This window comes from Lotus japonicus, chromosome 1, assembly GCF_012489685.1.
Source record: "Lotus japonicus ecotype B-129 chromosome 1, LjGifu_v1.2".
NCBI classification, from domain to species: Eukaryota; Viridiplantae; Streptophyta; class Magnoliopsida; order Fabales; family Fabaceae; genus Lotus; species Lotus japonicus.
Window position 1 is genome coordinate 2,182,430 of NC_080041.1, and position 59,505 is coordinate 2,241,934.

General features: G+C 36.8%; 10 protein-coding genes across 11 annotated transcripts in view; 7 read left to right on the forward strand and 3 right to left on the reverse strand.

Annotated features, from left to right (window-relative positions):
* The window catches only part of LOC130733006 (serine acetyltransferase 1, chloroplastic-like), a 2,317-nt gene extending 2,092 nt beyond the window's left edge, over positions 1 to 225 (forward strand). Inside the window, exon 2 of the mRNA XM_057585041.1 lies at positions 1 to 225. This exon is cut by the window's left edge and continues 861 nt beyond it. The gene's annotated coding sequence lies outside the window, so the exon portion shown is untranslated.
* Positions 226 to 6,484: 6,259 nt separating this feature from the next.
* Positions 6,485 to 6,928, reverse strand: LOC130732782 (uncharacterized). The gene is made up of 2 exons (XM_057584771.1): positions 6,767 to 6,928; positions 6,485 to 6,685 (listed from the first exon to the last, which is right to left on the reverse strand). The coding sequence occupies exons 1-2, from the start codon at positions 6,926 to 6,928 to the stop codon at positions 6,485 to 6,487; spliced, it is 363 nt and encodes a 120-aa protein (XP_057440754.1).
* An 818-nt stretch (positions 6,929 to 7,746) lies between these two features.
* LOC130733007 (pentatricopeptide repeat-containing protein At3g06920) lies at positions 7,747 to 11,910 on the forward strand. Of its 2 annotated transcripts, none has more exons than XR_009017275.1 (3): positions 7,747 to 7,884; positions 8,005 to 11,074; positions 11,504 to 11,910. XR_009017275.1 is itself a non-coding variant. In XM_057585042.1 (3 exons), the coding sequence occupies exons 1-2, from the start codon at positions 7,851 to 7,853 to the stop codon at positions 10,704 to 10,706; spliced, it is 2,736 nt and encodes a 911-aa protein (XP_057441025.1). In that variant the 5' UTR covers positions 7,747 to 7,850; the 3' UTR covers positions 10,707 to 10,712; positions 11,504 to 11,910. The 2 variants fall into 2 exon arrangements, 1 of the variants encoding a protein (XP_057441025.1); XM_057585042.1 differs by having other exon boundaries at positions 8,005 to 10,712.
* Positions 11,911 to 13,832: 1,922 nt separating this feature from the next.
* LOC130733008 (uncharacterized) lies at positions 13,833 to 16,341 on the reverse strand. Its single transcript, XM_057585043.1, has 3 exons — positions 16,201 to 16,341; positions 14,983 to 15,157; positions 13,833 to 14,450 (listed from the first exon to the last, which is right to left on the reverse strand). The coding sequence occupies exons 1-3, from the start codon at positions 16,269 to 16,271 to the stop codon at positions 14,313 to 14,315; spliced, it is 384 nt and encodes a 127-aa protein (XP_057441026.1). The 5' UTR covers positions 16,272 to 16,341; the 3' UTR covers positions 13,833 to 14,312.
* Positions 16,342 to 18,565: 2,224 nt separating this feature from the next.
* LOC130731505 (uncharacterized) lies at positions 18,566 to 21,340 on the forward strand. The gene is made up of 2 exons (XM_057583814.1): positions 18,566 to 19,677; positions 20,700 to 21,340. Exons 1-2 carry the CDS (start codon positions 18,711 to 18,713, stop codon positions 20,981 to 20,983), a joined length of 1,251 nt encoding a protein of 416 aa, XP_057439797.1. The 5' UTR covers positions 18,566 to 18,710; the 3' UTR covers positions 20,984 to 21,340.
* Positions 21,341 to 22,753: 1,413 nt separating this feature from the next.
* LOC130733009 (uncharacterized) lies at positions 22,754 to 25,703 on the forward strand. Its single transcript, XM_057585044.1, has 2 exons — positions 22,754 to 23,958; positions 25,079 to 25,703. The coding sequence occupies exons 1-2, from the start codon at positions 22,890 to 22,892 to the stop codon at positions 25,387 to 25,389; spliced, it is 1,380 nt and encodes a 459-aa protein (XP_057441027.1). The 5' UTR covers positions 22,754 to 22,889; the 3' UTR covers positions 25,390 to 25,703.
* Positions 25,704 to 29,070: 3,367 nt separating this feature from the next.
* Positions 29,071 to 33,500, reverse strand: LOC130731506 (desmethyl-deoxy-podophyllotoxin synthase-like). The gene is made up of 2 exons (XM_057583815.1): positions 32,592 to 33,500; positions 29,071 to 29,993 (listed from the first exon to the last, which is right to left on the reverse strand). The coding sequence occupies exons 1-2, from the start codon at positions 33,498 to 33,500 to the stop codon at positions 29,349 to 29,351; spliced, it is 1,554 nt and encodes a 517-aa protein (XP_057439798.1). The 3' UTR covers positions 29,071 to 29,348.
* Positions 33,501 to 38,845: 5,345 nt separating this feature from the next.
* LOC130732783 (protein MAIN-LIKE 2-like) lies at positions 38,846 to 40,330 on the forward strand. The gene is made up of 3 exons (XM_057584772.1): positions 38,846 to 39,049; positions 39,296 to 39,934; positions 40,133 to 40,330. The coding sequence occupies exons 1-3, from the start codon at positions 38,846 to 38,848 to the stop codon at positions 40,328 to 40,330; spliced, it is 1,041 nt and encodes a 346-aa protein (XP_057440755.1).
* Positions 40,331 to 49,478: 9,148 nt separating this feature from the next.
* On the forward strand, positions 49,479 to 52,994 carry LOC130733010 (cytochrome P450 71D10-like). Its single transcript, XM_057585045.1, has 2 exons — positions 49,479 to 50,403; positions 52,189 to 52,994. The coding sequence occupies exons 1-2, from the start codon at positions 49,501 to 49,503 to the stop codon at positions 52,807 to 52,809; spliced, it is 1,524 nt and encodes a 507-aa protein (XP_057441028.1). The 5' UTR covers positions 49,479 to 49,500; the 3' UTR covers positions 52,810 to 52,994.
* A 2,148-nt stretch (positions 52,995 to 55,142) lies between these two features.
* LOC130733011 (cytochrome P450 71D10-like) lies at positions 55,143 to 56,463 on the forward strand. The gene is made up of 2 exons (XM_057585046.1): positions 55,143 to 55,599; positions 56,141 to 56,463. The coding sequence occupies exons 1-2, from the start codon at positions 55,163 to 55,165 to the stop codon at positions 56,448 to 56,450; spliced, it is 747 nt and encodes a 248-aa protein (XP_057441029.1). The 5' UTR covers positions 55,143 to 55,162; the 3' UTR covers positions 56,451 to 56,463.
* The last annotated feature ends 3,042 nt before the right edge of the window (positions 56,464 to 59,505 follow it).

Below are 59,505 nucleotides of genomic sequence, written 5' to 3' on the forward strand. Positions count from 1 at the left end.
ATACCACATGAATAACTACATGAATTTGGCATCTGTTGCTTTCATTTCCTGTTTTATAGATTGAGTGATTTGGACAGGGGGGTTCTTGTTTGTTGTGTAAGAGAGAATCTTAGTTCTTCTAACAATCACAAAAAGTGGAATTATAAGAAGACTACTCTCAGAAATATGCGTGTGTTTGGATTTTCGTTGAATTCAACACGGCAAAATCTTGTCTCTCTGTTGGTACTTTGAGATACATAAAATCACTATCTTTGTCTCAATGCAAAAGTAAACATACACTATGGTATTAGATATCTGTATTTTATGTTTGTGATGTGTCAAGGTGCTAGCAGCACCCATTGTTACATACCACATGAATAATACTACATGAATTTCACATGTGTTGCTTTCATTTCCTGCTTTAAGAAAAGGTAGAGTTGAGAGGCTCCTAATCAGTAATTGAGATGTTCACTTGCTTCAATTTCAAGTATCAAACAGAAAAGTTTACTTGGTGTAAAAAAAGTAGAAAACCAATTGATTTTGATGCATAAATTTAAGGAATCACATAGGGCTAATGATATGTTCTTGTAAATATCATCAAGGAACAGCAATGAATGGAGGAAAACTGGAAATGGAAGTCTTCTGTCCATTCTTTTGAATCTGAAAGATCATGGTGCCTCAGAACATTATGGTAGTTTTGACACAATGGATATAGTCTTCTAACTAGCCATATGAATGAGAAACAAGGATGAACAAGCTGTTCAGTTTTGACATTGAGGTCTGTTGGGAGCCCCATAATCGCTTTTGGAGATTAGTTATAAAATGTAAATTTTGGGATTACTGTGCTTTGAATTATGTGCTCCCGCAAATCTAAACAGCCTATAAGATGATCAAATTAAGACAATAATAGATAGCCATATATGCAGATGCTTCAGTCCTTTGTGGTCTTGTGGAAATTCTACCTAAACTTGAATCACTGGCTATTATATTGTTGGTAAACACCAATATTGTTGGTAAACACCAACACTACTAACTTTTCTGTAAGTATTCAATGTTGACAATGTATTAATTGATAATTAACTCATAAAAATTTGAAAGTATGTAAGCTTAACAATACTAATTTTTTATGCTACTTACATGCCATTTTGTGTCCTCATAATATTGAGAGTTTGATTTTGGTACCAAATCTACCCATTCAAATTAAATGGGAACAACAAATTTGAGTTGACACAACTCACTTCAGGTTCTGGATTTAATTCTCACTTCCCCATAGGTCGAGGGTTTAAATCTCCCTGGATCAGGTTTCCCCAGCATGTCATTGACACTCTGTCCGTCTAGAGGTGCTTTCTCGATAAAAATTTGTTTCATTTAATTCATCCTCTAATTCCACTTTCTTATTTGCATATAAATATTTTATTATTAGTTACCACTCTATTACTTTCTTTTTCTTTCCATCGGAAAACCACTCTATTACTTTCTTAATCCATTAAAACTATTCTAATTGCATACATATATTTTATTTTTAGTTACCATTTTATTTCTTTCTTAATCCATTAAAATATTGAAGTTAACTTTCACTAAGATTATATTGACAAAACATATTAACAAAAATTTCAGCTTACTTTCAACCAATACTAAACTGTCCCTAACAATGTAAAGAAATATGGCTTAATTGCACTTTTGCTCCCTCATGTTTCACCGTTGTGCGAAGTTCCTCCCTCATGTTTAAAAGGAGCATATTCACTCCCTCATGTTACAAAATGTGCAGATTCGCTCCTTCTGTTAGTTTACCGTCTGAAAGCTAACGGCAGATGCTGACATGGCTTCCTTTTCGCACCCCCCCTTGCATACCACCCCTATTTTTTAAAAGATAAACACGAAAAATAAATATAAATGAAAATATGTAGACCTAAACCCCCAAATCAGACTTCATGACCCAAAATTAGAAACCATCTTGTGCGATTTCCCCCCTCCAATTTTCCCTTCAATCTCTGCAGTCCATTGATCTCTTCGCCCAAACTGCTCAATCGCACGGTTCTTCGTCGAGATTCCCTTCAATGGCTGGTGGTCCCAGGCGTGGAGGTAAAGGGCGACAACGATGAGGCAACCATTCTCAAAGCAAGGGAAAGGAACCTGTCGGTGAACAAAGCACATGTGAGGGGAAGGGAAAGGAGCCTGTCGGTGAACAAATCACATGCGAGGGAAAAGGAAAGGAGCCCGTCGAAAGGTGGCAGTTGTTTGGAGCTGACGATATTCCAAACCATTTCCGATTTAGGTACTAACCTTTCTGCCTTTTTTTCCTCTTAATTTTTGTTCAATGTTTACTTTTGTTTAGGTAGTGTACATTCATTGTAAATTGAATGGAATTTAATGGGGGTTGTTGAAATGTTAACTGTGTTGGTTGCAGGCCTACTGTTGTGAGTAAATTGACATTGATTATTTGGCATAAAGGTCATTTTGTGTTTAAGCCTACATGTGCGTATGTTGAAGGGGAGTCTGAAATATTGCCAGGTTGGGATCCAGATCAAATAAATTCAATAGAAGTAGACAAGATAGTGACAGCACATTTAGGGTATGCTTCATATAAGTGTTTGTGGTATAGGGCTCCTACTTTAGGGTTGTTTGATGGTCGCAGACCACTTAGGGATGATGGAGATGTTCATCAATTTCTGAGTGATGTCAAGGGTTTCTCTGAAGTTGAGTTTTATGTTGAGCACTTGGAAGAAGCTGGAGTACAAACTGGTGAATTGCAGAAAGGGACACAGATATTGGTGGAGGACATTGACTCTGAAACAGAGTCTGCCTTTGTGAGTGTAGCAAGGGAGGCAGAGGCTGAGATTGAGAGTCTTGCAAGGGGGGTGAGTGAGGTTGTGAGTGAAGAGAGGGTGTTTCCTGAAGGTGTGAGTGAAGAGAGGGTGTTGCCTGAAGGTGTGAGTGAGGAGAGTGTGGTGCATGAGGGTGTGAGTGAGGAGGGTGTGGTGCATGAGGGTGTGAGTGAGGAGGGTGTGGTGCATGAGGTTGTGTGTGAACAGAGGGTGCTACCTGAGGGTGTGAGTGAACAGAGGACTGTGTCTGAAGTTGTGAGTGAACAGGGGGTACAACAATAGATTGTTAGCCTGATTGGGGAGCACATATCAGATGATGACAGCTTGGATGATGATTATGAAGCACTGAGTGGGGATGAAGAATCTGATGATGTGAGCCTTGATGACTCAGACTTTGATGAGATATGGGAGGGGACTACTGTTTTGCCAACTGGAGATGTTGAAGCTGTAACTGGTTTGCTTGGTTCACAAAACCCCAATTCTACCAACTATGACAGTTTTGAAGATGAGTATTGGGACTCTTCAGACCTAGATACTCCACCCGGAAGTGATTCGGATACTGAGGAGAGACCCAAGTTTCCTAAGTTCAAGCAAAAGGAAGATGATTCTGAAGTCAGGTTTGAGGTAGGTCAGATTTTTACTTCTGCTGCTCTTCTTAAGAATGCAGTGAAGGACTATGCCTTGCAGAATAAGAAGAATGTTTATTTGGAAAAAAATGATCCAAAAAGGGTTGTAGTTAAATGTGCTAAGGAATGTGGATTCTATCTTAGGACATCTAAGTACAAGCAGAACACATACTTTCAGATTGTCACATTATATGATGATCATACATGTGTAAGGACCAGTAATAATAGGCAAGCTAAGACCAAGTGGATAGCAAAGAAGTTTGTGTCTATGCTAAGACACACACCTTCCTTGAAGGTAGGTGCTTTGGTAGAGGAGGCAAAGATAAGGTGGGGGGTTGTGTTGTCTAGATTTCAAGCTTACAGAGCTAAAGTAACTGCATTAGAGATGATACAAGGAGCAGTGCTTGAGCAGTATAGACATCTTAGGAGTTTTGGTGAAGAACTCCTAAGAAGCAATCCAGGTAGTACAGTCAAGATCAAGAGTGTTGCGGGAGCTGGTAATCCAGTGTTTGAGAGAATTTACATTTGTTTTGCTGCCTGTAAGAGAGCCTTTGCAACCTGTTGTAGACCCTTAATAGGCTTGGATGGGTGCTTTTTAAAGGGATTATATGGTGGGCAGTTATTGGCAGCTGTTGGGAAGGATGGGAATAATCAAATGATTCCCATAGCATTTGCAGTTGTAGAGGCAGAGACAAAGGATTCATGGGCTTGGTTTGTGCAACTGCTAATTGATGACTTGAATAGTTTGAGTCTAAATGCCTGGGCTTTTATTTCTGATCAACAAAAGGTACCACACTCTAATTGTCATCTTTTTGGTCTTTTATATGGTCTTATCAACTAACTGGCATCTCCATCACATTCATGTTATTAACAGGGATTGGTACCCACTTTACAGGAGCTGGATTCAAATGTGGAGCATAGACTTTGTGTAAAGCATTTATATGGGAATTGGAGGAAAAAGTACCCCGGTCAAGAAATGAAAGGAGCACTTTGGGCAGCGACTAGAGCAAGTACTGGTCCGGAGTTTGAAAGGGCTATGGATCATATGAAGACATTAAATGAGGAAGCATGGAAGGATATGATGGAGGTACCAGGCAAGATGTGGAGTAGATCAGCTTTTAGTACTAATACAGTGTGCGATCTGCAGGTGAATAAGATGTGTGAGGCCTTCAATAGGGCAATATTAGAATGGAGAGATAAGCCAATTATAACTCTAATTGAAGGCCTCAAATATTATATCACTAACAGGATAGTGAAGCAGAGAGAACTGATGTTAAAGTACAGGGGTACAATTTGCCCTATGATCCAACAAAAGCTAGAGGTGAACAAGCAGAAGGCTGATAAGTGGATACCTATGTGGAATGGAGATGGTGGTTACACTTTGTTTGAGGTTAGTAGGAGTCAAACAGACAAGCATGCTGTGAATTTAGCTAGAAAGACTTGTTCTTGCAGGAGATGGGACCTAAGTGGAATTCCATGCTACCATGCAATAACTTGTATGTGGCACAACCATGTGGCACCTGAAGAATATGTTCACCCTTGTTATAGGTATTATTTCAACACTATTACACTGTCATTTGTTTCATTTGATTTTAAAAAAATATTTATTACCTTTCACATTTGAATGATGTTTACACTCACATTTGTAGCAAACAAAACTTCTTGGCTACTTATGATCACATTATCCTGCCATCTAATGGGCCCAAGCTGTGGCCTATTAGTCGATATCCTCCACTTGATCCACCTTTCATGAGAAGGGCACCTGGGAGGCCCAAAAAGCAGAGGAGAAGAACAAATGATGAGCCCAGAGACCCCAATAGGCTGAGGAGGTACCAGACCACAATTCAGTGTAGGAGGTGTGGTGAACCAGGGCATAACAGAAGGACTTGTACTGGTAAACAAGCTGCTGACAGGGCTATACCAGTGGGAGGGAACAAGGTGAAATAATGATTAGCAATTTTGTTTAATACAACTGATTATTTTCTATCATATGCAGTACTGATTAGGTTGTTTCCCTTTCAGGATAATTCCCAGATGCTTCATCCTGAACAAAGGGCAAGTGGGAGTGGATCTGCTCAAGCAGGAAATGATGCTGCTGTTGAAACTGGTGCACAACAACCAGGGGTGACTACTACAAAGAGAACTACAAGAGCAAGTGGGAGTGGAGCTGCTCAAGAAGGAAATGATGTTGCTGTTGATACTAATGCACATGAAGCTGGTCCAACTAGAAGGAGACCTCCAAGGGCAAGTAGAAGGAGACAACCTCAAGGTGAAGCCTCTCAAGCTGCACATCCAGTTCAAAATCAGCAACCAATTCAACCTCAACAGCCAGTTCAAGCACCATATCTACTGACACAGTGCTCACAGACAGCCAGCTCAATCACAACTCATGCTCCAGGGGTAGCAAGTGGTTCTCAGGGAACTGGAAGGCCTGGGAAGAAGCAGAAGCAGAAGCATGTTGTTTTAGGATGATGTTAAGCAAAGAAACAATGCATAATAAGATTTTTTGTTAGGCTGCCAAAGTGTTATGTTATCTTGTTCTGGGCAGAACCTTATGGCTGTTATTTTGTGTTAGTTTGTGTTACTCGAGTATGTTAATGCTTTCAAGTTGTGTGTAACTTGACTATGTCATTTGCTTTCAAGTTGTCTGTAACTTGACTATGTCATTTGCTTTCAAGTTGTGTGTAACTTGACTATGCTATTTTCTGATATGGATGATGTTTTGTTATGGATGATGTTTAGTATTCATTTATTCTGAATGCTGTGTGAATTCAGTTAAGTATTAAATTTGTTGTGTGTATTCAGTTATTCTGAATGTTGTTTATGGATGATGATTATGTATGAAATTAATGGTCAGTTGGGCTATTTGCATATGATGTTTACAAATAGGAATTCATTCAATATGTAACATAGGAATCAAAGAAAATAGGATAGAACTGAGTAATTTTCATTGCATCCATATTTAAGTTACAAAAAAACCTGCAAGGCTGTCAAACATGATGACAATAACATACCAAACCTCAAACTACATACCCCACAAATACTCCCTAAAAATCATGCTTTGATAACCATGATACCAATAACAATGATCAATAGGACAATCACAATAACACACAACCCTAAACACCTAATTAAGAACATCTCCTTCTTCTTCAAGACTTCAATCTGACTCAGCAATCCAGAAATCATCAAGTTCTGGCGTGTATTTACAAGAGGATCATGCCATTTGAAGAACCCACACCTCCTTACCCTACCCTGCAATTTTGCCCATAACAAATATTAGTTTTTTGATGTAAGAAAATTACATTTTAATTGAAGGATTGTTTCAGAAAGTACCTGGTATTGTCCACACCCATAGAACCTTCGACCCAAATTTTCCTCTGTCCATGAAGTCCTTAACGGAGACAAAACCCCACAGTCACAGTAGAGAGTTCTACGAACAGTGGCATCACTGTAAGTGCTTGTCGAAGATTGGCTCCCATCGTTAACTCTTGTCATGCTTCTTCGTTCTCCTTTGATCTCTTATGGATTTTCGAATGGCCTTCATGTTCCTCTTCTCACTTCTGGCCTTCGTGTTCCTCTTCTCTCTTATGGCCTTCGTCTTCTTCTTCTCTCTTATGGGCTTCGTTCGTCTTCCTCTTGTCTCTCCTTGCCGTCACTGGTTCCTGCTCTCTTCTGAATCTAGGGCAAATGTTAAGAGGAAGAAGAAGATGGTAACATAATTTGAGTAGGGTAAAAGAATCACGTGTTTGTCACGTGAATTTAGTGGCATCCTGGTGGACATGGGACAGAGACACGTCAATTAATGAAAGTCATGTCAGCATCTGTCGTTAGCTTTCAGACGGTAAACTAACGGAATGAGCGAATCTGCACATTTTGTAACACAAGGGAGTGAATATGCTCCTTTTAAACATGAGGGAGGAACTTCGCACAACGGTGAAACATGAGGGAGCAAAAGTGCAATTAAGCCAAGAAATATTTTGCAATGAATATGAAAATCTGTCAACTTGGTGGTCGACATCCGGTCTAACTCGAATAATAATATTTTCACAAACCAATTCCACCTCCACTTCACCAAATTATGAAGAAAAGAGAGATAAATGAGTGATATAACAGGTGATGTGACATAAAATGCAGAGAGAGAAAGGAAGAAAGCGGAGTGGAAATGATATGTAAGAGAAAGAGAGGTGTGACTATATCACAACTCAAAATAAAAATCTATGAGTTCTAAATGTAGAATTGATCTCTTTGGGGATTAATTCATTAAAATTGATTAGTGTAAAATTAAATAACACTTTAAAAAATTGGAACCATAATCAAATCAAAAGGGCCTCCTCCACCTTCTTCTACTCTGCTGGTCTACTCTGTCTCTGCCTCTGTGTATCTGCATATCCTCTCATTTTTATCTGTTAATCCTGTCATGTCTAACATGAAGATTCTCTCAAGGGTCCAAGGTTTCTCTTTTTTGTCTTTCATTCTTAAAAAATTTCATTTTGTCTCTGTTGATTCTGTTTCTTCTTATTCTCGTTTCAGGGTTACCATCTGAAATCTGATTAATTTTCTTCTTGTTGCAGTTCTGAAGTTTCGGTTTGTTCTCCAATCTGGGAAAATTGACCCTTTATCCAAGAGGTTCTTATGCTCATCATCATCTTCGTCTTCATCTTCAAATGGGTCTCATTTTTCTCCTTCTTCTGAGAAAAAAGTTAACCCATTTATCGATACCCACCATGACAATGCAACAAAATCTGAGAGTGCGAGGAAGACTGTGCTTGATATATGCCGGGTTTTGGAAACTGGTCCTTGGGGACCTTCCATCGAGGATGCTCTCAACTTGTTTGATGAAATGCCTCAACCGGAATTCGTTGTTGGAGTGATGAGGAGGTTGAAGGATGTGAATGTGGCATTGCAGTATTTTAGATGGGTGGAGGGTAAAGCTGAACAAGTGCATTGCCCAGAAGTTTACAATGCTCTTCTCATGGTTATGGCTAGGACTAGAAACTTGGATTACTTGGAACAGATTCTTGAAGAAATGAGTCTGGCTGGATTTGGACCCTCTAGTACTACTTGTATTGAGCTGGTTACGAGTTTTGTCAAGTCGCGGAAGCTAAGAGAAGCTTTTGGAGTCATTGAAACGATGAGGAAGTTCAAGTTTCGCCCTGCTTTTTCAGCTTACACCACACTGATTGGTGCCCTCTCTGCATCTAATGAAGCTGATCTCATGCTCAATCTCTTTCATCAAATGCAGGAAATGGGTTATGAAGTGAGCATACATTTGTTTACCACGCTTGTTCGCTCAATTGCCAGGCTGGGCCGCATGGATGCTGCTCTTTCCTTGCTGGATGAGATGAAGAGTAACTCATTTAGTGCAGATCTTGTCCTTTACAATGTATGCATAGACTGTTTTGGTAAAGTTGGTAAGGTGGATATGGCTTGGAAATTCTTTCATGAGATGAAAGCACAAGGGTTGGTGCCTGATGATGTGACATATACTAGCATGATAGGAGTTCTTTGCAAGGCTGAGAGGGTAGATGAAGCTGTTGAGCTGTTTGAAGAACTGGATCTCAACAGGAGTGTCCCTTGTGTTTATGCTTATAATACCATGATTATGGGTTATGGTTCAGTTGGGAAATTTGATGAAGCATACAACTTACTTGAGAGACAAAAGAGAAAGGGATGTATACCTAGTGTGATAGCATATAACTGCATTCTGACTTGCCTAAGAAGGAAGGGCAATGTAGAGGAAGCGTTGAGGATATTTGAAGAAATGAAAAAAGATGCAGCACCCAATCTTACAACCTACAATATTTTAATTGACATGCTTTGTAATGCAGGAAATCTCGAAGCTGCTTTGAAAGTTCAAAACACCATGAAAGAGGCTGGCTTATTCCCTAATATTGTGACTGTAAATATAATGATTGATCGGCTATGTAAAGCTCAAAGACTTGATGAAGCTTGCTCCATATTTTTGGAATTGGATCATGAAGTTTGTACCCCTGATGCAGTAACATTTTGCTCACTTATTAATGGCTTGGGAAGACATGGCAGGGTAAATGATGCCTATAAGCTTTATGAAAAGATGTTAGATTCCGATCAGCCTCCGAATGTAGTAGTATACACTTCACTTATTAGGACTTTTTTCAAGTGTGGTAGGAAGGAGGATGGTCACAAAATTTTCAGGGAGATGGTGGATAGGGGTTGTTCTCCTGATCTTATGCTCCTTAATACTTACATGGATTGTGTTTTCAAAGGTGGTGAAATTGAGAAAGGGAGGGCTTTATTTGAAGAAATAAAAGCTCGGGGGTTAGTTCCTGATGCTTGGAGCTACTCAATTTTAATTCATGGACTTGTGAAAGCAGGATGTTCAAAAGAAACATATAAGTTATTTTATGAGATGAAGGAACAAGGATTGCATTTGGACACGCGTGCATACAACGCTGTAATTGATGGATTCTGCAAGTCTGGTAAGGTCAACAAAGCCTACCAACTGTTGGAGGAAATGAAAACAAAGGGTCTTCAACCTACTGTTGTAACTTATGGTTCTGTCATTGATGGACTCGCTAAAATCGACAGGCTCGATGAAGCATACATGTTATTTGAAGAAGCAAAATCAATTGGTGTTGATTTGAATTTAGTTATCTACAGCAGTCTCATTGATGGGTTTGGGAAGGTGGGAAGAATTGACGAAGCATATTTGATAATGGAGGAGTTGATGCAGAAAGGTCTGACTCCAAACACATACACATGGAGTTGCTTACTTGACGCGTTGGTGAAAGCAGAGGAAATCGATGAAGCTCTTGTCTGCTTTCAAAACATGAAAAACTTGAAATGTTCTCCGAATGATGTTACTTATGCCATTATGATAAATGGCCTTTGCAAGATTAGAAAGTTTAACAAGGCCTTTGTGTTCTGGCAAGAGATGCAGAAACAAGGGTTAAAACCCAACCCTATCACATACACCACCATGATTTCAGGATTGGCAAAGGCTGGAAATGTTAGAGAGGCAAGAGATCTATTTGAGAGATTTAAGGCCAGTGGGGGCGTGCCCGATTCTGCTTGTTATAACGCAATGATGGAAGGATTAAGCAATGCCAATAAAGCAATGGATGCTTATGCGCTTTTTGAAGAAACACGACGGAGAGGTTGTCGTATACACAGCAAAACATGTGTTGTTCTTTTAGATGCATTGCATAAGGCTGAGTGCCTTGAGCAAGCAGCCATTGTTGGTGCTGTCTTAAGAGAAATGGCAAGGTCTCAACATGCTACAAGATTATCTTGAGGACAGGTTGTACATAATGTATTGATGTTGGAATAAACCCCAGGCTTCTGGCTTATCTTTCCTCATAATCAATTCTGAAACCTAGAAGTTACTCATGCAAACTTCTCTCCTAAATTGGTTTTGGCGTTAGATAGAAAATTTTTCAAACATGCACTGAGTGGTGGTCTTCTTTGTAAATCCTTGCCTTCCCCTTGTCTGATCAAGCAACTTGTAAGACAAAGTGAGAGATTTCCAATGTCTCCAGATGTTTGATAAGGTTCATGAATCATGACTAGCCACAAAGGTCATTTATATGAAGGATTTAATTTATGACAGTGACAAGAGTTTTACATAGACATCCAATCATATCTTGCCATGTTTCTATTTTGGTATGTTCTTATTTTAATTCATTCATGATGTAGCAAAATAGTAAGTCGTAATTGAATGTCTCTGTAAAATGTCAGGTTCCAGAATATTTGGCAGCTTCATGCAAATTAGTCTTGAAAGTGTTATGCTACTCTTTTTTTAACCCTTAAAAGTTCTGTGGGTTTCAGACGGATTGTTTCATGCCTAACGGTTTTCCTGGAAAAAGTACTTATAACTGCATTCATATATCGGTTTTTCATGTTTGCCATTTCTTTATTTTTGTTTTATGTACTTTATTTTTGGTAGAATTGTAATATGGTGTAATGTATTGATTACTGGATCTGCAAGCACTATATTGTATGGCAAAAACTTAAGATATTTTATAAGAATGCATGGCCTGGATACTTGGTTCATAACTTCATATGCATAAGCCACCTTTGTAACTTTTGTAGGTGCAAAAGTGTGCTGAAGATAGAAGTGTGTTGATCACAACATATGTTGGCCAGCATAGCCATCCTCTGCCTCCAACTGCACAAGCAATGGCATCAACCACATCTGCAGCAGCCTCGATACTTCTCTTAGGATCAATGCCAAGTGCAGATCATGGCCTCATTAATCCAACCATATTAGAAACTGCTTCACTCTCAGCCTCAGCACCAATTCCAACTAGCATTCTTGATCTCACTCAAACTTATGCATAAAGACTTGGTGATTTGTTGGTGTCACTATTTTGTTTGGAAATACGTGTCGTTCTTATACTTAGGTGTGTCGATATTGATTTTAATTTATTCAGTGTCATACACCTGAAGGATCTTATATTGATTGAATTTCTAAATATTTTATATTTTATTTGAGCGTAGCTACATTCTCAAACGATCTTCTTCCATCACACTCTCATTCATTGGCTAAAATTCATATGGATCACACTAATTTTGAAGTGAGATCCACATTAATTTTACCTAATGGATTAGAGAGTGTTGAATTGAAAAGAGAGTGTACGTAGCATTATTTATTTTATAATTTTTTGTTGATGAATATTAAATGTGATAAAATAATTAGTTAAATTATAGATTTTTAGAAATGTTTTATCTAATAACTTCAGTTTCTAATAGTGTATTAACATAAAGCATAAAGATATTAAGTCGAATTAGATATTAAATTAGCATAAAATTAATAATTTTTTTATAAAATAACAATTATATGAAAAAAATCTATAAATAATCATTTATGTATGTTGGTATTGCAACTTATCATATTTAATCGTGACAAAATTCTTAGGAGGGAAACATGAAAAACCCAACCCCTCCTGTTATTTGCTAATGCTTCTTAGTGTAACAAAAAAGAGAAAAAAAAAATTGCATTGGTTTCTAATAGTACATTCGTTCCTTATTTACTTTCTATTTTAAAGAAAAAAATTGTTCGTACATATCTGGGCATTTAACATTTCAAGAAAGCATTAAATGATTTTTTTTTTAAATAATACATTTGTGATAAATAAGGAAAAATAAAATACATTCTATATGATAAAATTGGAAAACAAATAAAACTTTTCTAAAAATTAACAACAATAGTTAGGCTCCTTAATATGTGCATTTCTTCTACCTGGACAATTAAATAAGAACATAGGTAGTAGTAAAGAGGAGCTAGTGGACTCAGGTAATTAATGATTGCGGAGTTGATGTGGGTGGTTACTAATGAGTTACTCCCTCCGTTCCTAAATATTGCACAAGTATTAAGAAATAGCAATTGATGTTCTTGTTTTATTAAAATTACAATCTAACTTCCTATTATACCCTTTATCTCTCTTATTAATTCTAACTTTTCAATTTTCCTACCACCAATAAATGAAGGGTACAATTAGTAAAGTATAATTAATGCTCTCTTGAACTTTGTAAAGTGGCTGATAATTATGAACAAAAATCACCTCTAGTGTCAGTTATATAGGAACGGAGAGAGTAGTATTAATGTGAGTTACTTTTTTTAAAATTAATGTGAGTTACTTGACAAAAGAAAAGTTGGAGAAAAATAGAAGAGTATAAATAAGAATATTTTTGCCAAATAATAAATCAATAATCGTGACCTTACTCTTAGTTAGTATTAATGTGAATTGCTCTTTGTGACCTTACTAGGTAGTTACCCGTGCGATGCACGGTCACTAATTTTATAAAATTAAAACATTTGTTATTTTATAATCTAAAATATTTAATAAAATATAATTAGTGTTTTATCAATCAAATATACTAAAGATTAATAATGCAATTGATAAGTATTGTAACTTTGTTTAACGAAAAAAGAGAATATAATCAAATTAAAAAAAATAATTATCTAAAGAACAAAGTGTAATATGTCAAAAAATTTATCTCCCTAAGTTTAGATATAGTTATTTAAACTATTATAATTCTTGTTTTTTTTGTTTTTATTAGATTCAAGTGTCAATGAGTAATTATACCATATTTAATTTAATTTACATCTCACTCAAGTACTAAGTGATTAATATTGAAAAGAGTCTTATAGATATGCACGTTTACTGCAAACCAATTTTATACCAATAACCAATTTTATAATAATAAATTTCACATTAAATTTTAATCAAAACCAAATTACATTTTTTTTTTTAAATGAACCAAAATACATTTGTAATGTGTTAAAATTCAATTTGGTAATCGAGTAAAAACTTTAAATTGTAGAAAAAGAATACCAAATAACAAAACATTATAATTAACAACCAAATTTATACGTTAAAAAAAATATAAAAAATTTGTACACATTATTAGATAGATATCATTCCAAACAAATAGATTTGAACAATTAATTGTATATTTGCATTAACATGGCATATAAGGCATATGACACACCCATGTGACCTTGATAAACAGAGATGCACACTTTTAATGGACCTTGCAGCAATGGCAGGTCCCCCTGGCGTGTCTTTAATTTAAGGGAGAAAGATTTTATGATAAATACATAAACACATAACCTATCATTTCTCTGCATGTCATTTCTCAAAGAACCATTAACCATATACTTTGTTATTGTTTCCACAGAGCCTCGTGGGCTATCTAGCATAACACCATAGAAAGCTACCACATTTGGATGGTGCAAGTCTGTCAGCTTGATTTCCCCATTCCAAAAGTCATCTCTCACCTTGATGCATAAACAAAAAACAACTGAAGATAGATTCCTAATTACCAAAGAAAGTAGGGGATTATAGAAATAAAAACAAATCAATAATAATGAGATACAGACCAAGTGGTCCTGCTCTTAAGGCTTTACAGCAAAACACCTATCATTAATTTGCTCAATTTCTACATCAGTACCTTTCCATTTTCCGTGATATGCAGTCCCAAAGATCTGAGAACCTAATTCTATCAGTTCTTCAAGGCCAGTATTCTTCATAACCTAACCACATTCCCACAGCAAGGTTTTAGCTTAGTTGAGCCAACAATATTTTCATAGAAGAGAAAACATACATGATAAACATGAACCAGCCCAAGTAGGAATAAATAAAAAGTTTCCTCACAATTCAGATCATTGCCTTTTGAAGGACCAAACATTGAAGTATGTGTTTTCTTTGTTTGTCTGCATCAAATTAACAAAAATGTTTGGTGATGAAATTAAGAAACTCATTATTTCAAAACGATAAGAAAAGAAAGAAACAATATGGACGGTAACAAATATGAAATTTTGTAAGCTTTAAAGAAAGGTGTTACAAAATATTTTTGCTAGCTGGAAAATCAAAGCGTTAAATGAGCTTCAAGAACTGCTCTTACCAACAAAATCACAATCAAATAATATTCTAAAAATAAGGAGTATAGAACAAATGTGAAGATCCATATTATATCATATACCAATTCAAAAACAACTCCAACGGAAAAAGAAAGCAGTAATTGTTAAAACTGAAATAAGCATAACCTTTCCATTTGCCACTAACCTTCAAAACTCTTTCATTCATTTTATTCATGAAGCCTCTTTGCTTCATATGGGGTCCTTCCAAAGCAAGAGCATTCCAATTGTTTCTCCATAATAGTACTGCAAAGCCAACGGTTGGCACTTCTCTGAGTAGGATTATAGTATAGCTCTTAGTTTTCTTCATTATCTTCTTGTATCTAGAGGTCCAAAGAGAAATTAAATCAATCATTCATGATGGATATATGTATTAATAGAAGTTACGTGATAACAAAAACCAACAATATAGAAAGCTACAAGTCAAATGTTACCTTACAAAGCAATTTGAGGGGTTGATGAAAACGTGGATCCAAGTGCCTATGTTACCTAACTCAGTTATTATTCATTATCAGTTGTAACATAACACTTCCATTGATTTTCTAGTGTCAAGTGCCTATGATTGACAAAAAAGATTGATGTTATCATTCTGGTGACAACAGACCCATCCACGAAAACACTTACAACTGTGCACTATTTGAACAAATCAGAATCACAGGTAAGACCAAGTGACAAACAAGTATTACCCAGTCAAGTCTTTTTAAGAATAAAAATATTCACAAGCTAACAGAACTATTCAATGAATATGAATCCAATCTTTTGTCTAAAATGCAAGATAAGGATAATAACATATTTGCAACTTGGCCTATTCCATAATATATAACTTTAACTAAATATAATATTTGCTGACTCTTTCATTATCTCACTTAAAAAGACCTCAAGTCCTACCAAGTAACAACTAATTAATACATACTATGAATCTTTCTGGTGCGTGAGACCCTGCCAAACCTGATTATGAAAATAAAGGAAAAGGTGACAAGATCATTTTGACAAGTTTCAAAACAGCCCCTTTATGGCAAGCCCAATATCAAGTGACAACGATTTTCAAAAGCATGCCATATGCACCTTTCACAAGTCACAAACAATTTTCATTCATGTCATTGGTTCAAACAATACCAGCTGCATCAATTTTACTAAAGAATCCAAAACCATCATTGTTTTTTGAAAAGATAATCATATTAGATATAATAGAAGAGTCTTGGGAACATAGCTCTCCCAAGTAAGCTAAAAACAAAGAGACAATACAGAAAATCAAATAATGAGTCAAAGCATACACCAAGAAACTCATAGAGACACAAAAAAGACAGCAAAAGAAATCTAACAGAAAAGCCAAAATCTGAAACCAACAATCAACAAAACACCATACATGTGATCCAATACCAAGGCACACTTCTTCAAGTGTTGAGCCACGCAACAGCACCTCAAAGACCTCCACATATACTACTTCCACAGTCCTCAAAGTGCAGAAACAAACTCTGCATAATTAGACCCGAGCACAACAGCGATCTTGAACCTCAGGCTACAGCAAAAAGAGACAATGGTAGCAGCAGCGATAACATATGGGGTGCAAGACTTGGTTCCACACTTGCAGTTTCCTATTTGCAAAGTGAGAAACTTCAAAACACACACAATATCACAGAAAATACCTATAGGAAATTTCTTTGGAATAGTTGAGTCCACTGACTTATACACAACCCCACTAGATTCCTCAATTGCAGTTTCCTATTTACAAAGTGAGAAACTTGAGAAATTATCACATGTTCAACACTAAGGTATATGCAGCCTAAGAGGAAAATGTTTCATATACATAGATAAAAGAGTCATAAAAATAAGATTAGAATAGAAAAAGGAATGAACTTTACCTAGGGTAGAAGTGGATAGAGTTTGCTGCACTGAAATTCTGATACAACAACACAACAAAGAAGATGCAAAAACTCTATCACCTCTTACTATAATTTAAAAAAGAAATAAAGACAAATTTAAGGGTATTAGTATCACCACTTACAAAAGTGGTAGCATCTTCAACAAACTATGGCCTGGCTGCAGAATGCATTCAAAAATCAATCCAAATAAACAAAATTTATCAGAAAGTGAATAATAAAAATAGAACCTCTTTGAAGTTCTTAATTTTTGAATGCATTGGATACCTTGCTGAAGACCCATCACCTTCGTAAGCAGGTTCTTTTCTAGCCCCTGTTTTTGGTCTCGCTTCATCGCCGTGAATCTCCCTCACCACTGTGGACTCCGCCACAACAACCTTCTTACTTTGACTCCAGCGTCATACAAAAGCTCTTCATTTTCCTGTGTGGTATGAGTGTGTGCCACAAAAATCTGAATTGGAGTGCCTTATATAGGGATCAATTGACCATAAAAGTGATGTAAAGTATACTCCTAACTTGAATTGGTGCAGAGAAGTAATTGAAAAGTGTTCACTTACAGTGTCTGTGTTCAAGAAAGTAGAATAAAGGCAAAAAAAAAAAAATCAGATAAAGGAGGAAAAGTTTTTAACGTGCTTGAATTACTCAGAAAAGAAAAGTAAAATCCATGTTGAAAGGTTTTGGTTAGGCATAGAAAAAAAGATTACCAGTTATAAAAGGTATTCTTTGCCTGCTTTTAAATAAATTGAAAAAAATTATTAATGAAATACCAGAAGTGCCCCTCATCTGATTCAATTATTTCAATTACCTTACCAAATTCAACCAACCCCATTTCTCAAGAAAAACGTTCGATCCAAAATTAAAAAAATTGCAGATTGGGAGAGATGGCTGACCTTAGGATTGTGAATTTGCAAGTTGGAATCTGGAAACGGAAGCCAATTGGCCTTCACCACCACCAAATCAGCCATTAATTCCCTTTTCCGAAACACCAGATTTACAGCAATGGAACAAAGATCTGGGCACGAATTTCGTTCTCACATTGCGGCTGTTGAAGGGGATGCACGGCAGAGATGGAAGAATAGAGACAGTTATGGGTTGTCTGCGATGGTGGTGCTCGCGGCGGTTTCCGGTGCTGAGATTCTGGTGGAGGAGGGGGGAGAAGGTAGAGGATGTTCAGATTCAAAGAGAGGAAAGTGGGTAGAGCATATAGAGGGTATTATTGTAACCTAACTTTTTAATTTACTTTATATCTTACCTCTTGTAGCAGAAAATTTCTGACAAAAATAAAATAAGATAAATGACAAAAAGTATGTATCCTAACCACACACGGTGAAAAGAAACAAAAAGGCACCAAAATAGGACCAAAAAGTACCCCAAATCATGACCTTATGGTGCACCAACACACATGCTATAAAACTCTCTTAGTGAACTGTAGAAATTAGCTTCTTCCTTTGTAGTGTTTATAGATGATAACACTCTAATGTTAAAGTAAGAGATAAGATTTAAGATGAATAATTTGACTAAGGTTGGAATGAGAGTGTGTACCTTAAGTTGCATGGATGGAGATACTCTCTTAGCTCCATGCTAATCAAAATCTATAATCACTTCTAAAAACAACTTAATAGTAGTATAGCTTATGGGGTCACAATAATGTGTGGTGAAAACTAATGACAGCACATTTTAAACCCAATCAAGGTTGTTCACCTCCCAATTTCATTTGCACTAAAGATAAAAGTAAAAGTAAGAGTCATCTATCAACTAATTTCTAAAATTATAAGAGAGACAAGTGTGAGATATATAATAATTAATGTAAGAACAAAAAAATAGTATAAATCAAATTGAAGAAAGGACTTGGTTTCAATTCATTTGCAGCATCAAAGAAACTTTGCATGCAAGTTAGACAGAAAAACCCCCATTTCTCCATTTCTCTCTTCATCTTCCAAAAACCCCCATACCCATTTCCCCTTTGCTCCAAAGTTCGAAACTTTCCGACATTCTCATGGACCGTGTACCCAAAACCGAACCCGGGTCATCCCCATTCATACCCGGGTCATCCCCACCCGTTTTCGCTTCTACCAGCCCCAGAAACCTCAGAGACATGAGCGTTTCGGAGCTGGTTGCGGTGTTGCGCCCTGCGTTTCGGGCGGAGGATTATGATAAGGTCGAGGAGGTTCTGGAGAGCAAGTACGAGAAGCTCCAAGGGCAGGTTGAGATGGAGAGGCTGGAAAGGATGCATCTTGAGGAACAGTTGAGGCAGAGAAATGAAGAGTTTGATAAAGGGAAGAATGAAAAGGAAAATTATGAAATGTTGTTGAAGATTATGAAGGAAGCTGGTGGATTGGCTAGTGGTGGTAGTGATTCTCATTGTATTGATGAGATGAAGAAGAAGATTGGTGAGTTAGAGGCTGAGAATTTTGAATTGAAAGAGATGAAGAAAAAGTTGGTGGATGATGTTGTAGAGTTAAGGAAAAAGAATGTTGAGTTGGTTTGTGAGAATTATGAGATGAATGAGATGAAGGAGAAATGGGTTGATGATAGTAGTGCTTTGGCTGAGCTTAGGATTAGGGTCAGAGTTTTGGAGGATGAGAAGTTTAATGTTCATGATGCCTTTGTTGCAGTTAGGAGGAAAAATAGTGAACTTGAGGAAGGGTGGAGGAAGAACTTGGTGAAATTGGAGGAGCTGAGGGCTGAGAACTGCAAATTGGAAGAAGAGAAGCGCCGGATGAAGAGGGAATTCGGGGAGCTGAATCGACGGCTTGCGGGTATGGAGGATGATATGAAGTTACTGATGAGTGTAGAAACCGGTGGTGGAAACATTGAGGGAGATTCTCCAGCTGGTTACAGGGCTAATGAGGAGGTCATTGGTGTTTATGAGTTTGGGGGTACTGTGAAAAGAAATGAAGATCCTTACTACTCTCTTGGTGGTGTCACTTCTCAGTCCTCGAACAAAGGTTGCAAGGATGCAGGTATGGAAATTCTATATGCATCTCTTATTGCTATAAAGATATGCATGTTTTGAATAATTTTTTATAAATAGTGAATTGGATAGAAGTGATAAAATGAATGCACTCTGGTCAGATTTCTAGGCCTGATATATGCTTAATTAAGGCAAGGTGTATGTAATGACTATGGTTGAGAGCAATGTTTAAGTAATTTCACTGGACTAGTGAGGCAGGCTGCTATATCTTTGGTCCAACTTGTTTGTTCAATTGGTCATTTGAAGCAGATTACATTAATAACACAATTTAAGAAGATGAACTTATCCCATTGGGACAATTGAAGCTTCCTCCTTCATTTCAACTTCATCCTGTATTCTACATTATCCATCTCATGCAAGTCATTGTCCTTCTTGTAGCTGAATCTGATTTTCCTATGGGAATGAAAGTAGTACTGCCTGGAACATTGAAACCTCAATCAATCATCCCTTCTAATTTGAAGGTGACTAAGGAAAATGTTTGGTTGGTCTCCTTCATTAGTGAATATTTTGGCACTTCCTAACTATGACAGGTTTACAGAACTCTCCTGCCCATAAAGGGATAAATGCTAGAGATATAATATTAAGACCATGCATGTGTCTTCACCTAATAGCATAAGTTTTTGGAATGATTAGTTCATAACATTGTACTGGAACCTCTATAACCAAGTGGTATAGAGTTTGATCCCCGCTGCCCATTTTCTTATGAAAAGCTGAATTTCAGAACAAGATAAGTGAGTTTGATCCCTGCTGCGCATCTAGTTTTTCCTGGATGCACAAGATTACAGGGATACCCTGCTGCTGTATATATTATCTGAAATTCCGAATTTCATGAAAGCAAATATCATTTATTACTTGAAGATCTATAGAGAATGGTTTTTTCATGCAATGCTGATACAACTAGCAACATTTGGATTTCATAATCTACAATGCTCTATTTTCCAAGCTTTTGATTGAAGTATTGTGTTGGCAATTGTAATGTTTTGTTAGTTGAACATATCTCTTTTGTTCCAGGTGGGGGAATAGAGAAATTGGAGAATGATGATAAGATAATAAACCTAGATGACAGTGACGATCACGCCGATGCAAAGAAGGCCCTTTCTGGAATTAGAATCAAGAGTGACCCTCCAAGTTCATTTGTGGAAGTCCAACAAAAAAGCACTCTTACAAAAGAAATTGAATTACTCAAAAGAAAACTTCCTTTTACTGTTTACTCTTCCTGCACTGGTTCATCGTCTGATGAAGAATTAGATGTTGATAATCTTCCATTAAGTTTTGTACGTAACAAGAGGAGTTAAACTTATGGAGACAGTCTTAGATTAAACTTTTTGCCTAGGTAAATGGGCTATATTAAATATCCCTACATGCCCTTTTGTTAGTTTATATAGAAACAGCTAACTTGGACTTTTTCCTAAATTCTGGTTCACCTGCTAAATCAAGGACTGGTTGTTCTCTAGCCAATCTTACACAGGGAAGTGTAGGCTAGTTCTTAGTTTTGGAAATGTAAAGATGCTGGATTGTGAGCTGTTAATGTGGGAATCACTGTACATTTTGAATGTAAGTGGACTTTACTTAACTGATAGATTCAGTGTTATCTACTTTGCTTATAAATGACATGAATGCATGAACAATTATGTTACATTTTGGAACTTGTATACTTCATAACTAATATAGAATTTCAGAGTTTCATTGAATTGGATTGATTGGTGTTTGAGACTGGTTTATTAAAGGTTGGAATCAGGAAATATTTGATTACTGTTTTGTAAAAAAAACTAATGTAGTTATATATTGATGCTAATTGCTAAGTCAAGGAATACTTCAAATGATGGGCTACATGAAAAAGAAAATCAAAGAAAAAATCTCTTTTTTTTTTTTTTTTTCCTTTCTCAAATATGAAATCAAAATAGCACAGCAAAAGTATGTTAGTTGCTTTCCATTTACCATTTTGTATACGACAAATATAAGTCAGCAACACCAAATTCGTGTCTTGTCCTTTTTTCTTTCTGAATTGTAAGCGTTAACATGTTAAGTTTCCAGCCAATTTTAACCTTTTTTTACCAATATTTTTTTATCAAATAAACAATTCTGAATATTAAACACCTAACATAACCACACCTTACACATACTCAATTTTCTTATTTGTCAGTTCAAAAATAAAAAAATTCTTATTTGTGTCTCTCTCATTCTAACAGATCTATTATTTCTCCCACTTCTATATCTTATTTTCTCATTTTTATTTAGATGTAGGGTGTCTTTCAATAATTTACTCAAAAATTTGTTTGTGAGCAAATTTTTTAGAAAAAAGAGAAGAGAATACCATAAATTTTTAATCTTAAAGTAATATTTCATTTTACAATTTTTTAAAACAAAACGTTTGTTACAAGTTATCAAAAATCATTCCCAGGTAAGTGGATACTGGATACCCATGAATATTAGGATAGGAATGTTATCAGTCGGAGAATGTTTAAAAAATGTGTTAGGTTAACAAATTTAATTCTTGGGAATGTTTTTTAATATTCTTGGGAATAATTATAACATACGTTTGGTTAGAATGCATATTCCGAGAAATAGGTAATGAAATTACTAAGTTACCCTTATTATAAATTATGTAAATATATTTAATGAAATTATTAAAAATAAAATAAAGTGATTATTATGTTTACATTGCCACCATTTGTCCCACCCATGTAGTATTACATTAATAATTTATTTATTATGATGAATATCATATAATTATCTTATTTTTTAGGTGTAAGACATGTACCCTCATTTGAATGCAATCATGTTCGAGCTGAAACATCAACATCATGGTAGGACTAACTCTTCCCGCGGTTATTTTTTTTCAATCTATAAAATTCGAACCCAAGACATTGCCTAAGAGAAATCAAACATGTACCACTTGAACCAACCACCCGTCCCCGTTGATTATAATTATCTTAATTTAAAAATAAAAAAGTAGTAAATAGAATGTGGAGAGACAAAACAAAATAGCAAAGGTGGTTTCTCAGCATGAAACTCGCGTCCCAAGTTTGACTACTTGTCGTTTCCTTTGCTAATACGGCGTCGTTTCACACATGCAGTGTCCATCTTCTTCATCTCACTTCACTCCCCTGTGTCAGTAAAAACCAACCCCTTTCTCCATTTCTCTCTGAACCTTCCGAAACACCCGAACCCAGATCAAAGTTCCAACCTTTACTGGTTTTCATGGATCAGGTACCGAAATCCGAACCTGGGTCATCTTCCCCACCCGCGTTCGCTTCAACCAGCTCTAGAAACCTCAAGGACATGACCATTTCCGAGCTGGTTACAGTGTTGCGTGCTGCGTACCAGACGGAGGATTTTGATGTCGTTGAGGAGGTTCTGGAGAGCAGATACGCGAAGCTCAGAGCGGATGTGGGGCCATTGCGAGAGGAGATGGAGTTGGAGAGGTCGGGAAGGATGCATGCTGAGGAAGAGCTGAGAAAGAAAGATGAAGAATGTGAAAAGTTGAAGAAGATTAAGGAAAGTTATCAGATTTTGATGAAGAGTGCGAAGGATGAGAGAATTCGTGTTGAAGCCATTAAGAAGAAGAATGCTGAGTTGGAGTGTGAATTGAAAGAGATGAAGAAAAAAATGGAGGATGATATTCAGAAGCTGATGAAAAAGAATCTTGTGTTATTTTGTGAGAATAATGAGATGAAGGAGATGGAGAAACAATGGGTGGATGATAGGGATAGTATTGCAGAGATGAGGAAAATGAATGCTGAGTTAGAGCGTGAGAATTATGAGCTGAAGAAAAAATGGATGGATGATAGTAAGGCTTTGGCTGAGATTAAGATCAAGGTCTGTGTTTTGGAGGATGAGAAGGTTAATGTTTCCAAAGATTTGGTTGCGCTTAGGAGGATATACGGTGAGTTGGAGGAAGCGAAGAAGAAGGATTTGGCAACCTTGGGGGAGCTCAAGGCTGAGAACCGCAAATTGGCGGATGAGAAGCGCGGGGCTGAGGAGCTGGCTGAGTCTCTGGAGAGGCAATTTGTGGAGCTGAATGGACGAGTTGCGAGGTTGGAGGATGATACAAGGATTCTGATGGCTGCGGATAATGGTGGTGGAAACATTGAGGGGGATTCTCCAGCTGGTCTCAGGGCTAGTTTTGGAGTCAATGATGAGGAGGATATTGGTGACTATGAGTTTGGGAATGACACTGGGGGTACTATGAGAAGAAATGAAGATACTCACCAGGCTTTTGGTGGTGTCACTGCTCCGCTCTCAAGCAAAGGCTCCAAGGGTGCACCAGGTATGAAAATTCTATATGCATCTCTTATAACTATAAGGATATGCATGTTTTGAATGTTTCTTTGTAAATAATTAAATTGCGAATTAGATAGAAGTGATCAGATGAGTGCACTCTGGTCAGAGTTCTAGGCCTGATATATGCTTAATCAAGGCAAGGTGTAGGTAGTGACTATGGTTGAGACCAATGTTTAACTATAATTAAGGCAATGTTTAAGTTTTTGGAATAGTTAGTTCTTAATATAGTGCTGGAACCTTTATAACCAATTGATTTATAGTTTGATCCCCGCTGCCTTTCTGATGAAAAGTTATCAGAACAAGATAAGTGAGTTGTGTATTGTCCACAATTTAAACTCAAAGAGCTTTTATTTGAAGGGGCGCGATAGATATAGTTTAAAACCATTTGTGTTTTCACTTAATAGGTTGAGTTGTGGAAATAGTTAGTTTGTGATTCTTATCATCATCCAGTTTTTATTTTATTTTAAATGAAAATATCATATTAAGTTCACCACAAGTTTAAACTGCAAACTTAAAAATTCAGGGAATAGCCTAAGTTATCTACTCTCAAATGCATTATGCCTGGTAAGGCTGTCTAAAATTGATCACATTGTAGGTCAAAGTGTCATACAGGACGTTGTTCTTATTTTAATTTGCTCAAAGTGTCAAACAGTATTCTATTCAGATTTGAGGGCCCTAACTTCAACCTGTAACTCTATATGTGTTATTTTGATTCCTTTCTTCTATATTTTGTTCTCTCAGAAAACTGCTAATTACCTCTGTTGTAATCTCTTTCTTTTCCCTTGATGTAATTTCGTTTCCATTTAGAACAACAGAAAAAGCAAACTAACAAAAGCAGAAAAGAAACTGATTTTGTTTTTCCTTCATAAACAAGATTACAATATACCCTGCTGTATGTATTATCTGAAATTTCAAATTTAATGAAAGCAAATATCACTAATTACTTGAAGATCTAGAGGCTGGTTTTTCCATGTAATGCTGAGGCAACAAGCAACATTTTATTTGGATTTCAGAATCTACAATTCTCAATTTTCCAAGCTTTTGCTTGAAGTATTATGTTGGCAATTATAATCTTTTGTTAGCTGAACATCTATCTTTTGTACCAGCTGGAAGAATAGTGAAATTGGAGAATGGTGCTGAGATGATAAACCTAGTTGATAGTGATGATGATGATGATGATGGATGCACGTCAAAACGATTGCATGGAAAGAAGCCCCTTTCTGGAATTACAATTAAGAATGAGCCTCAAAGTTTGCCCGGGGAAGTCCACCAGAAGAAAAGCACTCTTGCATCTGGATTGCTCAAAAGAAAAATGTTCTTTTCTGATTCCTCTTCCAGCCCTAGTTCTTCTGAAGACAAATTTGATGTTGATAGTCTTCCAATTAGTTCTGTACTTAAGAAGAGAAGTAAAACTTAGGCAGACAGTCTTAGGTTAAACTCTTCGCCTAGGTACTATCTTGAATATCCCTATCAGACATGCCCTTCTGTTAATTTATTTAGAAACAATTAACTTGGTCCTGTTTTCTAAATTCTGGTTCACTGGCGAAATCAAGAGCAGGTGGTTCTCTTGCCAACCTTAAACATGAAAGTTTAGGCTAGTTCTTAGTTTTGAAAATGCAATCATGTTGGTTTGTGTGTTATTGATGTGGGAATCACTGTAGTTTGTATGTAAGTTGACTTTATTTATCTGATAGATTCAATGGTATCTACTTTGTCTACTTTGTAAGTTAATTATGCTTGCAGTGTAGTATCTATCATGACATGATTTGATGAACAATTATATTACATGTAGGAACTTTTATATACTTCCATTACTAAAATAGAATTTCAGAGTTTCTGTGAATCGGATATACGGGTGTTTGAGTCTGGTTTATTTATGGTTTGAATCTGGATATATTAAATTTCCAACTGACATTGTGTGGGGTTGCATCTACTTGTTACACTGACAATAAAGTATAAACTACAATATATCCAGTTCTTATATCAAGAAGTATGTCTTGGATTAAAATTATTTCTCATCAGTGTAGTATATGACTTGGCTTCATATTGTCTTACTCAGAATATACTACCACTTATTCCACTACAGTAATTACTTTTGAGTTACATTTTTGTGAATTTATCTTTTTAAATTGCCGCAGAAAGGTTAAAAACCTATGGTAAAAGGTATTTTTGTATATGACTTTAGGATTTCAATTTTCTATACATTATATATATAATAGCTTTCCAATATTATTCAACAGTTTAATTTATTAATTTTTTATATACATTTATCGAATTGAATCACATTAGAGAGAGAGAAGCATCAAGAGAGAGATGCATCAATTAACTCACACAAGACATCAGCCCTTAAACTCACATACTTGAAATTCATTTGAGTTATTAAATGTCTAGCTAATCAAGAATATAAGCATCATGAAATCTCAAGTGAAAACTCTCATAATTATGCATCTATTTCTCTATTCATATTTTTAAATAAGTGAGACTCTGTAAATAATTATGAAGAGAGACATATACACAATATTTTACTTGACATTGTCTTCTATAGAGGACCACAATCCCATTTTAGGTATCTACATCATATTTTATCCATTTTGTTGGGAATTGGCTCATTAGGAAAATCTGGGGCCCACAAATTTTATTTTGAGGCCAAATATTCAGTTTATTAGGATTTGATTTAATGGGGAGCACAATCCCGAAAATCAAGATTCAAGAGCTGAGCAGTTGATCTTCACGAGAGTTCGAGAATTCGCCAAGGTGGAGATTGGCTCATTATCTTATCAGTTATTTGAATTTGATTTAAGGGGATTGTGATATAGGTGTAGAGGGATTCTATCTTATCTTATGAGTTTAGATAAGTCTCTATCTTATCTTATGGGTTTAGATAAGATTATATCTTATCGGTTTAGATTATCTTATCTTGTAATACTAGAGTTAGTAGTGTCCTATAAATAGATAAAATCTCTAACCCTAAATGTGTGCGGAGTGTGCCACAATTGGGTGGTATGCAAGTGCGCCGCAATTTGACGGTGTGCGAGGGTACACAACAATTGGGCAGTTGAGAGAAAATGCTATTGCAGATGCGTGCAGCGAACAATTGGTATCAGAGCGCATGGTTCGCGGGACCGAGGCTGGTGTGCTGAAAGTATCCCTTGACGGTGTGGTCAGGTGGAGTGTTTCGTTTCTCACGGTGGAGCTAACGGCGGTGCGATGTTGGATATCTTCCGCTACGGATAAAGGCCATGAGGATTGCAGAAGTCACTGAGAGGAGAAACTGACGGATCTAACAAACACAGGACAGGGTGTTGAGCCAGGTGGAATTCGAATGTCAGAGTGCAGCGAACATGTTGACCAAGTCAGTCACCACCAATCCCGAAAATCATAGTCAAGAAACTGAAACAACAGATCATCACAAGGGAGTTTGGAATTTGCCAAGGTGGAGATTATTGGGAATTGGCTCATTAGGAAAATCTGGAGCCCACAAATTTTATTTTGAGGCCAAATATTCAGTTTATTAGGATTTGATTTAATGGGGAGTACAATCCCGGAAATCAAGATTCAAGAGCTGAGCAGTTGATCTTCACGAGAGTTCGAGAATTCGCCAAGGTGGAGATTGTTGAGATTGACTCATTATCTTATCAGTTATTTGAATTTGATTTAAGGGGATTGTGATATAGGTGTAGAGGGATTCTATCTTATCTTATGAGTTTAGATAAGTCTCTATCTTATCTTATGGGTTTAGATAAGATTATATCTTATCGGTTTAGATTATCTTATCTTGTAATACTAGAGTTAGTAGTGTCCTATAAATAGATAAAATCCCTAACCCTAAATGTGTGCTAGTGTGCACCAAGTGTGTGCGGAGTGTGCCACAATTGGGTGGTATGCAAGTGCGCCGCAATTTGGCGATGTGCGTGGGCACATAGCAATAGAAACTGCTATTGTAAACACAATTGATTATTGAGAATCAATAAAGGGAGATATAGCTACTCTATAGCCGAACTGCGTGAACAAAGTTTCTGTGAGATTTATTCGTGCTTTCTCGCTCTATTGTACTGTCTGAATCAAGTTGTCCCCTTTCCTCAACACATTTCAATTTCTTTTAGGCTTAAATGCATTTGTTGCCCCTGATGTATCGCCAATGTGCAAATGACAACCCGACTCTTTTTTTGTCGACGTTTGTACCCTCAATGTTTTGAGAAAGTATAGCGAATGCCCCTCCGTCAGATTGACGTTAAAAAACTAACGGAGGGGCTGACGTGGATTTTCTTTTTTATTTTTCTTTTATTTCCTCAGATGCCACGTCATTAAATGAAAATAAAAACCTTAAAAATTTGTTGGATAGGTTCGAACCCAGGACCTCATAGTGGCAAAACACACACATTACCAATTGAGCTACATGAACAATTGATATATTTGACAACAAAATTTTAGTTATTTCATATATCTTCTTCATCTTCTTCCTCATCATTCATCTTCTTCCCTTACCAATCCCTAACCCCAATGGCCCAACCCATGGTGGCCAATTTGAAGCTCATGGTAAGAAAATATCTTCAAATTCAACACAGGAACAAACCCATCTTCCTCCAACCACCTTCTTCTTCAACCTCCTCCTCACTCGATCCATTCCTCACAAACCTTATGACTCGATCCATTCCGCACAAACCATCCATTTCTTCCAGATCTGCGAACCCCTCACTTTGAACATACGTTCCTTAACGCCGACAGCCTACATAATAGACATCGGAACCCCACCCATAACCATCGACAAGCTCGAAACCCACGACGTAGTCGCAGAGCCTCGACATCTCGCTGGATGTCCCTTTCTTCTTCATCAATCCTACCAAGGTTTTGTTTCGGAAAGCTTCACACATGGTGTTTAGATTTCGTTTTTTACCTTCAAATTCTATTCGCAACTGCTGAAACCCCATTTTTTTATCCCATCAATTTTGGTGATTTTTCTGTCACTTTCTCTGTGCACGCAATGATTAAGATTTGCAACATGAAGAGGAAAGGAGGAGAGATGGTAGTGTGAAAGGGGTAGGAAAAGAATTTTGTGAAGAAATATATGATATAAATAAAATTGTGTTGATACATATTACAAATCTCTATGTAGCTCACATGGTTAGGGGTAGCTTTTGCCACTTTCAAGGCTTGGGTTCGAATCTCACTTACTAACGTCAGAGAGACGGAGGGGTACTCGTTACACTTTTCAATATCATTGAGGGTACAAACATAGACAAAAATATATGGGGGTACCTTTTGCACAGACATGATACATCAGGGGCAATAAATGCTTTTAAGCCTTTCTTTTACATATTATTCCAAGATACAAATTTATCATCTCAAGCTTTATTGAAAATTTCTCCCAGTCTTTAGTCAAATTGACTCAAGTGTTTGGTCTGATGAAACAAGCATTGGATTGTAAGAAGTGGGAATTAAGATCAGATCTGTTTTCCTTCTTGATGATGATCCCAAAGCTTCAGTCATTTCTAGTGTTTCCTCGGTTCCATTTGGAAGCTCCCAATTATAATAGTAAAGTAGTTGTGCAAGACAGACTTCAATGCTAGATACAGCAAACAAAATGCCAGGACATATTCTCCTTCCAGCACCAAAAGGTATGAATTCCATGTTGGAACCTTTGTAATCAATTGCACAATTCATGAACCTCTCTGGACAGAACTCCTCTGGTTCACTCCAATACTCAGGGTCTCTTCCAATGGCCCATGCATTCACTATCACTTTGGTTCCAACAGGTATTGTGTACCCTTTGATCTCACATGTTTCCCTGCATTCTCTTGGGAGAAGCAAAGGAAAAGGAGGGTGCAATCTCAGTGTTTCTTTGATGACTGCTTTGAGAAATTTTAGCTCATGAAGTGAAGTTTCATCAGTGTATCCTTTGCTGCCAAAAACTTTTCTCACTTCTTCTTGGGCTCTGATCATTGCTTTTGGGTTTTTCAGCATTTCTGAAAAGGCCCATTCTATAATTGTGGATGATGTATCACTTCCGGCAACAAACATGTCCTACAGCAGGAAATGAGTTCATATCAATTAGCTCTTTAGTTTTGTTGGTAATATCTTCTTGTGTCATGTTTATACACACATAGCCATAGACTTCATAAGGTATAGAAGAACGAAAATGATTATTTTATTTAATGAAAAAAATGGTACAACGGAGAGAAAACACCTCCAGACTACCGGGCAAGGCACCAATGGCATGCTGGGAGGCCAACAAATGCTCATTCCTGGCTAAGAGCGTTAGGGAATCTCTTTGAGGAGGGTTGCCCACCAACTAAGTGTTAGAGTCTCACATTGGCTAGAGATGTGACCAAGCAATTGCTTATATATGGTTGTGCCAACCTTAACTCTTGAGTTAATTTTTGGGTTGAGTTAGGCCTCCTTAATGGTATCAGAGTCAATGGTTGTTTGACCATGGGCCTGGACCCCTATCCTAGATCCATTTGTTGTGGAGACCTCCCATATTTGGGCCACCCGTTTCATTCCACGCTCCAGATGTTCTACACTGGGCGTGAGGGGGTGTGTTAGAGTCCCACATTGGCTAGAGATGTGGCCAAGCAATGTGGGACTCTAACACTAAGATTTTACTCATCCTAGAGGGATTCAAACCCTCGAAATCTGAAATCAATTGTGTCAACTCATGTTGGCAACTAGAACAATTGTTGAACATATAGGTCGACATCATTTTGACACACATAAATGACAATTTTTAATCGCTGCATATTTTTGTGGAGTTTAAAACCCCCCACTAATGCATGTGTAGGTAGGAATGTAGGATGTTTGTCAAAATCTGTATGCCTATGCATAATAGGTATGAGGAAACATCTAACAAAAATATAAGGAAAATTATAGGCGGACACTCTAATTAAATGTGTACATTCAAAGTATTATGAGTGAAAAGGAAGAGAAGAAGAGAAAGTGATAGGGATTGTATGTGATCGGGAAAGAAAAATAGAGATGGAAATTATGTGCAAAACGGATTTTGAAAACAATATGAAAAAGTTAGGATTCATACTCTCTAAATCTATGTTCACTTTTATTTTTGACGGAGAAATCTATGTTCACTCAAACCAATAATAAAATGTTCTTATTATAACTAGGCTTAAATAAGTTTTTGGTCCCTAACCTTTATCAAATGCTTGGTTTTCGTCCCTCGTCAGAGTAAAGGTGGGTTTTAGTCCCTAACCTTTGTCAAAAGGTTTGGTTTTGGTCCCTCCGGAGCTCTGGGTCGGTGGCCCATGTGGCATGGCCCACGTGGAATTTTTTTTCCTTTTCATTTAAAATATTAAAAAAACATATATTCAGCTCTCATTTAAATTAAATTAAAAAACCAAATAGGCTCTGGATCAGATCCGTATTCATCTTCAACCTCCAACCTCCAACCCTCCAGTCCCATGCCCACCGCACTCCTCCTCCTGACACGCATCTTCTTATTCCTCTTCTCCATCCCAACGCGACAAACCCACATCTCCCTTCCACTCCGTGTGAACACAGACAAATTTTGCCTCAGTTATCTACCAAATATGCTCCCCCACCACAATTTCCCTCAAAGGAAATACCTTTCCATGGGGTTTTCGTTTTTGAGTTGCCTTCATCGTCCTTGAGGTGGATTCTCTGATATCCACCTGTTTCATCTTGTTTCTTCATCTGGCAGTGCCTTGATCTTTGTATTACAATGTCTGTTAGTGTTCCTCTTCCATTGAAAAGGAAAAAAAATGAGCTTTGGGCTTGTGTATGCTTTTTATTGGTTGTAATTACTAGTGTTGTTCTTCTTAGGCTCCAGCAGTTAGTGTTTTACTAGTGTTGCAATGTCTGTTAGTGTTTTTGCTATTTTTAATTCGATTTCATTTTGATTAATGATTTTCCCCTTCTTGATTTCTCGTGTAAATATGATTCGTTTGTGTTATTTTTTTTTCCACCCCTCTGCTTAATGATTTTCATCCTTTTGAAATTTCTGGATGTAATATGGCTCGTTTTTTGGTTTTGAATTTTGATTCTCTTCTCACATTTTTTCTTCACATTTTTTTTTATCACTATGTGTTGTTGTACCTGCAAGGAAAGTGAATTAGGATATGAGTTTTGTGTTTCTTATGAATCTTGTTATTGCAGTTGTGGGAGGGAAGGAGAAGAGAAGAAAATGGTGGAGGGGAAGAAGAAGGTAGGGTTGCATTCTGGGTTTAAGCTTTTGGCTATGGGGTTTTGAGTGTGATTGGTGAGGAGAAGAAGAAGAGAAGGAGGTTGAGCCTTTTTTATTTGATTATGTTTTTTTTAATATTTTAAATGAAAAGAAAAAAAAAATTCATGTCAGCTCATTAAACTGACGTGGCCATGCCACATGGGTCATCGGAGCTCTGGCGTTGACCCAAAGCTCCGGAGGGACCAAAACCAAACCTTTTGACAAAGGTTAGGGACTAAAACCCACCTTTGCTCCGGCGAGGGACGAAAACCAAGCATTTGGTAAAGGTAGGGACCAAAAACTTATTTAAGCCTTATAACTATAATGAACCATCAACTTTATACAGCTTCCTCTTCGATGTTTCCTAATATGCATGAAAAGCAAAAGATGAAGGTAGAAATTAGAAAATAATACACACATATACTCACCAAAATTACAGCTTTGATGTTATTCATTGTTAAGGGATGCTCAAGGCCTTCATCATGATCTTTAATATTTAGAAGAACTGAGAGAAGACCCTCTACTTCTACTTCACCTGTCTCTGTCTCTGTTGACTCCTTGATGATGTTTTCAATAATCATATCAAAATTCTGGTGCAACTCCTCTAGTTTAGGCTTCATTCCACTGATCACATGAAGCCATTTTTGAGAAGGAAATAAATCAAAAACAACAAAACCTTCAGCCATTCTCACAAGTTTCTTGATCAAGGAGATGAACTCTCCTTGGTCCTTGCATTTCTTACCAAAAGCTGCCCTTGCAGTGATGTCACTTGTCATGCAAGCAACTTTCTCACTGAGATTAACACAAGATCCAGTGTTGTTAGAAATATATCTAATCAAATTGGACACCTCTTGTTCCCTTATTGAATGGAATGATCTCACACGTTTAGTGCTAAGAAGCTCTAAAGAGCAAATTTTTCTTAGTTGTTTCCAATAAGTCCCATATTTGGCAGTGGCAATGTCAGAGGAACCATAACACATTATATCTGCACCAACTTGATGAGGCCTTTGAGAGAAAATGGCATCATGGGTTTTCAACACTTGTCTGGCCATTTCAGGAGAAGAAACCACTATGGTTGATGCTTCACCAAGTTGAAGGTGCATTAGAGGGCCATAGATTTTGGCTAACTCTCTAAACCTGTGATGGGGGAGATAGCCAATTAGGTGGTGTATGCTTCCAATAACAGGAAGCTTCCATGGCCCAGGAGGAAGGTTATTTTGTGTTTTGCAAGTGAGTTTGGATCTTTTTCGTCCCACTTTCAGGATCTTTGTGAGGAAAAAGATGAAACTTAGAGAAAATAGAAGGAAGGGTAAGAATGAGACGTGAAGATGGTCCATGAGGGAAATGTATGAGTGAGTATTATGCCATTGCAGGCTATATAAATAGAAAAATGGTGAGTGTATGTGAATATACCCGCTTATAAAAGTTTAAATGAGAAATGTGATTAACGATGTGATATAAAAGAAAAAGAAAATTAGGGAGAAAAAATGAGGAGAAAATGGAATATTGAGAAAATGATGAGGACTTAACTATAATTAAGGATATATAGTATATATCGTCTCTACTAGCTATTTTTTTTTCTTTAGCTACTAAAGGAAATAAACCAAAACTCTATTATATATACTCTAGCTATATACATGTTTTAAAAAATAAAATATATATACATATATATATATCAAGGATATTATTGCATTTTCACATCTCATGACACCTATTGAGCAATCCCTACGTGTGAGGATCTCCAACACATTAGTTAGCTTCTTAGCTCAAGTTTTTACTTTTTTTTTTATCTTCAGCTACTAAAGGAAATAAACCAAAACTCTATTATATATACTCTACAAGTCTACATATATATCAAGGATATTATTGCATGGGCGGGAGGGATAGTTCACTTGGTTGAGCTAAGGATAAAAATAAGTATTGGAGATGGAGGTCCAGGATTCTAACCAATTTTACAGTTATCCATAGCTTCATAGGTGTCTTGTAAAATGCAATAATATTCTTCATAGGTTTTAATGAGGCATTTTTTATAAAGTTTAGCTTTCAAGAGGTTTTTGTTTTTGTAATCTTATTTTCCCATTTCTCCTTTATTATGTATTATGGGTTGAGTACCCCTTGTACTTCATTAATGTATTTCTTTGCCTATAAAAAAAGGTAGACTTGTAGAATATATATAATAGAGTTTTGGTTTATTTCCTTTAGTAGCTGAAGATAAAAAAAAGGTAAAAACTTGAGCTAAGAAGCTAACTAATGTGTTGGAGATCCTCACACGTAGGGATTGCTCAAATGTTAGTTGGTTAGATTTCAATTCACATTGTTTCACATGATCAAGACACATGCTTTCATATAATAATTAACATGTAAAATTATTATACAAAAAGAAAAATTGTATGTATGTAATTGTTTTTCTAGTAAAGTACATCAATGCGCGTTGATATGGCTGACTTTGATTTTACTATTTCCACGTTAGCGCTTCTTGTTAGCATGATGCATAGATACCTCTTTCCATTTGTCTATAGTCTATTAACTTTGAACGAATCAAGTTGGCATAACAACAGCATATACATGTTTTTGGTGTTGTACGTACCCCCTTGTCTTTGTTATTGAGAATACAGTTATTGGCGTTGTACCCCCTTGTCTTTATTATTGTGAGTACAGTGCCAGACGGCAAAATATCAAATGAAGTGTGGGGGAGATTGGAGTAGTTCAAAAGATGAAATCATGCATTAATCGACTAACATCGAAGATCATCGAAAGAATTCAACACTACATTCTTAAGTTTTAAGGCGTTAGTATATGAATCATATCTCTTATAAAATCTTTATTTCACTCATTTTTAATAAATGTAGGACTCGAACTTACACTTTAATTCTCAACATTCTCCCCTAAGTTGACTCGCCACTACCTTACCACGCTCCCCCTCATCAGAAGCTATCTATACTTGCACCGATTCGCTTTACTGCGTCAATGAGACATGCGGCGCCTAGCCACACCGCCAAAAAGACTTTCGATACGAGGAGTCCCCAGTCGTCATCATGACTTCACCAACACTGGTACCATATGCTCCGATACCACATTTTGGGGACAAAAAGGGGAGTCCAATGGACTAACACCGAATACGACACAAGAGAACCTGATATCGCATCTTTACCCAAAATCTTAAAACCTTAAGCTTATAAGTCACTTCTCTTATAATATTTTCACCACACACATTCTTAACTAATGTGAGACTTCAATTTGCACTTGAATTCTCAATAGGAAAAAGGTACTTACATATTTCTCTACATTTTCAAACTTTCCTCTTCATTGTGACTTTGTTGCTGAAGTCGGATTTTTTTTTTCTTTTAATCTTCGACGAGGTAAACCTGTTATAAAAATTGTGACATTTTTTCTAACATTTAATTTTATTGAGGTTCAAATTTGTGCAATCACTTTTACAAGCATCAAATTGTCTACTTTTAAAGCAATACCTTGTTGGTGTCGGTCGTGCACATAAGATTAGTATATTGAATATTTTCCACTAAAATGATTTTACTACTTCAGTTTACAATCGAATTCATTAACTTAACCTTTAGGCATTAAGTTTATAAGGCGCATCTCTTATAATATGATATTCAGTTTTCTAAAAAGGCAATTGTTGAGGGAAACATGGGAGCCCATAGACTGAGGAACAAGACATGAAGAGATATCAATGCTACATTTTAACCCAAAACCTTAAGACATTAGGTTTATGGGTCGCGTATCTAATAAAATCTTCTCACTCATTCTTAGCTAATTAATGTGTGACTTTAACTTATGACACTTAAATTCTCAACAGCCACAATTTACAGGTAGATCGACATCGAATAACAAAAGTCAGCTCATATTAACTCTTAGCACTAAAGAAAGTGGAAGTGTTGGAGATTATATAAGAGATAAAATTCATAGACTTAAGAGTTTTCGTGTTCATCTTTTAATACTCTTCTTTTTTATATTAATGTGGTGTGGGAAGTGATACTCGTGCCCTCTCAAGACGCAACAATTGTATTAGAGTCAAGTGTGTGACCATGATGACACTTGTTACTGGCATCAAAGTTGAGTATGAAACTCTGGTGACTGGAAACTTCCATTGAAGTAGATCAGGGCCGGTCCCGACATTTTGGAGGTCTGGACAAATAATAAAAATAGATCCCTAATAAAAAAAAATTAAAGAACATTATCTATTTAAATTGTAATAAAAATTAAATGCTATATAAAGTTAACATATACTCCCTCCGTCCCTAATTATAAGCTAAAGTTGTAAAAATCACACTTATTAAGAAAGCCTTAATTGATGCATTGGTTTTCAAAAAAAATGTACAACTTTCTATGTTTACCCCTATTTATGATAACACTTTTTCATCATTGTACTACTAATGGTGGTGCTCCACTACCAATAAATGCAAGGGTGAATATGGAAAGAAATATTAACTTTTGCAAGGTTAGCTTATATTTAGTGACACAAAAAAAGTCTCAATGTTAGCTTATAATTAGGGACGGAGGGAGTAATAATTAAAAAACGGTTCCAATAACCAAACCGTTCAAGTCCTACCAGCAGCAGCTTTTTGAAAATAATTAAATATTCTGGATGAATGTCTCAAAAGTAGGCCCAATAAGTAAATTAAATAAAACAGGCCCAATAAATGACTCATTGCAACAACAAAAATTTGAGTTAACAAAAAAAATGAATTTTTTTGAACATAAGTCAGATATGCTTTCCTCTTAAAATCACATGTTCAATAAATGGTGAATTCTGTGGTACCTAATGAAATTTTGGGTGTCGTACCCTGTATAGTATTTTAAGTTAGAATTTTGTTATTTTGTTGAAAAATGACGAAGGATTTATTGTTACAATTTTTAAAAAATTAAGTTCAGTGACTCAATTAATGAACTAATAACATATTGTTCTTAAGTTTGTTTATGTTATTCAAGGCACGATTTGAAAACTATTAAGTTTAACTTGCAACTCTGAAAGATCATTTAAATTCCTTTCTTGTCAGGATCATCTTCCTCCATGCCCCATCCATGTTGAACCTTGTAAATCTTCCTCCATCCTCTTCCTCTATGTTCAAATTGAATTTTTTTCTATGAATTTATATCATTTTAAGTATCACACCTTAATCTGCTTAAGGTACCACTGCAAATACCTTAATAAATTTGCCCTTGAGTATCGCATGTATTGAGAGCGGATCCAATAAACCATAAACTGTATTGTTGTTCTCCTTGATCTTCTAATCACTATGGTTGTAGTAATTTTTATCATAATGTTTGTAATTTTCATTGTCTTTGTCTAATATGAGAGAAACTCTTTTTATATTTCAGAGGTATTTTTATAATTGTCGATCATAAGACTAATTATCTTAAAACTCGAAGATCATATTAAGTGAGTAGACCGGAAATACGTGTATATCTATATATATATATATATATATATATATATATATATTAATCATGTATCTATCCTGAATAAGTATCACCACCATGGAGCTAATTAGCCACCCTTTCTCTATCTCCTTCATCTCACCTTCCTTCTATTTCTCAGCCTCCTATTCAAATCACTTAAAAGATCTAGTCATAGCAACTTACCCCAGGACCATGGACACTAGCAGTCATAGGAAACATGGCCAAATCTTCCATTTTAAAAAGAGGAATGTAAAAAAAATGAAGTAAAAAAAGAAAGAAGTAACTGAAGTACACTAGAGTTCACATTGTGAATAATCCAACTCACGTATCTCCAATATGATTGGATGATGAGTTATTTAACTCAAACTTCATCATGGGTCATTTAGACAATCCCTTAGTTTATTAAAAGAGAAAATACGTACTCGTATTATAAAGAAGTCTTACATCAGAATTCACTATTTTTCCACATCATCAATACTTAAAATAAGAAAAATAAACATGACAAAATATAACTAGATGTCTTAATAGAACTCTTCACATTATGAGAGTTCATATAAATTAAATGTATCTCAACTTTTGTTATTATGAATGGATCAAAAAATAACCAGGATTTGTCTCTCTCACATGCAATGACAGGGGTTATGCTTATAAATACTTCAGGCAATAAAACAGTACCTAATTGTGTCTCTGTTTTGTGTATGGGAATTGTTATTCAGACCCCCTGACCCCTATTCAGACCCCTCAAAATTGGCGAATTGCCCAAAATGCCCCTGTTAAAAAAAACTTCCCACTTTTCCCACTAACTCCCTCCAACTTCTCCCACTTTTTCAAACTTCTGAACCCCCCCCCCCAACCCCTCCCCCAAACACATTTCTCTCATTCAAAAAATCTCCCTCCCTCTCTCACGCATATCCTCCGCCGGCCACCGCCATCGACAGCTACACCGCAACCGTGTGGAGTCGCCGCCACCCCCATCGCCACCTTCTGCTGCCAACAGCCCAACATTCTTCCCGGAACCCAAGTTCGTTACGCGACCCGACCCATTCTGTTGTGGTTTTGATCGCACCTTGTAGACGTGTCTGTGTCGCATCTTGAAGGTGCGTGTTCAGAATGCACGCACCTTAAGGGTGCGCTTGATACGCACCCTAAAGAAGCGACACAGACGCACCCTGAGAGTGTGTCATAGACCCTTATCTGTCAAAGCTTCAATGCTATGTTTTTGTTCTGTTTTGAGTCTTATGTTTCCAATGTTGGTTCAGATATGACAAGAACAAAGAATTTGAGTATGCCACCGGCTAACGAAGGGAGAATTCCCCCCACGGCATCGGTACGTAAGGCTCGTGAAGCCGCTGCCCTACGAAAGAAAGAAGAAGCACGTAAAAGGCGTGACGAGGCAACCCGTAAAAGGCGTGCAAGTAGTGCAACGACTGCTGCCAGTGCAGTACAGGAGCCAAAACCTGAAGAAGTATAGGAGCCTGAACCTGAAGATGATGATATAGTTGATGCAGAACAGGGTTCTGGTCAAGGAGAGGAGGAGAGTTCTGGTGAAGAAGAGGAGGAGGGCTCTACTGAGGAGGAGGAGAAGGAGGAGGAGGAAGAAGAAGAGGAGGAGGAAGAGGGTGACGGGCATACACAAGCAGATCAAGGTGAAGAAGATGATGATGATGATATATTCTTTCCTGGGGGGCCTTATGACAATACCTTGTTGAAGAGCTTCAAGCAACATATATCACGGGAGGTGTGGAAGCATTACAAGAAACCTGCTGAAGTGCTTGATAGGGGTGTCTTGAAAACCTACCACCATGGGAATGCTATGCTTGGGAATGATAAGAAGAAGCATAACGATGTGAAAAAATGCTTTTCGACTTATGTAAAGGGAAGGGTTGAGGCTACTGGTCTATTGCCTTTGTTGACATGCAACCTTCCCTCTGTTGACAAGACCTTGCTAACAGCGTTTGTGGAGAGATGGCAGCCGGAGACATCCTCTTTCCATATGCCATTTGGGGAGATGACCATCACACTTGATGATGTTAGTTCTTTGCTACACATTCTTGTGAAGGGAAAATTCATCACTCTCCCAGTCCTGACTCGTGAGGATGCAGTCAGTGCATTGCATAAACAGCTTGGTGTTACACAAGCAGATGCTGAAGAGGAGATCCGGAAGTCCTTAGGACCTTATGCTCGTTATACATGGTTGTTGAAGGTGGCTGAGGACATGGCTAAGGAAGGGAAGACCAAGAAAGCTGCTAGAGCCTTCTTGCTGTGTTTGGTGGGCATGACGATCTTCTGTGGGAAGACAAACAACAAGGTGGATGTTGCATATTTAGGGATGTTCATGGATTTGGAAAAGGTTGGGGAGTATGCATGGGGCGCCATGGCATTGGCTTTCCTTTATGGCCAGCTGTAGGACGCCATCAAGGTCTGCACCACTAGTCTTGGAGGATACTTAAATCTGTTTCAGGTATGATTCTACAACTCTTATTTTAGTTAAATTGTAATTAACGTAATTTAAGATATCTCATCTTGATGTATGATTTTTTGATTACAGGCATGGATATTTGAGCACTTCCCTGCTTCATTGTTTGATAGAAACCTGAACAGGAAATACAGTGAGAAAGACTCGCGAGCTTGCAAATGGGTCACCAAGAGGGGGACTGTGGACCTGCATGCGAAGAGGCTAATCCTAGATGACATTAGGGATAACAATGTTATATGGACTCCATATGACGAGCATAGAGTGGATTGACCCTTTCAGCAGGAGTGTCTTTACAGTGGGTGGATTCGGCATTCAGGCATCATCCGGCCATATCTGTCAGAGCGTGTGTTGAGGCAGTTCCATATGCTTCAGGATCAACCCAATTTACCACCGGCAAACATTCTCCCTATTGAGGATATTGATGAGAGGTTTGAGAACATGTCTCATTGCGTGGCTGCTCAACATACTGACACTCCAACGACAACGCCTTGCTACTTTGAGTGGTACAAGACAATCTCACACCGCTTTGTGGTCCCTCCTGAAACAATAGGTCCTGTGGCAGTAACTCTTGTGGTAAGGATCAATAATTTAATGACTAGTTTGATTTTGTTTATGTTACAATTTATGATTCTGTTTCATTGTTGCTTGTAGGATGTTCTCGAACAATTATGGGAGTTGAGTGATATCACAGTTGACCCCAGTGAGACCCCTCAGCGGATCCTCGAGGCAAACCAGCGTATGCGGGATATCATAATGCAGCACTTGGAGTATGGAGGTGATGATGATGACAGTGGCAGTGGCAACGGAGTTGCACCTCATGGTGGTGGTGGCCCTGACAGAAAGAAGAAAGGAAAAGCAAAAGCATCTACCTCGAAGACTAGTTAGGTCTAGTGTTTTAGGATTAATTAAAGGATGAGTGTATTGAAGACAAATTACTTTTCACGTAGGTTGTGTTTTAAAGACAAGTTATGTTGTGATGTGATTAATTTTCCCTTAATTTAGTCTCCAATCACTACTACAGAAATGACATTTTGCCACGCCTCAATTGACACGGTTATAGGCGGAACCGTGGCAAAAGCTCCATTGCCACGGTTATAAGCGGAACCGTGGTAATAGGAGATAATATTTTATTATTTTTTTCAGGGACCGTGACAATAGAAATTTTCTCCAACTTTGTTTAGAAGAAAACCCTAAAGCTGTGCAATCCCTCTCCCTCCCACGCTCTATCCTACTCTTCGCAAACCATCGACCTGCCGACGAAGCTCCGATCTGTTCCCGTCCCTCTCTCGTTTCCCTATCCTTCCCTCCCACTCTTCATCGACCTGTCCCTCTCTCCCACCAGCGAATTTAGTGCGGAGAATTCTGAGACGGAGCGAGCCGCACAGGAAGCTTCGTGGAGAAAGGTGGAAGCTTCGTGGAGAAAGGTTCTCTTTCTCTTCTCTTCAACCCTTCCAATCTCTCTTTCGTTTTTGCATCTGGTGGTGTTGTTTTGATTTTCTGTTGCGAATTCGTTAGGTGAAATGTGGAACGTGTGGAGAACTGAGCCAGAGAGAAACTTGTGTGGTCTTAAAGGACACCGTTCCGCTCCCAGTTGGCAAGGGTTCTACCCATCTCATTCAAAAGGTAATCAATCAATCTCTTCCTCTCTAATCAAACAAACATATTATTCACTTGAATAAAGAGTAAACCCTTATTTTTATGAAAGATTTTGATAAGCTTGGGGAATGAAATCAGTGTTTACTTGTTGAGTAATCAGTAAATGGATCAACTTTGTAATTGTAAGTTCTATTATTATTTGAGTAAGTAGTCAAGTTAGTGTATAGCATTGATTTTTCAAAAAGTGAAACTTATTTTGTAAGTCTCTGAAATATGTATTTTGTTAGAAACATTAGTGCATGTTTGGATCAAAACTAAAGGTGCTTTTATTTTCCGATTCATGAATTCCAAAGCTAAAGGAAAATACTTGTTGGATTGGGGTTGAAAGCCCTTGTAGTTACTTCAAACCCTGCGGTTTTCCAAACACAATCTAGTCCCTGAGTTTAAGATGTTGCACTCATATTATTACCGTGGACACTCTTATCGTTTTGCTACCAAATTGATTGTATACTCTTATAGATTAGAGATTCCTCACCTGTATTTGTATTTTAAAAACTTTTCTTACATGGGCTGTTTAGCATCATGTGCTTTCAGAAGTAACCCTTTCACCAGCAATTCTAGCTATCCATTTTCATGAGCTCTTGATAGAAGAAATGTTTCAAATAGCTCTTGTCAGTTTCTCATTGTTTTCTTGCTGAGAATGCAGCTGCTGTTTTTGGTGAACAAAAGCGCCTAGAGCCGATGCTGCCCGAGAGGAAAGCCAGATGGAGAAAGGGAATCGATTGGCTTCTATCAGTGATAGATTATGTTGTTGAGATGGTTCCTACTCAACAAAAATCAAAAGATGGATCCAGCATGGAGGTAACCCTCCTCACTCACACCCTACTTTTTTAATGTTCCTTATTGTCCCTATGATAGTTGATATATGATTGATCCTCATCTTTGAATGAATAGATTATGACAACGCGACAACGAACAGATCTCCATATGAATATCCTTGCCTTAAGAAAGCTTGACAACATGCTTATTGTAAGATCACTAACCAAAATGATCATTATTTTTCTATAGATATGTCTCAATTGGTTGTTAGCTCTTAAAAAAACTTGCTGATGATGAGCAAGATTGTCTAGATAACTTCAAAGATCAGAATGAGTTCTACTATGTATCAAAAGATGCAGATGATGCAGATAAAGATAGTTCGAAGAGAAAAAGTGATGACAAGTGGTGATTACCTACACTTAAGGTTCCTGCAGAGGGTTTATCTGATGCGGTGAGAAGGTTTCTGCAGTATCAAAGAGATTTTATGAATCAAGTACTTAAAGCAGCAATGGCCATAAATGCACAGACCCTATCGGAGGTGGAGATCCCTGAAAGCTATATTGAGTCCCTACCCAAGGTAAGTAAAAGAGAACTAGTATCTACATAGAAGTTTTCTTGATTAACATTTTTATCTCTTTTCACATTATATAAGTTTTGGTCTTTTTACTTCTTTTACAAAATGGTGCGTTAATTATGACCAGAAAGACAAGAACCGTCATATCTTAGGTTTGCTAAAGTTCATTTGACTGAGGGAGCACACACACACACTTCTGCAATATAGTATAGATATGGGTAGGTGGGTATATTTAATGAACTTTAGAGATCATTTTATCAGGTGGTGATATAGGCTGCCGAACTTCGGTTTGGTTTGTTTTGATTATGCTTAAATGTCATTTTGGATAGGTTTGATAATATACATGTTATTTGCTATTAAGAGCATGTACATGTTTTCGTCTTCTTGATAGTGAAAGTATGCTGGTAGCTAATCAAAACTAAGATATGACCATCAAAATCAGAACTGATATCACAGTTTGATCTGTTGTTTCAAATTTCTGATGATATTTATAAAAACAAGGTGATTCATACCCTTTTCGTGATCTGATTTCGGATTTGAATTTCAAATGCATGATGTGTGTAAGTTGCAGGTAAATGTTTATATACAGCAGAGCTGTGTGTTGCCAAGCAGTGTTTAGTTTCTTCAAACTCCATATCTGTCTTCTGTTGTTCTAGCACCTGCCTTCTTCAAACTCTCATGAAGGTGCTTCCCTTTCTTTCCTAATCAAATATTCTTATTTACTTAGAATGCTAAATGTGAGTTGTTCTAATGTTTTGGTTTAATGATTGAATGATTTACATGATTATTATTGTGGGTAAAGCTCTACAACGGAAAGAGTTAGGAAAAGAAGACATGATATATGGTGATAGTCATAGATACAGGTACTGTTCTTTCCTTTATAGTGCTTCACAACTTCATATGAGTTGATGTATGTGCATCTTGTAATTGAAATAGTTTTCTAGTACTTCTTTGCCTTTGCCTATTGTTTTTTGAACTTCTTTTTGCTAGTGGAGAGTGTATCTTGGCCCCAGGGTCTAGAAGCTCAAATAAACCATGGTTTTCTTAAACTTAAATTGACCCGATTTGCCATGTCATCATTCTCATATATTGATCTTATTTGAGTGCATCTTGTTTGCTGAATTTATAGGTAAACACCATAGAAAAAGAAAGATCCTTGATGATCATTAGGTTTAAAATGTTTGCCAAATATGTGGTTTACTTGATTCTTAATTGATTTTAAAAAATCAAAGTTGTATTTTCCTCTGAAGCATTTTGGTGAAGGCTTATGCTTGTAGCTGACCCAGCCTAGTGGGAAAAGGCTAGATTTGTAATGATAATGATTTTGTTAATGGGCTGAATAAATTACATAGTTAAGAGAGAACTAATAGAGATAGTTGTGGAGTAAAATGAATTGCAAATATTTGAAATTTTAACCGTCTTACTTTTTCAAGCTAGGTTATGGAAGGACTACAAATTTTTAATGGTCTAGAGTGTGAGATAGCTTGCAGTTCTTCGAAGGTATTAAATGTCAATTGTTACTTCTACATATTTTGTCAATATATGTCTTTATTCACTTTAACTGAGTAATTCTTCTTGTTAAGAGCCAAAGTTATCAGTTAGATATAGATTATTTAGAATGTATGGGTTTGACCTCTAGCAGGGCATCCCATTTTAGTATCTCAATCTCTTTCTCATATCTTTATGTCCTTTACTTTTTTTTCCATCTTTGTAGTTATTTTGCAGATCTTGCTGATTATGCATTTCATTAAAGTAATTATGTTGGATTGTGTTCTTGAACTGTCAGTCCTTACATGTACTTAACAGTACCTTTTGCATGTTGTTAGGTGTCATATGTTTTAGATACCGACGATGTCTTATATCGAACGAGAAGTAAAAGAAAGGTAGCAAAGTCTTCGAATATTAGTCCAAGCAGAGCTCCACGGTTCCATGGTTCATAATAATATGTAAATAGACGTAATTAGTGCGGTAGAGAACATTTTTTCTATTCATTTTTGTAGCTAGTGTATTATTTTTCATTTCCTTTAACTGCTACATTGTTGAGGTTACTTTTTATGAAATTTGGTGGCTGCAATTAGTCTCAGTTAGTTACTTTTTATGAAATTTGGTTGCTGCAATATGTGGCATCTATTGCCACGGTTACGTAAGCGTGGGAATATGTGGCATCTATTGCCACGGTTAAGTACGTAACCATGGCAATATGGGGCATCTATGGCCACAGTTAAGTACGTAATCGTGGCAATATGTGGCCCCTATTGCCACGGTTAACTACGTAACCGTGGCAATATCTGGCCTCTATTGCCACGGTTACCAGTTACGACCCGTGGTTACAGCGAAGCAATTGCCACGGGTCACCCTTGAACCGTGGCAATTGAGCAATTGCCACGCTAGCTATCGCCACGGTTAAACCGTAGAAAAAAGGCGTGCGAAACCGTGGCAAAAAGCCTTTTCTGTAGTAGTGAATTGTTCTGTTTTGGTAACATGTAACATTTACTGTTCTCATCGCACTCTCAGGGTGCGTCTCAATCGCATCATTAAGATGCGTCTAAGACGCACCATGAGAGTGCGACATGTAACACCCAAACAATGTTCCATGCTAGGGTCCATGTTCACGACACAAGTTCTGAATTAATCGCACTCTCAGGGTGCGTGTTAGACGCTTCTACATGGTGCGACGCAGACGCTCCTTGGAGCAGCGTCGACGACGCACCATGAGAGTGCGATTTGCAACTCGAAACCAGAACCAGATATGAAACAGAAACATGGTGAAACAAATAAGTACTTTATTCATAATTTTTTTATGATAAATTACAAAATTTTCGAACATACAAGTACAATGACCCCTAGACCCTAAGTCCTAACCCTAGTACTTGACATATACAAGTACAATGACCCCCCATATGGGATACAATCAGGAGGGAGTCTTCTTCTTCTTCAGGTCCTCTTTCTTGGCTTCTGAGGTCCCCTTCCTTGTCTTCTCCTCCTCGGCATCCCGGATAGATCCAGTGCAGCCACCTGAGCCTGGGTGAGCCTTGATGTTTCCATCACAATACCACACCGGAGGAGGACCTTTTCCACGGGAGCGTGGACCTATTCTATTTAGCAACTTTGAGTACTTTGAACAAGCACATGAGCAAGGATGGTCACCCCTACATTAGCAACTTTGGCACTCTGAATTTGAAATTTCACTTTCAAAGTACTCAAAGTTGCTAATGTTGGGGATAACATCCACATAACCCCAACCACTCAAAACCCCCTAAACCAAAAGAATAACATTAACAAGAAGACATAAGAAAAGCATAGAAGAGGAGGAGAGGAAGAAGAGATGTGTTGTGTGAAAAATGAAGGATTGGGAAGCCATTTTTATAGAGCTGCGATGACCTAGGTTGTAACGACGCACTTAATGACTCATTTAATGAGTTTTACCGGTTGTTGACTCATGGTCAATATGGCCGGTGCGTTTTAAACGCACTCTCAAAGTGCGTCACAATCGCACCCTCAATGTGCGTCTGTTTCGCACTCAGAAAATAAGGTCCAAACTGCGATCGACCATCACACAAGTTAAAGGTGCGTTCGAAAGGGGTAATGTCGGGTTTCAGAAATTTCCTCCGGTCTAAATAGGGTGGGGGGGTCTGAATAACAATTCCCTTTGTATTTGAAGTTAATTTGTTCTTTGGTGGCCATGGACTCTTTTCCTTGTTGGCTGGTTATCTAACAGGGTATGGTTGTGTAGGATGGAATTTAATGTACCTCGGGTGTGTTTTGTGCTAGCTCATGTTAGATTGCTTGTTGTGAGCTTTATTGTTTAAGAACTCATTGTACATGGGTTGAAGCACCCTTGTACATGCTTCTTTAAATTTTATTTTGCTTTTAAAAAAATAATTAAATATATCTCTATAACTCTTTCATGGTTCATGCACATGACAAATTGCTTGTTGTATGTTGTTATCAATACATAAATGCTAAACGTACATGAGTTCTAGCTAATTAATAATTAATAATTGAAATAGATGGTCGGATGCTTTCCTCGTATTAACAAGATCATCTAGAAGACCATACCTTTGGCCCTGCTTCAAGCGCGCATATGATATGATCACCACATGTTTGCTAAGTAATGTTTGTACTATCAACATTTTCATCTAATAAAAGGTTACTTTCAAAAAAAAAAAATATATATATATATATATATATATATATATATAATACGTCACACCTTAACTCAAAACCTTAAGGCTTAGGTTTATGGGTCACATCTCTTATAAAGTTTTCTCATCACCCAAACTTAATCAATGTGGGACTCCAACTCCGCACTTGAATTCTCAAATCTTTTATAGTGTTTGTAATGTAATAAATTATTGAAGTCTGATTGTAGTTATAGAACGACAGTAACGATGGAGATAGATTGCCTACCCGGCCATGGTGGATTGAAGTTATGGCCAAGTTGCAGACCGTACGTAGTTAGAAATTCATTCCTTAAAACACATTCTTAGGACAGCAGCAGGATCATGTATTTACTAGGCCACCAAATCAATATTCCAGAATAATGCTACAGTACATATATTTATGTTGCTTTATCACCATGTGGAGAATATTGGAGGCAACTGTGAAAGGTACGCGCACCAATCACCATATAGAGCTAATGCAAATTAAATATATATCTGCCCCATGAATCCTGCCAATTGAATTCTTAACAATAGAATTTCATTAATATGTCGATCAGGTCAAATGCTTTTCTCGTGCTAATAGTTAAGAAGACGCAACTTGGTCCTGCAGATTCAAGCATATCATGAGGACCACATATCTTAATTTTGTGAATCTGGAGTTCATCTTTGTTAGCTAGGCCTATAAGAAGTCTATAGCAGGCAATTGATCAGACTCTCATACCTTCAATATTTTAAGTAAGTCTGACATATTTAAACAAAGTTCATCCTATAGTTCCAAGCATGCTATTCAATGTTCATTACTTCTATATTTGTATCAAATTTAGCCCCTTACAATATGCCATGGTTATCCAAAACTGCATATAAAAGTATATTTCAAAGCAAGTGTATGTCATCACAAATATTGCACAGACATCTCATTAGAGTTCACTATTTTCCCACATCATCAATAAACTATAAAATAAGAAAAAGAAACATGACAAAATAAAATATAATTAGATGTATTTATAAAACTCTTTACATTGTGAATGCATATGAATTAAATGTATCTTTATAACTGTATAACTCTATTTCATGGTTCATGCATGTACTAACATGGCAAATTGTTTGTTGTTTGTTGTTATCAAGACATAAATGCTGATATAAACAACTATACACAACGTAACATGCTTTCCTCATGTTAACAAGAAGACCAATCTCTGGTCCTGCTTCAAGCGCGCATATGATATGATCATTGATCACCACATGTTTAATAAATTTTCTCCTTAAGTATCACATGCACTGACAGCGATCCTCTAAGATCATAGAGTTTATTCTAAACTGCAATTTACCTCCAATGAACTTGTTAATTAAAACATCTTCAATGCTAGGTTCTTAGTTCTTAGCACTATTCATGTGGGCTCGTACTGCCACATATGCTTAAGCAACTCTTTGCAAATTTTAATCCAACCATGAGTTCTTAGTTCTTAGCACTATTTATCTAGTCCCACAATACCATTATATTAGTAATATTTTTTATTTTCATATGATTTTAATTTAAATTTAAATGTTAATTAAATACTTAAATTAAATCAATTGATGAATGACAGAGAGAAAATTAATTTTTTATGCGAAGAATTCAAAAAGTAAAATTTTTTATATAAGAACTAGTTCTTATTTTTAAGAACTAAGAACTCCACATCAGCCATCTTCAATGGTTAAGAACTCACTTAGTTCTTAGCTCAGAAATAAGAATTAAGAACCTTACATTGGAGATGTTATTATAGTTGATAATCTTTTATAGTGTTTGTAATGTAAGGACTAGGGAATTATTGAAGTCTTATATAACACTAAAAAGATGGAGATAGACATGGCGGAATGAAGTTATGTATGATCTCATTTGGAAGTCGACTTGAAAATGCAGCCTCAGGCCTCCGATGTATGTCGCACTCTTTTTCACAATTGTCGATGGGCAAGTTGGAGAGGCATAGTTAACGTGACTATAGAACGACCAAGTTAGAACATATATAACTCTCTTTTTCAATATGATCCCTATAGATTAATTTAAAGTCTACGTTATAATTCACACTAATCAATATTAATCTTTTAAATCATCAAGTGGGCTTACTAACACACACACATGCATGTCTGAATGATGAATTAACTTGTTTTTATTATTGAACTACTAATTACAGTCCACAAGAAAATTCTAACGTGTAATTCTCTTTTTTCTATATATATGAGAGAAAACGCCTTCATATATAACACCATCTATCCATCCTGAACTAGACATCTGATCACCCATCAGCACCATGGAACTTAGCCATCCTTCCTCTATTTCCTTCGTCGCCATCCTTATCTTTCTCGTTATTCTAATCAAGTTACTGAAAAGATCAAATTCTAATAACTCCAGCACCAACTTACCCCCAGGACCATGGACACTACCTCTCATAGGAAACATACACCAGATTGCTGGCTCAATACCCCATCACTGCTTCAGAAACTTGGCAAACAAGTATGGAGACTTAATGCACCTGAAACTAGGAGAGGTATCCCACATCATTGTCACTTCACCAGAAATTGCAAAACAGGTTATGAAAACACATGACCTTAACTTTTGTGATAGGCCAAACTTTGTAATGTCCACAACACTTTCATACAATGCTACAGACATTGTCTTCTCTCCATACGGAGAGTACTGGAAGGAACTCCGAAGGATATGCACCATAGAGCTGTTAAGTTTAAAGCGTGTGCAATCCTTTAAGTTCATAAGAGAAGAAGAAGTGTCAGCACTTGTTAAAACAATCTACGATACTGAAGGCTCTGTTGTTAACCTCACTGAGAAGATTTTCTCACTGACGTATGGGATAACAGCACGTGTAGCTTTTGGGAAGAAAATCAAACACCAACAAGACCAGTTCAAATGGAATATGGAGGAAGTAATGAAGTTAGGAGGGCTTTGTGTTGCTGATTTCTATCCTTCCATTGGACTAATGCTTCAAAGGATGAGTAAAGCCAAAGCCAAAATGGAAAAACTGCACAGAGAAAATGATAGGATATTGCAAGACATCATTGATTATCATAAAGATGAAAAAAACAGCAACAAGGAAGCAGGAAGTGAAGATCTAGCCGATGTTCTTCTCCAGCTTCAAAAGGAACATGAAAAGGACTCGCAATATCCCTTGACTGATGAAAATATTAAAGCAGTCATCCAGGTTAGTCTATCACCAAATGAAAATGATTGGGGGTGACACCTTTCTAACACATATGTTGGGAGCAGTTTTTAACAGAAACCGCTTCCAATGTGTATTCATAAAGATGCGCCATTTTGCGACCCTAAAAACCGCCAAAGTGTCGCTCTTATTTTCACAATTTAAATATTTATCTATAAATTGCATATATTAAGGGGTAATTTGTGGTGCATGATTATTTTTTTATTTTTACTTATCAAATACAAATTTTAAAACAGATTTTTCTTGCTTTTAAAAAAGTAATTCTTTTTGGTTAAATATGTTTTTGGTCTAGACTTATACAACATAATCTGAAATCGTCCAATAAAAAAAATTCATTGTTTTTAGTCCCTGAAAATTTTTGTTTGATTGAAAATAGTCATTATGACGTCATAAAGCAGTTTTGAAATACTTTTTACCTAGCTACCAGCCCACGTGGCAATCCTAGTCACATATAGGTGCCCACGTGTAATCTTCACATCAATTTTAGTCATTTCAAAATTCTCTTTCATCAAATTTAGTCATTTCAAAATTCTTTTTTATCAACTTTTGTCCTTCAAAATTATTATTTTTTATCAAATTTAGTCATTTTCTCTTTACTTACCACTCATCACCCTTTCTTCCATCATTTTACCGAAAAAACACCATACTCAAATCCTGATAGCTTTGAATGAATTATAATTTTCTAATCACCAAGTTGCATAAATTTTTGGGGGAAAGAAAACAGAGCTAGAGAGAAAGAGGTTGGAAGGAAGATGGAGGAGGAGAGACTTTGGGAGACAGGAGAGAAAGTTTGAGTGCGGTGGTTCGCTGGAAAAAATGGTGGAAGAATGAGTGATGAGCGGCAGGAGAAAGAAGAAGAAGTGGAAAAGGGAAAAAATTGATAAAAGAAAATTTTGAATGACTAAACTTGATAAAAGAGAATTTTGAGAGGATAAATTTGATGAAAGAGAATTATGAAAAGACTTAACTGATGTAAAAATTACACGTAGTCACCTATATGTGACTAGGATTGCCACGTGGCCTCGTGACTTGATAAAAAAATATTTCAAACATGTTTTATGACATCATAAGAATTATTAAAAATTTCAGAGACTAAAAACTATGAAAAAAAATTTAGGGCCATTCTATTTTTATTTTAAAAGATTTTTAAAAAATTATAAATATAAAAACTATTCTTCACTTTAAAAAGTGATTTTAAATTGTTTAGATATTAAAATAGAAAAATGATTTTTCATATAAAATGAGATCACAAAAAAACACACATTAGATATATACTTTAATGAGATTCAAGAGTAAGAATAAAATTCAATGTATAATATGTGAACTTTTCAACATTTGACCAACTCACGTGCAACTCAGATGCTTCCCTCTCTCTTCAGTCCTTCTTTCTCTCTCCAATTGGACATCCACGTAAGCCTCCTCCGTTAACAAATAAACGGCAGGACCAACGTTGCAGACGACCAGCAAAGTCAGTGACCATCCGTGTAATTAAATTAGGTGGGGGACTAAAATCGTGGAAATGGTAAATGTCAGGGACCAAAATTGCAATTAAGCCTTTTTTTAAAAAAAAAAACTTTGCCCACCCTACCCTACATGATCTGTCTTGTAATAAAATTCAATGTATGATATGTAACCTGATACAAACTAACTCTTAAGTTCCTGACTAGAACTTTAGAGTGAACATCAAAGAACTTCAAGTTCTTGGTTGGTTGAAAAATATATAATGCACTCCAATTTAGATAACAGATGGTATACATCCTTTTACAGGACATGTTCGCTGGTGGTGGAGAAACAATTTCAAGGACTGTATTGTGGGGGATGTCAGAAATGGTAAAGAATCCAAAAGTGATGGAAAAAGCACAAGATGAGGTAAGAAGAGTGTTCGATAGCAAGGGGAATATGGATGAGGAAGGCTTGCACCAGTTGATATACTTAAAATCTGTCATCAAAGAAACCTTGAGGCTACATCCATCTCTACCATTGCTAGTTCCAAGAGAATGTACTAAGAGATGCCAAATCAATGGCTATGAGATACCAGCAAAGAGCAGGGTCATTGTCAATGCTTGGGCAATTGGAAGAGATCCCAGATATTGGGATGAAGCTGAAAATTTTAAACCTGAGAGATTTCTCAATAGCCAAATTGATTTTAGAGGCACAAACTTTGAATATCTCCCATTTGGTGCTGGAAGGAGGATGTGTCCAGGCATCGCATTTGCCTTACGTGGCAGTGAGCTGCAACTTGCGCAGTTACTTTACCATTTTGATTGGAAGCTTCCCAATGGAATGAAGAATGAAGAGCTTGACATAACTGAAATGACTGAGTCATTTGGACTGACCGCGAGAAAATTAAACGACCTCTACTTGATTCCGGTTACTCGTCAAGCTTAATAGATATGCAGAAATGTTGGATAGACATCGCAATGGGTTGTAGTATGAGTGAGGGAGAAAAGGGGAAGATAAGTAATAAAATGTAATTTATATGAAAAGAGTGATATATAGAAAAATAAGGTGCATGTGATATATGTAATAGTTATGTGCATGATTGGTATATGTGTATATGCAAATAAGTTCATAAACAATCCTTGTCATAATTCATGACTTCTGATAATTTAGCTCCTCAAATTGTGTCATTGTTATCCAAAGTGCATATAAAATATATGGTTAAAGATATTTTGGTTTAGTAATTGTATGTAACCAGCTGATAGAAATTAACTGTTAAGTTCCTAGCTAGCTTTTTAGAGTGAATGTCAAAGAATTTCAAGTTCTTGGTTGTCTGAAAGAAAAATGCAAGGCAGTATATACTTAGACAATAGATGGTACTAATATATTTACAGGACATGTTCGCCGCTGGTGGAGAAACAATTTCGGGGGTTGTGTTATGAGGGATGGATGAAATGATAAAGAACTCAAAGGTGATGGAAGAAGCACAAGTTGAGGTAAGAAGGGTGCTTGATAGCAAGGGGAATATGGATGAGACAGAGCACCAGTTGATATACTTAAAATCTGTCATCAAAGAAATCCCAAGTCTACATCCATCTGTACCATTGGTTATTCCAAGAGAATGTAGAGAGAGATGCCAAATCAAGGGTATGACATACCAGCTAAGAGCAGGGGCATTGTCAATGTTTGAGAAATTGGACGAGATCCCAGGTATTGGGCTGAAGCTGAGACTTTAAAACCTGATAGATTTCTTGATAGCCAAATTGATTCCAAAGGCACAAACTTTGAATATATCACATTTGGTGCTAGAAGGAGGATGTGCCTAGGCATTGCATTTTCCTTACACAGCATTGAGCTTTCGCTTCCCAATTACTTTACCACTTTGATTGGAAGCTTTCCAATGAAATGAAGAATGTAGAACTTAGACATGACTAAATCACTTGGGTGAGCTCTAACTCTCTAAGAAAAGTAAACGACCTCTGCTTAATTCTCATTAGTCATTACCTATCACCCTGAATCATTTATTGACTAAACAACCTCTGCCTGATTCCCATTACTTATCAGTCTTAGCCTTAGCAAGTGTCATCACAGACTATGTTACAAACATTTCCCAAAACTTATTCAATTATTCATTCTATGTCTCTATGACTCTATTTGGTAGTTGATATCCATTATCCATAGTAAGTGTTTGTTGTTTATTATTTGGTCCACAATGCTCCTTTGTGGTAAGGCTTGATGAAATGAAGACTCCTTGACTGGGGTAAACACCAGACCTTCTGACACATCCGGATCCTCATCAACCGCAGTAGCTAACACCTCTTTATGCCTAGAACATCTATCATCAAGTGATCTAGAGTTCAACTATTGTTGCCTCTAATTTTTTGATATGCTGAATCTTTTGAAGATACAAAAGGCTCTGATGAAGTTGATGTTGCTGCTGCTGATACAGAGCATTTTCCGATGCTGAACATGCAGGAGATTAAACCAGAAGAAATTAAACCAGGAATCAATGTCGTGAATCCTGAATCTCCTCCACTGCCAAATGTTGAGATTCAGATACTTCCTTCAAAGTATCATGTGCCAATACGCACCATTGCTTTTATAGATACTGGAGTTTAATGCAGTATGATGAATCCAGCAAATTTTGTTTTTGGAAGGCATGATTCCAGCAATTTTACCCCCAGAATATTGGGTAAATGAAGCTGGTATATGAGTTTATGCATTGCTAGCTCATGCTTCAAGCCCAAATGGACAAGTTCAAACGAGCATGAAGGGGCATGTGACTATGTGAGATATAATAATATAAAATTATTTATGTGACTCTTACCTGTTTAAGTTTTTGAAATCATTGGTTGTTCACTTGTTTGATACATTCTAATCATATTTGAAAAAAATTCGCGTGAGAAATTTTTCCATCCATTACAACTGGTGGTTGGTCATGATTCGATTCTCATTCAAGCAATTCTGATCTGCAAAAATCTTGCATGCTGAGAGCTAACTAATTTTGATATGATGTGAATGTTTGAGGCGCTCTTTCAAACGAAACTACATAGACATATAAAATCAGATCACAACAAGAACACCCATCTCTTGCTTGCTTCAAACACTTGAGCACCACATACTTTTGTTTTTATCAAACATGGACAACAAGTCAACATTCCTCTAGAATCTACCAATGCTAATTTATGGTTGATAAATTTTTGCAATCTTTTGTACTTTTCTTTTCCATACCTCTTTAAAACACCATTTATATGAGTCTTTTGTATAGGAACCAGCTTCTTCATATCTAATTATTAATTCCATGGAGCTCAACAGCCCTTTCTCTGTTTCCTTCATAGCCTTTTTTCTTTTTCTCATCATCTTATTCAAGTTTCTTAAAAGATCATGTTCCAATTTACCCCCCGGACCATGGACACTTCCTCTCATAGGAAACTTACACCAAATTGGAGGTTCAATGCCTCATCACAGCTTCAGAAAACTGGCAAACAAGTATGGACCCTTAATGCACCTAAAACTAGGAGAGGTTTCCCACATCATAGTCACTTCACCAGAAATTGCAAAACAGGTTATGAAAACATATGACCTTAACTTTTGTGACAGGCCAAACCTTCTTTTGTCCTCAGTTACTTCATACAATTTCACAGACATAGCTTTTGCTCCATATGGAGAATACTGGAGGCAGCTTAGAAAGATTTGCACTATAGAGCTGTTAAGTGCAAAGCGTGTGCAATCATTCAGGTCTGGGAAGAAACTACATGCATGTTAGAAAATGCGGCACTTGCTCCTCTAAGAGAAAAAATTCACTTAATTGATAGTGTGTTTGTTTCATTTTTTATTTAAAGATCACCATTTTAATTGACAACCCATTTTTTAAAAAAATTGAATGTTTGTTTTAACTTTCCACAAAATCATTATTTTTTAGGAAAGCTGAAATCAATCAAAATGTTTCAAAAAGTTATTTTAATTAGCTTATCGAAAAAATCTATTATGATATATGAGTGAGAAAATTAAAAAAATGTGATTTTATTTTATTTTATTTTATTTTATTTTATTTTTGCTGCAATGATTTTATTTATTGTGACCTTTATGTTTTTTTCTAATAATTTCTAAAAATAATAATATTTTTTAGAGGGTTAAATTTTATTTTTTTTAAATCTAAAACAAACATCCTGAGAGTATCTATCCTCTTAATTAAAAAAAATTTCAATTAGTTATTGTGAGTGTTACTTAATGTACTAAATTTTCACTCATTTACTAACTTTTTCTTGTTCAATTCCAGCTTCAGGTCCATAAGAGAAGAAGAGGTGTCTGAACTTGTTAAAGCAATAGCTGCTAGTGAAGGATTGGTTGTTAATCTCAGTGAGAAGATTTTCTCTCTAACATATGGAATAACTGCACGTGCAGCTTTTGGGAAGAAAAACAAACACCAAGATGTGTTCAAATCAATTACTGAGGAACAGTTGAAGCTGTTAGGGGGGTTTTGTCTTGCAGATCTCTATCCTTCTATTGGATTAGTACTTCGAAGGATGAGTAAAGTGAAGGTAATCGGCATGTGTTTTTTGGTTACAGAGTTTAAAAGAGTCTCATAAAACAATAAGCGCTTATGGTTGCCTATTGTATGAGCGTTTATTTATATGCTAATTCGAGATAGCGATTAAAATAAGTTGAAAATAGATTATAGATATGCAAGAGCAATAAGTTAATATGAACAACTTATATATGAAAAATAAGTTCAAATAAGTCATAAGTCAAACACTTGCGTAAGTATTTTATGTTATAAGATACGTTCAAAATAAACTCTTTCAAACGGAACCTAAATGCTTATTGTTGTAATAAGTGTTTATCACATATGAGTTTATTTTTAATTAATTTGCTTTCATTATTGAAATAAATTTAAAATAAATTATATATAAGGATAGTTTTGTGTACAGGTGGAGAACTAAGAAAAAATTGATTCACAAAAGTTCAAATGACTTCTTTGCAAATAGGTTTTAGCACATAAGAAGTATATTGTAAATAACATCTAGTAAATGTTGTAAAAACATGGTTCAGGTGTGCACCATTTTTTATAAAATTTTCCTATAAGTATAAACGCTTATTAATTCATAAGTTTATAATAGTCGTTTATGAAAATAAGTTTAAAACAACTTCTGAGTTATGAGTAAGCAATATCTCTCAAATACTCGCGTAATTAAGCCTTTATGGTACAAAGTGACTTCAAATAAGTCCTTCCTTTGCCTAATTCGAAAATAAATGTTCCATGAATACAAAAATTAAAAATTGTGAGTTAATTATTTTATACTAAAGAGCATTATTATTATTTGATATGTAACTGCTAATTTAACATTTGCCATTAACACTATGTTTACTCAGTATTTAATTACGTAGTTATTTATTAATGATTATGAGTTATACCCTAATACTTTTTTTGTACATAGTCATGCCCTAATATAAATAGATATATCGATGAAGAACACATTGCAAACTAATAATAAATTCACATTATTTTATAGTCTTTTATCTTTAATTTTATTTTAACAGGCCAAAGTGGAAAAAATGCACAGAGAGATGGATAGCATATTGCAAGAAATCATCGATGATCACAGAAATTGTTAGAATATAATATAAAACCATTAAAGTGGCCCTTACCCAACAGCTTAAGCTTTTGGGATAAGTGGTTGTTTGACATGGTATCAGAGCCTCTATGGCCGAGAGGTCTAGAGTTCGATCCTTGCTCCCCTCACTTTCTAATTAAAAAGTGGAATTTGATTAAGCACATGGTAGGTGGGCCTGTGCATTTATCCACGCTTCAAGCCCAAAGGGCTCTTGCGTGAGGGGGCGTGTTAGAATATAATATAAAACCATTAAAGTGGCCCTTACCCAACAGCTTAAGCTTTTGGGATAAGTGGTTGTTTGACATGAAGGAAATCAATTCCGTGCCTATTATTGATAATGAAATACCCTATATATACAACTTACCTAGTTTACTAACAATAAATATTAAACCCTAATTACAGGCGTAATTACAAAGAGAAAAAATAATATCCTATTCTATCACACCCCCGCAGTCGAAGCGGGAGGTTCACCGACGCTGAGACTGGAACGAAAATCATCAAAAAGAAGCCGAGGTAGGCCCTTGGTAAAAATGTCCGCAATCTGATGACGGGAAGGAACATGAAGGACGCGAGCCTGGCCACGCGCGACCTTTTCCCGAACAAAATGGATATCCATCTCAATATGTTTGGTACGCTGATGGTGCACTGGATTCCCAGAGAGGTAGATGGCACTAACATTGTCACAGTGGACCAATGTTGCCTGAGAGAGAGGAAAATGAAGCTCCAGAAGTAAATTGCGGATCCAGCAGGACTCGGAGACAACATTAGCAACACCGCGATATTCAGCTTCAGCACTAGAGCGAGAGAGAGTGGGTTGCCGCTTGGAGGACCAAGATATGAGATTGTCACCGAGGAAAACACAATAACCAGAAGTGGAGCGTCTGGTGTCAGGACAGCCCCCCCAGTCAGCATCAGTGTAAGAAATAAGCTTTTCAACCGGGGAGGGATACAAATGTAGCCCATAAGTCAATGTGCCACGAACATAGCGGAGAACCCGCTTGAGGGCAAGCATGTGCTCGGTGTGGGGTGCATGCATATGTAAGCAAACCTGCTGAACAGCATAGGAAATGTCAGGACGAGTAAATGTGAGGTACTGTAGGGCACCAGCAAGGCTCCGATATAGGGAGGCATCCTCACAAGGAGTCCCAGAGGAAGAACTGAGCTTCTGCTTGGTGTCAACCGGTGTAGCAGAAGGGTTGCATGAGGCCATGCCGGCGCGAGCAATAATCTCAGTAGCATAAGTGCTCTGACTGAGGAAAAGGCCACCTGCATGTCTAGTGACAGCGATGCCAAGAAAGTAACTCAGAGGACCGAGATCCTTCATAGCAAACTCGGATGCAAGAAGTGCCATAAAGGATTTGCGGAGATCATGCGATGATGCAACCAGGATGATGTCATCAACATAGAGAAGTATGTAGGCAATATCAGAACCCTGCCGGAAGATGAAAAGAGAATGATCTGAAGTGCTGTGCCGGAATCCAATAGAGGAAACATAATCAGCAAATCGCTGATACCAAGCACGAGGCGCCTGTTTCAGACCATAAAGGGACTTCTTCAGACGGCAGACATATTCCGGGTGGTGAGGGTCGCGGAAACCCAAAGGCTGATGCATGTAGACAGTCTCATGGAGATCACCATGCAGGAAAGCATTCTGGACATCCAACTGATGTATGGGCCAAGATCTGGAGAGAGCAATGCTGAGAACTGTCCGGATGGTAGCCGGTTTCACCACGGGGCTGAATGTCTCATCACAATCCACACCTGCAATCTGAGACCTGTCATCACCTACAAGACGAGCCTTATACCGCTCAAACAAACCATTAGACTGCTTTTTATGGCGAAAAATCCACATGCAACGAATAACATTAACATCACAAGGACGGGGAACCAACTCCCACGTATTATTTCTAATAAGAGCATTAAATTCAGACTGCATAGCGGACTTCCAATTTGGATCGGATAAGGCTTGTTTTGGGTTACGAGGCAAGGGTGAGATGGACGGGTCATCAATAGAGACCGAAAGACTAAA

What these genes read in the sequence shown, in the direction of transcription:
- LOC130732782 (XM_057584771.1), bottom strand. Translation starts at nt 6,928, where the DNA reads ATGACAAGAGTTAACGATGGGAGCCAATCTTCGACAAGCACTTACAGT. An exon ending in ATGGGTGTGGACAATACCAG is followed by an intron (nt 6,686 to 6,766) that starts GTACTTTCTGAA and finishes GCAAAATTGCAG; the next exon opens with GGTAGGGTAAGGAGGTGTGG.
- LOC130733007 (XM_057585042.1), top strand. Translation starts at nt 7,851, where the DNA reads ATGTCTAACATGAAGATTCTCTCAAGGGTCCAAG. An exon ending in GATTCTCTCAAGGGTCCAAG is followed by an intron (nt 7,885 to 8,004) that starts GTTTCTCTTTTT and finishes TTCTTGTTGCAG; the next exon opens with TTCTGAAGTTTCGGTTTGTT.
- LOC130733008 (XM_057585043.1), bottom strand. Translation starts at nt 16,271, where the DNA reads ATGTGGAGGTCTTTGAGGTGCTGTTGCGTGGCTCAACACTTGAAGAAG. An exon ending in GCCTTGGTATTGGATCACAT is followed by an intron (nt 15,158 to 16,200) that starts GTATGGTGTTTT and finishes TTGGACCTCTAG; the next exon opens with ATACAAGAAGATAATGAAGA. An exon ending in TGAATGAAAGAGTTTTGAAG is followed by an intron (nt 14,451 to 14,982) that starts GTTAGTGGCAAA and finishes GAATGTGGTTAG; the next exon opens with GTTATGAAGAATACTGGCCT.
- LOC130731505 (XM_057583814.1), top strand. Translation starts at nt 18,711, where the DNA reads ATGGACCGTGTACCCAAAACCGAACCCGGGTCATCCCCATTCATACCC. An exon ending in CAAAGGTTGCAAGGATGCAG is followed by an intron (nt 19,678 to 20,699) that starts GTATGGAAATTC and finishes CTTTTGTTCCAG; the next exon opens with GTGGGGGAATAGAGAAATTG.
- LOC130733009 (XM_057585044.1), top strand. Translation starts at nt 22,890, where the DNA reads ATGGATCAGGTACCGAAATCCGAACCTGGGTCATCTTCCCCACCCGCG. An exon ending in AGGCTCCAAGGGTGCACCAG is followed by an intron (nt 23,959 to 25,078) that starts GTATGAAAATTC and finishes CTTTTGTACCAG; the next exon opens with CTGGAAGAATAGTGAAATTG.
- LOC130731506 (XM_057583815.1), bottom strand. Translation starts at nt 33,500, where the DNA reads ATGGACCATCTTCACGTCTCATTCTTACCCTTCCTTCTATTTTCTCTA. An exon ending in ACATCAAAGCTGTAATTTTG is followed by an intron (nt 29,994 to 32,591) that starts GTGAGTATATGT and finishes TTCCTGCTGTAG; the next exon opens with GACATGTTTGTTGCCGGAAG.
- LOC130732783 (XM_057584772.1), top strand. Translation starts at nt 38,846, where the DNA reads ATGACAAGAACAAAGAATTTGAGTATGCCACCGGCTAACGAAGGGAGA. An exon ending in AGGAGCCAAAACCTGAAGAA is followed by an intron (nt 39,050 to 39,295) that starts GTATAGGAGCCT and finishes ACCTTGTTGAAG; the next exon opens with AGCTTCAAGCAACATATATC. An exon ending in TGTTCATGGATTTGGAAAAG is followed by an intron (nt 39,935 to 40,132) that starts GTTGGGGAGTAT and finishes TTTTGATTACAG; the next exon opens with GCATGGATATTTGAGCACTT.
- LOC130733010 (XM_057585045.1), top strand. Translation starts at nt 49,501, where the DNA reads ATGGAACTTAGCCATCCTTCCTCTATTTCCTTCGTCGCCATCCTTATC. An exon ending in ATATTAAAGCAGTCATCCAG is followed by an intron (nt 50,404 to 52,188) that starts GTTAGTCTATCA and finishes ATCCTTTTACAG; the next exon opens with GACATGTTCGCTGGTGGTGG.
- LOC130733011 (XM_057585046.1), top strand. Translation starts at nt 55,163, where the DNA reads ATGGAGCTCAACAGCCCTTTCTCTGTTTCCTTCATAGCCTTTTTTCTT. An exon ending in AAGCGTGTGCAATCATTCAG is followed by an intron (nt 55,600 to 56,140) that starts GTCTGGGAAGAA and finishes GTTCAATTCCAG; the next exon opens with CTTCAGGTCCATAAGAGAAG.